This window comes from Lactuca virosa, chromosome 9 (genome assembly GCF_052849685.1).
Source record: "Lactuca virosa cultivar CGN04683 chromosome 9, Lactuca_virosa_CGN04683_v6, whole genome shotgun sequence".
NCBI lineage: Eukaryota > Viridiplantae > Streptophyta > Magnoliopsida > Asterales > Asteraceae > Lactuca > Lactuca virosa.
Window position 1 is genome coordinate 180,045,048 of NC_136434.1, and position 72,089 is coordinate 180,117,136.

Here is a 72,089-nt window from a genome sequence, read left to right on the forward strand (position 1 = left end):
CCCCCTCAAATCTCGAAAATTCAAGGCTGATCACAAGTTCTTCATCTACTCCTAGTAAGTAATATCACTCCTCACATGATTATTTCTCTTTCTTTCTACTTAAATCATGGATATCTTACACAAACATCATCATATTTGTGTTAGATCTTTGAATCTTGAAGCATCTTCTAAAGTGTTCTTGAAGTTGAACACTTCCTTTCTTCATCATCCACCTACTGAAACCACACAAGGTGAGTTCATACCCCTACATTTTCATGTTTTCTTCAAGTTTTAGGGGGGGGGGGGATACAAGTTAAAACACCAAAAACTTAACTAAACTCAAACAACAGCTTTCATCAGAAAAGTTGAGTCTTATTCACGGACTGTTTTGACTATCTTAAACTTAATATATTTCAAAACTGTTTAATATGCAAATATTTCAGGTTCATACCTTTAAAATAAGTACTTGCACATCTCCATATGATTTTTCTACGATTTATGGTGATTTTTACAAAACTGCCTATCATTTCATAAACGAATTCGGACCAGTCTGTAAATATGAACATTTTAACACAAGTTAAAGACTTCTAAAAATCATAATAAAAATTATGAATAAACTAGACACATTTTCTAAACTCTTGGAATTTATGGATTCAACTTTGTACTTCGCATGATTTTTCTATGATTTTTCTAAAACAGTGCAGAAAGGTTAAAAACTAGTTAACAACTTACAACTTTCATAACACTTTGTAGTATGTTGAGCGAAGTGTATAACAATAAGTTCTAAACATTGAATGTATTTTATTGTTAGTTTATCATCATAAACAGAAATTTAGTCATTAATGATAAGGATTCTTCATTCATTTCGAACACATATAATAAACTATAATAGGCATAGTTTATGGATTTTTACTACATGGAAAAGGTTTACATCATATACAAAGAGGATTTCTACCATTACAAAACGTTTTAATAAGCTATAATAGGTATAGTTTATGTTTCCATTAACACAACAAACACATTTCGGAAGGTTTTATTCCCACAGAAAAAGGTTTTACACTTACGCACACCACACGTAAACTTGTTAACGTAAATTGTGAGACATTCTTCTTAGTACTCCTAGAGTACGGGTTAAAATTTCTGGTAGTTATAACCAGAGTCTCTTGTAGGGAGAACGTGATAGTTGTGTATAGATTTATATTGGGTTTGACAAACCACACCTGAGCTGCATGCAACAGCTAGACCGGCAGGTCTGGGGTGACAAGTGTCATTATCTTTTTCGACGCCTGAGACACGTCGTGGCAGGTTCATTAGTCATATTATGGTTATAGCGACTCACATAGGGAGTTAACAACACATAAAGTTTACGGGGATTTTCTCAAATCAAAAAGGGTTTTATGGCGATTTAAAATCACTTTTTATATCAATAAGTATGGATATTACTGTACACTTTCGGTCTTGGAATTAGAGACTATACATCACTTTAGTATGGAAAATATTGGATTTTTCTTGGTATCACACAATTCATAACAAAGATCGGTTTCCAAACTCTTCATCTAAAAAGCATATGAACTCACCAACTTAATTGTTGACACTTTTTCAAAACTACTTGTATTCTCAGGGAATCAACGAAACCAGGTAATCACAAGCTTTTGAGGATGGAACGCTACGGCGTTGAACAACTATTTTTATATCATGTTGTAATCAATCATTGAAATATGTAACACTTGAAACCATGTAATTCTTTTCCGATTATATTTATGATTGGTTGTATTGCTTTGATCACTATTATACTCGTTGTTATGATACTATACATGAAGTCCGCCACCCCCGGACTTTTCCGCCATCCTTGGTTTTGGGGTGTGACAGATTGGTATCAGAGCATTGTTTATAGTGAACTAAGTATATTGAACCACATAAGATATACAACTATAAATACATTGGGACTAAAAGTCTCTGATTTAACAATTTCAAAACAATTATACTTTTAGAAATGAAATAGTTTCTTGTTAAAAGTATGAGTACATACATAAATACTAGTATAATATCATATCTAGGACAATACAAAAGTAAAACGAGGAGTTGGACACTACGAGTGTAACTTTGGATATGTAATCAGGCTTGGGGTGAATATAGCCTGATCAACTATAATTATCCGAGGTGTGACTAATGTATGCGGGGGTATGGTCGTAGTGAGCAACAAGCCTAAAAACTTCCCAAACAAGAAAATCGTTAAGAACCAAACATAACATTTAAAATACTATAGGAGTATTTTGTGGTACTGTAATTTATGTGAAAACTAAACAGATCCTTATTAATAGGTCTATAGTCACTAAGTGGATACTCTAAAGTTATATATAACTTAGAGATCATAGACTTAGAATCTGTGGTCATTGCCTTACTTCCTTTTCCTTGTTTGGATGTGGACCTAGGGTAGGATCACTTATTCGAAGGTCTATCATATCTTTGTTATATGTAATTAGTATGCACTATGTCATTATAGAAGTAACCAATGAGGATCAAACCCCTATAAGTATTTCTAGAAATACGACTAATATATGCTTCCTACCCCTCCTATTCTCGCACATATAACATGGAAAGACTCTACTTACCAGGCGACTCCTACTTTCCCAACCAGGGAAATGTTGGATGGTTAGGAGAAGAACCCGAAGAAGACCCCAATGAAGAACCCGAGGAAAATGAGGAAGAAGAATCTGAAGATGAGGAAATCGAAATAATGACGAGTGAAGATGAAGACGAGGAAGAATCAGAAGAGGAACCAGAGGTGATCAACCCTCCATACATAACCAAGGTTCCCACAAACCGCTTCGACTACATCGGACCTGTGCCCTGTTGGCCAACCGTGATCGAGGGTTGGAGTCGACATCAACGACAGGGATCACCATTTGGAGACCAACGAGGTTGCTATGACCTCAACCACGGGGACCGACTGACAGAGCCCTCCCGGCGAAGACCCGGCAGATCGCGAACATCGGGGATCAAAAAGAGGGAGACTGCAAACCGAGTTCGGAAACTGCACGCTACTACAAACACTACCATCTCACGTACCCGAGACTTGGAAAGAGACTGCTATCCCAGAGACCAACTTCTTAAGAACTTTATCGCCGCTCGGGCGGAGGCAAAAGAGTAACAGGGTAGACGCACGAAACTCGAAGAGAGAATGGTTGTAGCCAAGCGCCGATTGGCAGAGCTGCAAGGTGCATCGACTTTGTCTCAAGCATCGCAAGGGATGGATCGTCGTGAGTAGAGTTCATACTGCTCACAAGACCTTGTAGATTAGGTTCATGAGTATGCGTTGGTGCTACTCTATTCTATGTGTAAGCTCGACACTGCGGTTTAAGTGGTTATACTAATCGGGGGATTTATTTGCTGTCAAAACTTTTCCTTACAATAATCTGGTGTAGACCTGCATCGAGGTCAAAATTTTCTCTGAAACCAAAATTACTAGAATCACATTAACAAAATGGGCTTACGGTAGGCCCATTAGACCCAAAGGTCTATTAAATCTTATTCATGCAACTAAGCATACATCAAGTGGTCGTAAGAAGGACCTAGCTTGGATCAAATTACAAGGTTTCACTTGGATACATAACTACTAAAATACATGGGTTTATTACAGACTTTCATTAGGAATTGCTTTCAGAACACCATAAAAATCGAAATACAATACACTTAGAACTAAGATAAACTTAGTTGGATAACCCACGACGCATAGCCCTTTCTAATGGCTCATTATCGTCTCACCTTTAAAACATTTTGGTTGAAAGGTGCCTTCTTCGTAGACCTATAGGGTGCGATCATACCAGCACTAATACACCGGATCCCATCAGAACTCCTCGGCTAAGAGTGTTTTGGCAAAGATAGTAACTAGGATCGGTAAACTTAACATTCGTACGAAACCTACTTCTACCCATTTCCGTAACTCCATATCAGGAGTGTTTAGCAGAAACACTAAGAATAGTACAGCAATGTGCGAAATTTATATATGTGAATATAAATTGTAAGAATGCACTTGAGATAATCATCCCCACTCACGAAGTCGTTTTTCATCATGAAACAGAATTATGTCTTCACCAAGAGGTAACCAACCAACTAGCAAGGCGCCAACCCTGCAGATAGACTCTGCTACTTTTCAAGCTGCAGTCACGGCAGCCGTGGCAGCCGTCATGGCGCAACTCAATGCTAACCACGCCAGCGGGCGTGGAGATGGTGTCAGAAATACTAACCGCAATAACAATCAAGAACACCAGCGGGCGTCTACCAACGAAAATACCTCAGACCACGAACCTAAGAGCAAGAAACGGAAGTTTTGGAACATAGAGCAGTGTAACCCATCTCAAAAACTCGCTAAAGGATAGCGATCCGTGGGTGCTCCTATAATTACGACAGCAGTCACAACTCATGCCTCGACATCGGCCACAACATTTGTCACTCAAGCACCGGACAGGCAATATATGGGGACACTTCCAAAGTGTAACAAGTGTAACTACCATCACACAGGAGCTTGTCGGATTCTATACTGTATCAACTGCAACAGGAAAGGACATACCGTCCGCTTCTGTAGGACCCTGACCCAGCACATCGCTTCAACCACCAATACTGGTGTAAGTCCAGTATGCTACTTATGCGGTAAAAAGGGACACTTCAAGAGGGACTATCCAACCAAGAGGAATGACGGAGGAACGGGAGGAGTGTGACAACCGAACCAGCGAAAGCAACAAGGAACCTTATTAGGACTTTTGGAACGTTTCAAAACAAAAACATTTAAGTACCATATGTTTGTGATGTACGTGGTATGTTTCTAAGATTTCCGCCTTTTAAAAGCAGTTAAAATACTCTCTCGTTCAATTAAATCAAAACACTTATGCGCATCGAGCAAACATCTAGAGGCCTGTTAGGGATCATAATATGAAGTATCCTCGCTAACTATCAGAACACGTATACTACCAGTACTAGTTGCTGCGATGCGAATCATCTGCAGTAATAATAACACCGACCAACACAGAACGTACTAACAAGAGGCACATGATGCTCTATCTCCCTAACAAACATTTCATTCGAATACAACTTAACACATGTTATACTAGGAAGGTTCGATAACGTCATTCGATTTGGATTGGTTTAGTCCTCACCTTCCCAATTGAATGTGCTACGGAAAGACCCCTCACCTAACCTCCTGAATATCGAAACCCTCGTCTCTCATAAGCACAAATCCGACACGGACCTCCGAGTCATCTCTCGTTACGGATGATGGGTTTTGAGCATTCTAACACTTCCTAAGTGTACATGCAACCCTAATAACCTTGGATCTATGTTTGTCTAATAATCATGCAAAGTTGAATTCCAAGGTTATATTCCTATCTAGCATACATGGGGAACAAATTTTAACTTGCATGAAAGATAGAATAACTTACCTTGTTGTTTCTTATGATCCTTGAAACCTTGTGAGCCTAGCACCCCAAGTGTGATGCCTCAAATGCTTCACACAACACCAAATGCTTTTGGAATGACTTTAGAGAGAATACACACTTCTAAAATCGGCCTAGCCCTCTTGTTTCTTATGTGTAGCCTATTTTGGTGGAGAATGGGTTTCTTATATAGTGTTGACACATCTAGGGTTACACCATGTAAACCCTAATGTGTCATGACTCTTCATTTCCATGACCCATGGGTTTGGAACTCCCATGGAGCATCCATGGAGCATCCTATGGGTGGAACCCAACTTGATCATCCATGGAGCCTCTTAGCCCACTATATAAGATATGGAAGATTTACATAATCTACCCATATATTAATTAGTTATCTTTTGATCACTTAATTAATTCTAAATTAATTCTTGATCAAACTAATTAAATAATATTATTAATATATTAGAACTTATAATATATTAATAAACCATAAGTGTTATTTCTCTCATTCTAGTTTATCCAATTGCATGGTGCCATGCAACCCAAATGGACCATGCCGGGTCGGGTCAAGTACATACCAGAAATAGTTATGGACTTAGACACCTTATCCAACAGTCTCCCACTTGGATAAGTCTAATAACTATAACTGCAATACTTCAGGAACCGATCGGCAATCGTAGCTCTTTCAAGGTCTCTCGGAACTGAGAAGATGATGATACGCCATTTAAGATAAGTGATCATATAATCCTCTGTTCTAGATATCAGCCGGACAAATACATGGAACAGTGTCTTACTTTGTGTCCAGCAGTTTGTTTCCCGATTTCCGATTTGTTTGACATAGAACTCAATTGAACACATCAACTTAGTTCTGACCGGGCCCGGTACATAGGTCAAAACAAAATCATCGAGGGGCCCAGATATCAGCTTCTAATCCAAGAAGGAACAGATAAACTTCGACTCATATGTTTGTTCTACCACTCATTGAATTATACACAAAAGAACGTTTTATAACATCGAGTTACCAATGCGTTAACGTACAATCAATGCATAACCAACTCATAAGTAACAAATCATATCTCTAGGTTTGAAGACTTATATGATATTACCGTCTCACGATCACTCGAGATAAATTCCATGAAGTGATTCCAGTGAGCGTGGGTTGAGTCCAATGCTCAGAACTTATGAGCACTCATGAGTGTTGTAGCCATGTCCAACACCTTAGACCTCTGCAAACAATCATGACAGTCTTGATTCATACCTACTTCCGACATATGACCGACTGTGGAGGTTCGAATAATATGATATACCAAACATAATTATTCTGGAAGTCAAAACATGCAAAAGAAATATAGTAAACGATCGACAAGAGATAGCAACACTTTACTCATAAATAAAACACCTTTTATTCATCATCTAATGTCAATTACACTTTACAAATTTCAAGGTTATCTAACTACTAAATCTAATATCATCCTTCAGCCCTATGCTCCGAGCATGCTGGAGATGCTTAACCCGAGTCAGTCCCTTCGTGAGGGGAGGTGCTGGATTCTCATCCGATGATACCCTCTTTGCCACGAGGAGTCCTTCTTCTATTCGATGTCTGATGAAATGGTATTTTCTGTCGATGTGTCTGGATCTCCCGTGATCCCTTGGTTCCTTGGCTAAGGCAACAACACTTTCACTATCACAGAAAATTTCCATTGGCTCTTTAATAGCTGGTACAACTCCAAGGTCTCCAATGAAGTTCTTCAGCCATATCGCCTCCTTTGCTGCCTCGCTAGCTGCTATATACTCTGATTCGCAAGTTGAATCAGCCACTGTCTCTTGCTTGGAACTCTTCCAAGAAATTGCTCCTCCATTTAAGGTAAAGACCCAGCCTGACTGAGAGCGGAAATTATCCCTATCAGTCTGAAAGCAAGCATCACTATACCCTACAACTCTCAAGTCTTCACTCCCACCGAGGGTAAGGACCCAGTCCTTAGTCCTCCGTAGGTACTTGAGGATATTCTTTACCGCAGTCCAGTGTGCCTTGCCAGGGTTCCCCTGATACCTGCTAACCATGCTCAAAGCAAAGGCTACATCAGGTCGAGTACACGTCATAGCATACATGATCGATCCTACAGCCGAAGCATAAGGTATTCGACTCATTTATGCTATCTCAGCCTCAGTACTAGGGCTTTGTGTCTTACTCAATCTGGCATTACTCTGGATGGGTAACTCTCCTTTCTTGGATTCCTGCATGCCGAATCTCTTCAACACCTTATCCAAGTAAGTACTCTGACTAAGTCCAATTAGTCTTTTACTCCAGTCTCTCAAGATCCTTATCCCTAGAATATAGGCAGCTTCTCCTAGGTCCTTCATAGAGAAACACTTCCCAAGCCAGGACTTAACTTCCTGCAGAGTTGGGATGTCATTTCCTATGAGTAGTATGTCATCCACATACAATACCAAAAAGCAAACTATACTCCCACTAGCCTTGACATATACACAAGATTCATCTTCACTCCTAGAAAAGCCAAATTCCTTGACTTTCTCATCAAAGCAAATATTCCATCTGCGAGGTGCTTGCTTTAACCCATAAATGGATTTCTAAAGCTTACACACTCTATTCGGGTACTCTGTGTTGACAAAACCCTCTGGCTGACTCATGTAAACATCCTCAGCCAACTTTCCATTAAGGAAATCGGTTTTGACATCCATTTGCCATATTTCATAGTCATGAAATGCGGCTATGGCTAACAGAACCCTAATAGACTTAATCTTGGCCACTGGAGAAAAGGTCTCATCATAATCAACTCCCGGGGTTTGTGAGAAACCCTTTGCAACCAGTCGTGCCTTATAAGTGTGTACATTACCATCCATGTCGGTCTTCTTCTTGAAGATCCATTTGCACCCTACAGTCTTACGACCTGGTACATTCTCAACCAAGTTCCAAACTTGATTGTCATACATGGACTGTATCTCGCTGTCCATTGCCTCTTTCCACTTGGCTGACTCAAGGCTTGCCATGGCTTCCGCGTAACTGTTAGGTTCATCCAGACCTATCAGTGTCTCATCACTGATAAGTGTATCACCTTCCGCAGTAATATGGAATCCATAGTAATGCTCAGGTGCATTCCTAACCCTTATGGAACGCCTCAGAGGTACAAACTTGTCAATTGGCTCAACAAAAGTTTCCTCCTCAAGTTGAGTGCTAGGGTTTGAAGTTCCTTCACCACTTGACTCTTGAATTTCTTCAAGGTCAACTTGCCTCCCACTGTCTCCTTAGCTTATGAACTCTCTCTCTCGAAAGAAAGCCCTCCTAGCTACAAAGACCACATTCTCACTAGGTATGTAGAAGAGGTAACCAAAGGATTTCTGTGGGTAGCCGATGAAAATACACCTCTCACTTCGAGGTTCGAGCTTATCATGAGTCTCGCGTCTCACGAAAGCCTCGCAACCCCAAATCTTAATGTGGTCTAGTTTGGGTACTTTACCAGTCCACATCTCATGAGGAGTTTTGGCAACTTTCTTTGTGGGAACTAGATTAAGGATATGGGCGGCAGTCTATAAGGCATACCCCCAAAATGAGATTGGTAGCGAAGCTCGACTCATCATGGAACGCACCATATCCAACAAGGTTCGATTACGCCTCTCAGCTACAGCATTCAACTGTAGTGTCCTGGGAGGTGTCAATTGTGAGACAATCCCACATTCCCTAAGATAGTCGAGGAACTCTGAACTAAGATACTCACCACCTCGATCGGATCGAAGCATCTTAATGTTCCTGCCCAATTGATTCTCGACTTCCTGTTTAAACTCTTTAAACCTCTCAAAAGTCTCTGACTTATGCTTGATTAAGTAGACATATCCATATCTACTGTAATCATCAGTAAAAGTCAAATAATAACGATTAGCATCCCTTGTGGCATGTTTGAAGGGCCCACACACATCCGTGTGTATAAGATCCAACAAACCTTCACCCCTCTCACAAGAACCTGTGAAGGGTGACTTTGTCATTTTTCCAAGTAAGCATGATTCGCAACTATCATCTGACTTTAGGTCAAATGACTCCAATACTCCATCCTTTTGGAGTTGGCCTATGCGTTTCTTGCTTATATGTCCAAGACGACAATGCCATAATGATGCTTTATCCAAGTTATTATCATTAACAGAATCAATACACAATACATTATTTCCTAAGTTATCAACCACAGACACAGTTTCATACACACCATCACAAGGTAATGCTTTAAAATAAAGAACATTATTAAAGAAAGCATTAATTGAACCAACTTCATTATCAAATGAAAAGGTGAAACCTTGTTTATACAATGCATGAAAGGAAATAATATTTCTTGCCATTTCTGGCGAATAACAACATTTATTCAAATCTAAACTAAACCCACTACTTAGCGATAAAGTATAAACTCCAATCTTGGTGACAGGTAAAGCTTTCCTATTCCCCATGATTAAGTTTATTCTTCCATGCTCCACATTCTCACTTCTTCTTAGTCCCTGCAAATCAGAACAGCTATGAATACCACAACCGGTATCAAGGACCCAAGAGTTAGAATGGGGTGAGTTATTAGATAAGATAGTGTAAATACCTGCATGGTTGGATTTAACTTTCCCATCCTTCACATCTTGCTGGTACTTTGGGCAGTTCCGCTTCCAATATGACTTTTCATGGCAATAGAAGCATTCTGCCTCTTTAGGGTCAGAAGAAGGAGTGACAAAACCTTTCTTGGTTCCACTTGAAGAAGAGCCATCAAGGGTCCTAGCCTTGGTACCCTTCGAAGAGCTCTTCCTCTTCTTCCCTCTACCTTTCCCGATTGCCAAAACTGGGGCGGAGTTTGGAGTAGGAGTGTTAACAACCGACTTACCCTTAAGACCTGTTTCTGCGGTCTTGAGGAGTCCCTGAAGTTTGCTGAGTGTGACCTCTTCCTTATTCATGTGATATGTCATGCGGAATTGATCATAGCACGATGGTAAGGAGTGCAAAATGATATCTATTGCAAGCTCCTCAGGGAAGTTCACATTAAGCTTCAGCAACCGATCCACATACCTTTGCATTTTCTGCATGTGGCTCGTGACGGATTCCCCGTCCTTCATCATGGTTGTTATGATAGAGCATATGATTTCATAACTCTCTTGTCGTGCACTTTGATGGTATCTTTCCATCAGATCTTGGTGCATTTCAAAAGGGTAGAAGTCCTCATAGGACTTTTGGAGTTCCGCTGTCATGGTGGCCAACATGATGCATGCCACTTTTGTAGCATCCCTTTCATGTGCCCGAAAGTCAGCGATCTCCTGGGGAGTTATAGTGGTCTTATCAATCTCCTTAAGCTCCTTGTCAAGGACATATTCTTTGTCCTCGTAGCGGGTAATCATCCTGATGTTTCTGATCCATTCATTGAAGTTGGATCCATCAAAAGTGACTTTCCCACACAAGTTCATAAGGGTAAAGGAGCCATTAGGATTAGAGCCAGAAGCAGTATTGTTTGAAGACATCTGAAAGAAGAGAACAAGATTAGTTTAGATATTAAGAGAGTCCTTAATAAAACACCCAAATGTAATATTAAGGCTAGGATCCAATCACAATATATTATAACTTAGAAGAGGTATGTCGTAATCCAAGCTATAACATATTTGAAAGGTAGGTGAATGACGATTCACCAATTTCCACCATGAAAAACGAAATATAAATATTAGGTTTTTAATTGGTTCTTAGAAATTCCTAGATTCTTTTGAGATTCAATGAACTTTTCAAAGGCATGTTTCAATCTCGAGTGTGCCCTCCAAGTTTTGTGACTGGGATACCGAGGATCACAAAACGAGGTGTGAAGTAACCATGCAAATCACTTGGTACCCTCAAGGTTTATCACTCAATCGATGTGCCGGTAAACCACACACGCTCCACCGATGCTATGGTAAACCTTAAGTCACCCTTTACCTACCTTGGTAAGTCCAAGTTAGTGTGCCGGTTAACTACACACGCTCCACCAACGACTTAAACAAAGTGTAAAGTGTAATTTCATGGATTAGCACCCTATTCACATTTTCCTAAAGTAACTAAGATTGGGAATTTAATAAAAGCATTTAGTTACTTTATAATATTCATCATACTTTTAATGAGAATTTATAAGTCCTTGTCTTACCCGTTCGGCTAACGACCCTCCACCGATCACGGAAGCGGTGGGTGAGAGTGGACACCCATTAAGTTGCCATTTTATAGGCAACAACCTTATACCCCCTTATAGACCGGCTTCGTGAATGAGGCGTACTAGCGGTAAGACGACTTGTTGTTATATATATATATATATATATATATATATATATATATATATATATATATATATATATATATTAGTAACTTATAATATTATAAAGTATAAGGGTTGAATTTTAACTTTTAAAATTCTAAGGGTTGGAACTAAAGTTTTAATCAAGACTTTACATGTTCCAAAACTTGAGGGCAAGTTTTGTAAACTTCCAAAACTTTTCATTTCTTATAACTTATGAATTAATTGAGTAATAAAAATGAAGACTCTTCATTTTTATAACTCTTGTGTTCTTTTAATGGCTTTAATAAAAGTGAGACTTTTGGTTTTCCATAACTTGAGGACAAGTTATGGACTCCATTAAAACACATTATGATCATGAATTAAACTATCATGAAGGTTACAAACAATTCCTATGATCATCTAATCTTCATAAGTTCAAGAACATGAATATGAACACTTTCAAGAATAAAAAATTACACTTAAAAAAAAACTTGTAATTTTAATAATTGCCATTGTAAATGGATTAGCATAAACATTACACCATCTAAAACAAGCTTTAAAACATCAAAACAGTTTAGGGTAATGTTTCTAGTCCATTTCCAGCAACAAATGTGCAAACTTTCATACGAGCAGAAAACAGAAAAACGATTTTTTTTTCAAGCTGTTTGCACACAAAAAAAAAACAACAAACAAACCAGCCTCTGACACCACTGATGGGTTTTGAGCATTCTAACACTTCCTAAGTGTACATGCAACCCTAATAACCTTGGATCTATGTTTGTCTAATAATCATGCAAAGTTGAATTCCAAGGTTATATTCCTATCTAGCATACATGGGGAACAAATTTTAACTTGCATGAAAGATAGAATAACTTACCTTCTTGTTGATTATGATCCTTGAAACCTTGTGAGCCTAGCACCCCAAGTGTGATGCCTCAAATGCTTCACACAACACCAAATGCTTTTGGAATAACTTTAGAGAGAATACACACTTCTAAAATCGGCCTAGCCCTCTTGTTTCTTATGTGTAGCCTATTTTGGTGGAGAATGGGTTTCTTATATAGTGTTGACACATCTAGGTTTACACCATGTAAACCCTAATGTGTCATGACTCTTCATTTCCATGACCCATGGGTTTGTAACTCCCATGGAGCATCCATGGAGCATCCTATGGGTGGAACCCAACTTGATCATCCATGGAGCCTCTTAGCCCACTATATAAGATATGGAAGATTTACATAATCTACCCATATATTTAATTAGTTATCTTTTGATCACTTAATTAATTCTAAATTAATTCTTGATCAAACTAATTAAATAATATTATTAATATATTAGAACTTATAATATATTAATAAACCATAAGTGTTATTTCTCTCATTTTAGTTTATCCAATTGCATGGTGCCATGCAACCCAAATGGACCATGCCGGGTCGGGTCAAGTACATACCAGAAATAGTTATGGACTTAGACACCTTATCCAAGAGCGACGGGGCTCGGTACCTCCGGAATCGAAGTCTGGACAACAAAGTTCGGTGGATTCAGGGACGTCGTCACGAACGAAGCACACAAAACTCGCCACTCAGTCCATCCAGGTCCAGAAAAGATGTATCTGGACCTTAAGAAACATTATTGGTGGCCGAACATGAAAGCCGACATCGCTACATATGTGGATAGTATATGATTTGTGCCAAGGTCAAGGTAGAACAACATAAGCCTTCGAGTTACCTACAACCGACGAGCAGAGCAAAGGAAACTGTTCAAACCTTGGAAGACATGCTAATAGCTTGGGTGATTGACTTCGGTAAAGCGTGGGATTCCCACTTACCGCTCATTGAATTTTTCACACAACAACAACTACCACCCTAACAACAATGTCGCTCCATTCGAAGCTCTCTATAGTCGCAAGTGCAGATCACCACTGCGCTGGGCTGAAGTGGGTGATACACAGCTAGCGAATGAGCAAGTCCCTAACAATACCCTCAATGGCCCCGAAATCATAAGGGAGACAACGGAAAAGATCCTACAAATTCGAGAAGGACTGAAAGCGTCTCGAGATCGACAAAAGAGCTACGCAGATAAGCGACTCAAACCCTTGGAATTCCAGGTTGGTGACCATGTACTACTGAAGGTCTCACCGTGGAAAAGAACGATACGTTTTGGTAAACGTGGGAAACTAAATCCAAGATACATCGGGCCATTTGAAATCCTTTCCAGAATTGACCACTGGCGTACAACTTCGACTGCCACAAGAGCTTAATAACGTACACCCGACCTCCCACGTATCAAACTTAAAGAAGTGTCTGTCCGACGAGACTCTTGTAATACCACTCGGCGAAATCAAAATCAACGAGAGTCTCCACTTCGTAAAAGAACCAGTTGAAAACATGGATCGGGAAATCAAGAGAACGAAACAAAGTCGCATTCCTATTGTGAAGGTCCGTTCGGACGCTAAACGAGGACCCAAACGAGTTCACTTGGGAGCGCGAAGACCGGATGAAGCAAAAATACCCGCATCCTTTCCCCAACTCTTGAAGTCCCAGTCGAAACGTTAATTTCGAGACAAAATTCCTTCTAACGGGGGGATGATGTGACAACCGTTAACTTCTGGTCAAGTCAAAGTCAATAAAAGTCAACAAGTCAATCCGGTCAACTCAATTAACCCTTGTATATTAGGGTTTACCTTATGTTTACTATTGAACAACGCACCTGATAGGTTTTATACAAACAATCCTATGTGTGCATGCAACCCTAATTGGATCTATGTTTTCACTATTAGACGTACAACTTCATAAACACAAAAAGAAACCTGGAATTAGGGGTGAGAATAGGCGGGTACCCGGGAAATTTTAGTGGAACCGGAACCGGAACCGGCGGTTCCTAAAATTTTGGAACCGGTTACATCGGTTCCTAAAGTTTTGGAACCGCTCCCGGAACCGCCAGAGCCGGTTCCGGTTCCGGGTACCCGCTTGTTAAAATCTTTCAAACTATTATAAGTCAAAAATCATGAAAGTCTTACAATTTATCTATTTCGAGAGCTAGTAATCATTGTTTTGAAAAGTTTTAAAGCTGTTGGTGTTACCCTTCAAGCCCGAATACTTCAACTCATATATAGAGTTTTTATTCGAAACCATGTGCTGAAGTGGAAATGAATTAAAGCGCATTCTCCATTTATAAGCAGAATAGTCTTCAAAGATTTGTTGCAGCAAGCAATGTGGGATAATATGCTTTTTCCATAGAATTCAATTTCCCACAAATATAGAGCACATCAACAGAACATACCTTTTGTTGAATATTAAACTTAAGTGAATTGCAATACGATTTCATTGTATTTCTTATTAGTTATCAATAAATCTTGATACATTACTAAAAAAATTTAAATCAACATCAATATTCTAATTAGAATTATTTACTAATAGTTTTGTATTCCTATGTGAAATATATGTGTTTCGGTGTTTATTTTATGTGATTGGATTGAACAAAAAACTTTATAAACTTCATAATTCCTATTCAATGTTAAATATATATATATATATATATATATATATATATATATATATATATATATATATATATATATATATATATATATATATATTTATATATCAACCGGTTCCAACGGTTACCCAGCGGGTAGCGGTTCCACAACTTAAGGAACCGGAACCGGAACCGCTTAAGGCGGATACGGTTCGAGAACCGGCGGTTCCAGTTCCGAAGGCGGGTACCCTGTTCCGCTGCTCACCCCTACCTGGAATACTCCTATGATTTTCGAAATCCACAAAAGTGAATAGAATACATACCTTTTGTTGTTATATAGCAATAACAACTAGTTCCTTGAATTTCCTTAGCTCTTGAAAGCAAGTACCACAAGTGTAGTACCTCTAATGGCTCACAAACACACTAGGTGAAAGGATGAATATGGGAGAGAGGAGAGAAGGGTATCTTCCTCTAAAATTCGTCCCTTTTAGGGTTTCCCAAGGCTTGCACGAATTCTAGTGCCTTAGGGTGCTATTTATACTGGAGGCTAGCTAGGGTTTCAAGGTGGAAACCCTAATCCCTTAGCTTAGGGCCCAATCAAATCCATGGACTCCTTTCCTTAAGCCCTTGGACGAAAACTCCTAGATCCTTCTAGGATTTTCGGCCAAGCCTTAATAAAGGTGATCCAATGGCCCAAAGCCTCAACTATTGAATAATTACAAAACAGTCCCTGTACTTTCAATCAGTTCCTTTAATCCCAAAATTAATTCTAAGTTAATTTCTGATTAAATACTAATTAATAATATGATTCCAAATTATTATATTATTCTTATAATATAATAAATAAATCATATTTATGCCCCAATCAACCTCTCTCCTCAACTGTCATCCTGTCTAGTCACCCGTGTGAAGGCAACCCAAAAGGACCATGCTCACAATCGGGTCAAGTACATACCAAAATAGTTTTGGACTTAGACACTAATCCAACAGCACCATCGTAATACAAAGCATCGCTTAGAAGTTTCACGTGTTCAGAAAATGTACACCCAAATTAGGGTAAGTGATGGAACTACTCGATAAAACATTAATACATACCCTTCGGGGGCGTATAACATTCATAACAAGGCAAAACGGGGTTTACAAACCTTGCTTTTCGAAGTTAAAACACTCGCAAAGGTCGCACACAAAGTCTCTCTCAATCTCTCCACGTATGTGGAATCTCTCTCAATCTCTCCAAGTATGTGGAATCTCTCCCAAATCTCTCCAAGTATGTGAAATCTCTCCCAAATCTCTCCAAGTATGTGAAATCTCTCCCAAATCTCTCTAAGTATGAGAAATCTCTCCAAGTATGTGAAATCTCTCCCAAATCTCTCTAAGTATGAGAAATCTCTCCCAAATCTCTCTCAAAATCTCTCTCAACTTTTTATAATCATTTGGGGCATCCCGACCCTTAACTTGGTCAAAAACCGCGCAAAACGGGAAGATTTTGTGAAAAACAGCCTCTTAGAACCGAACCCTCTTGAGAACCGAAACCCCTCTAAGGAACCGAACCTCTTAGAGCCGAAACCCTAGAAGACCGAAACCAGCCCCAGCAACCGAACCTGCTTAAGGACCAAACTTACCCTTCGGTTCGGATCAAGCCCCTTCGGGTCCGAGACTGCCTTCGCACCATTCGCTTCCTTCCCATGTTCGCATGCGAGGCTGCTTAAGACCGAACCCTCCTCTCGGTTCTCATCAGACAAGCGAGCCTTACCTTCGGTTCCTCCTCCCCACTTTCGGTCCTCACCTCTTAAGAACCGAACCTCGCAGGTTCGCTCCTATTGCCCGGTTTTCGACCACGACCCCATTTTAAGCCAGTTTTTCGTGATTTTAACGCGGGATTTTCACCAAAACTCGTATTTTAACATAAGAGATCCTAAATATTCATATTTTGAGGAAAATCATTGCCTAAGAATAAAATCTAGTTGGTAAGATATTTAGGTGGAGTGTTGACTTATCCTTTGGGCAAGGACACAAGTTACCTCCCATACCCACTCCATGACCATCCCCAGTCACTATTCCACCATACCTGGTCATTCCATCGTCCTTTTCCCACTCTTTCCAGCCAAGCACCTTGATCCAAGGATAGAAAAACCCTTATCTCTCCTCCCATTTCACTCACACTCCACCAAGAAGCAAGAACTCATTCTCTCTCACTATCCCCCTCTAATCTCGAAAAATCAAGGTTGATCACAAGTTCTTCATCTACTCCTAGTAATTAATATCACTCCTCACATGATTATTTCTCTTTCTTTCTACTTAAATCATGGATATCTTACACAAACATCATCATATTTGTGTTAGATCTTCGAATCTTCAAGCATCTTCTAAAGTGTTATTGAAGTTGAACACTTCCTTTCTTCATCATCCACCTACTGAAACCACACAAGGTGAGTTCATACCCCTACATTTTCATGTTTTCTTCAAGTTTTAGGGGGGGAATACAAGTTAAAACACTAAAAACTTAACTAAACTCAAACAACAGCTTTCATCAGAAAAGTTGAGTCTTATTCACGGACTGTTTTGACTATCTTAAACTTAATATATTTCAAAACTGTTTAATATGCAAATCGTTCAGGTTCATACCTTTAAAATAACTACTTGCACATCTCCATATGATATTTCTACGATTTATGGTGATTTTTACAAAACTGCCTATCATTTCAGAAACGAATTCGGACCAGTCTGTGAATATGAACATTTTAACACAAGTTAAAGACTTCTAAAAATCATAATAAAAATTATGAATAAACTAGACACATTTTCTAAACTCTCAGAATTTACGGATTCAGCTTTCGACTTCGCATGATTTTTCTAAAACAGTGCAGAAAGGTTAAAAACTAGTTAACAGCTTACAACTTTCATAACACTTTGTAGTATGTTGAGCGAAGTGTATAACAATAAGTTCTAGATATTGAATGTATTTTATTGTTAGTTTATCATCATAAACAGAAATTTAGTCATTAATGATAAGGATTCTTCATTCATTTCGAACACATATAATAAACTATAGTAGGCATAGTTTATGGATTTTTACTACATGGAAAAGGTTTACATCATATACAAAGAGGATTTCTACCATTACAAAACGTTTTGATAAGCTATAATAGGTATAGTTTATGTTTCCATTAACACAACAAACACATTTCGGAAGGTTTTATTCCCACAGAAAAAGGTTTTACACTTACGCACACCACACGTAAACTTGTTAACGTAAATTGTGAGACATTCTTCTTAGTACTCCTAGAGTACGGGTTAAAATTTCTGGTAGTTATAACCAGAGTCTCTTGTAGGGAGAACGTGATAGTTGTGTATAGATTTATATTGGGTTTGACAAACCACACCTGAGCTGCATGCAACAGCTAGACCGGCAGGTCTGGGGTGACAAGTGTCATTATCTTTTTCGACGCCTGAGACACGTCGTGGCAGGTTCATTAGTCATAGTATGGTTATAGCGACTCACATAGGGAGTTAACAACACATAAAGTTTACAGGGATTTTCTCAAATAAAAAAGGGTTTTATGTCGATTTAAAATCACTTTTTATATCAATAAGTATGGATATTACTGTACACTTTCGGTCTTGGAATTAAAGACTATACATCACTTTAGTAAGGAAAATATTTGATTTTTCTTGGTATCACACAATTCATAACAAAGATCGGTTTCCAAACTCTTCATCTAAAAAGCATATGAACTCACCAACTTAATTGTTGACACTTTTTCAAAACTACTTGTATTCTCAGGGAATCAACGAAACCAGGTAATCACAAGCTTTTGAGGATGGAACGCTACGACGTTGAACAACTATTTTTATATCATGTTGTAATCAATCATTGAAATATGTAACACTTGAAACCATGTAATTCTTTTCCGATTATATTTATAATTGGTTGTATTGCTTTGATCACTATTATACTCGTTGTTATGATACTATACATGAAGTCCGCCACCCCCGGACGTTTCCGCCATCCTTGGTTTGGGGGTGTGACACCAATTCAACATTTACTTCTTCTTCGAATTCTTACTGTGTATCATCATTTTCATTATTTGTATTGACATTCTCCCCCTCGAATGATGAAGCAGTTTTGGCTTCAGGCTCAGAATTCTCCCCCTCGATTGGACGTTCAGTGGGTATGGTGGTTGATGGATTCTCCCCCTGGATAGTAGAATGGGAAGATTCACTTGGCTTTTGAGATTTTTCAGATTCTTGAGATCCACTGGAACTGGAAGGTTCGCTTTCCATGATTTTAGCAGCTTCGTCAATTACCTTCTTCAGATTATCTACTTCGTTGTCAGCTGCTTTCGCTTCAGAGAGAATAGCGGTCTCTGGTTCATCAAAGAGCTTCACATATTCTTCAAATAAGTTGGAAATGGGAATCGAGACTTGACCAGTTTGAGGAAAAATTTCATCCATTGGTTCTTTGCTTGATGCGAGTTTCTTCACGTAGTTATCATCAAACGACACGTAATATGTTTCTTCGATTTTCTTTGATCGTTTATTCAGAACCTTGTATGCTTTTGAAGTAAGCGAATACCCAAGAAAAATTCCTTCGTCTGCCTTCACATCAAACTTGTTTCGGTTCTCTTTAGAATTGAAGATAAAGCATCTTGAACCGAACACATGGAAAAACTTGACGTTAGGCTTGCGGTTGTTTAGAATTTCATAAGGAGTTATTGTGAATCGCTTGTTGAGTAAAGACCGGTTCTGGTGTAGCAAGAAATGGCAATAACATCAGCCCATAAATACAGGGGCAACGAAGCAAAGCTGAGCATGGTTCGGGCTGCTTCACACAACGAGCGGTTTCGCCTTTCAACGACCCCATTTTGTTGTGGAGTATATGGAGCAGAAAAATTGTGAGACACTCCCTTTTCAGCAAGAAATTCTTCAAACACTTGGTTTTTGAATTCCAACCCATTGTCGCTACGAATGTTTCTAACCACCTTTCGCAGTTGCAACTCTACTTGCTTTATGAAGACTTTGAGTTTAGGCGTTGCTTCTGATTTCTGTTTATGAAAGAAAACCCAGGTGAAACGAGAAAAATCATCAACTATGACAAGTATATATTTGTTACCACCGATGCTTTCAACAGTCGAAGGTCCACACAGATCAATATGTAGGAGCTCAAGTGGTTCGATTATCTTTGTGTTAACACGAGTTGGATGACTTTTCCTGCTTTGCTTTCCCATTTCACAGATGTTCCTTTTCAAACTTGAGAAGTGGAAGTCCTCGCACATGATCACCAAGAACTAGCTTGTTGATGTCTTTGAAGTTGAGGTGCGAGAGCCTTCGGTGCCATAGCCAACTTTCGTTAGAATGTGCTTTCGTTAGTAGGCATACAGATGGCTTCCCTCGTATTGGATTAAGGTTCAATGGATACATTTTGCCTTTTCTTTGAGATTTCAGCAGAACATTCTTGGTCTTCTTTTCTATTATCTCTGACCCTTCATCATCGAACGAAACCTTCAGCCCGGTTCCCACCACCAGTTGCGAGACACTGATGAGATTGTGTTGTAAGCCTTCTATATATGCCACCTTTATGATCGATAAATCTCCATTTATGATCATTCCATAGCCTTTTATTGAGCCAAAAGAGTTTTTTCCATACTTGACACATCCACCATCCTTCAGAGCCCGAAACTCCCGTAGCTCTTCCCTTCTCCCTGTCATGTGACGTGAGCAGCCACTGTCAATATACCATTCATCATCGAACTGCTCGTCACGAATAACCTGCAAAAATTAAGCAGATTTAGGAACCCAAAGTTTCTTGGGTCCTTGTGAGCCTTTTACAGAACGGGGAATAGTAAGAGAAGAATGAACCATAAAAGTTCGTTTTATTAAGGTGGTTTCATCTTTTCTTTTAATTGTGAAAACTTTGATTTTGTTAGCTTTAGTTTCTTTAACTTCAGACTTTGGAATTGTGTTCTTATTGTTCACAAACAGTTGGTTCTGTTTCTTAGAGTGAGCAGACGTTTTCTTTGTCTTCTTTTCATCTTCCGAGACGAGCTTCCCTTTTCCCTTTATATCCACTTTTAGATTTTGCTTTGAGTGAGAGGGATGAGTTTTAGGAGCGAAACCTAGCTTTAGGTTCTTTCCGTCTGAAGATGGAAAACTGAAACCACTATTTTGGTTTCGTTTGCTTCCATTTTGGGAGACGAAACTACTCTTTCGGTTCGCTTGACTGCAGGAATGGCATTGAGTACAAGAAGTAGAGTTACGCTTTAATTTTGCTTCTTCTGTAAGGAGCGAAGATTTGTCTGAGTGAACATAATTAGGGTTTTGGGACTTCCAAAACTGCTTCCTTTTAGAGAGATTCTTCTTATATCTCCTATTGCGTTGATGTTTCTGCTCTGACCACTACTTTGGAGTTTTGTGGATGTTACCCTTGGGTTTCGGTCTTGCATCACGAGTTTCGCTCTTTAGTGAGGAGGTTTCGCTTGTCGCCTTGACTGGTTCTCTTGGAATCTTTTTGGTACCACTTGTGCTTGGCACATCAAAATGTGTAGGCTTGTTGAGTGGTTCTGCCACATATCTGCCTTTGACCCTCCATGATGTTTTCTCAGACAGACCAATCGTTTCATCAGCATTGTCGATTGGAGCTGAGCAGAAATGCTCCTCACAGCCGTCAGCATTGTCCTCGTTTACTATTGCTGCCAGCTCGGCTGTTTGCTGCTGTGTGACTCCTGTAACTGCATAAACCTGATTTTGTGTGGTTTGAACCTTTTGATATACCACAACCTTTTCTTTCAGAATTATGGACTTAGTTTGGGACAAACGAGCGAACTCAACGGAATTTTTAGAAATGAGATTTTTGATAGGTTCGGGTTCGCTTTTGACAAATTCAGAACAGTCCACCTCATCCTCTATGAATATTTCACTCATATCATCATCCTCATTAAATTCAGAAGAATTTCCAACATCAATTTTGTTTTCTGAACTTAACTTGGCATTCAACGAGTCAAACTTCTGCATGGTTTCGGTTTTAATTTTTAATTTGTCATTTTCGTCCAAAAGGTTCTTAAGCATGTCCTTATGGTCTTTGGATTTGATGAAGGACTCGATTTTATCAAGACCAATTCTGTATGCTGGAGAAATTTCATCAGAAGATACAACGGCTTCACAGTTATATACATCAGCATCAATTTCATCCTCCTTAAATTCAAGGAAGGGCAGAATCATACGATGAATTTTCTTGCCTATTTCACAATTCAGATGCAATTGGGTAATATTCGAATATAAACGTTTAGCAATTAAACAAAAAACATTTCTCTGTTTTAAAAGCTTTAAATTATCCCTTTGCAAATAAATTGTCTCATCCTTAATCCTAACTAACTCGATCTCCTTTTGTTCTATCCAGATCCGTATCTCCTCACTCTTCGAAGACACCCTGCTGAGTTGATCAGTTAGGTTAGAGTTTGTTAAGCGATTCTGTGTTAAACTACCACTTAAACTAGAAAATTTAGATTTTAATCCGTTCAGTTCTTTTTCATAGTTTGTGACAGGGATTTTTAATGATTCGAGAATTGATTGTACCTGCTTGATCAACTGGTCGCATTCGTTGATCTGCTCGCCAACTGGTTTGGTAGCGAAGCATCTGTCTTCCCGCTCCCTTGCTTCATCACAACTCCCATCAGTAGTATAGCCTCTCATCTGTGACACTTCGGCAGTCACCATCAAGCACTTCCCTACACCTTCAGTTTCAGCTTCTTTCGCCACGAAAGCCCTGCCATGTGTGGGCTTACGAACTTCTTCGTCCTCAGAGTCTGTAGACCAGACTTCCACACCACCGAACTCATCGTCCACGAGATTATCCTGCACAATTAAAGCATTCATAGTGTTGTTAGCAACAGCTTTCTTCTTCTTTATTTCTTCTAGCTTTCGCAGGTAGTAGGCTTCATCATCTTCATTCTCGTTCTTTTCTGACATTTTTCTCAAGACACAATCTTTGGCAAAGTGATTTTTGCCTTTGCAGAAGTGACAATCAAATCCAGAGTCACCAACAATCTTACTATCCTTCTTCGGTTCTTCTTGCTGAGGAGAGTTCTTTGATTCCTCCTTTGCTTTATCCGAACTGTAGCTTCCTTGCCAGTTTCGGTTCTTGGAGATAGGAAACTTTCTATGCACGAACTTCTTTGGATTAGAGACCATCAAAGCATATTCTTCATTGGTTAGATCAAATTCTGACAGATCTAAATCCTCTTCTTCTTCAGCGACGTTCTTTCCTTTTGATATGAGAGCTAAAGATCCCATGCTTGAAACCACATTCGTTTCTTTGGTCACTGCACTTTCGTGTGATTTTAGAATCTCCACTAGCTTCGCCAAGGAGTAAGTTTTGAATTGTTCATGAGCCTTTACTGTAGACACCACCGCCATCCATTCGGTTCTTAGGCCATTCATGAATGTGACCTTTTGCTCAATTACCTTCCTTTCTATGCCATGCTTTATCATTTTGCTGAGAAGATGATTGAAAGGATCAAAGGCTTGAATGAGCTTCTCTTCTGGTTTTTGCTTGAAGTCGCCAAACTCTGAAAGCAGTAAAGTTTGGATAGAATGCTCAAGATCCTCATCGGTGGAATATAACTCCTTCAATCTAACCCATATCTCGTTTGCCGTCGAGCATGAGCTGACCAACCGGAATGTGTCAAATTGTAGGGCAAATCTGATCATTCTTAGTGCTTTAATGTTGCTCACAAGCTTTTCCTTTTCATCTTGAGGAACATCCTTTACATCAACCACGAGTTGGTTGTACTCCTTTTGCGTCTTGATTGTTCTGTTTGTGCCAGAGTGAACAAACGGACCTATAGTAATCGCTTCCCAGATTAAGTATCCATTATCTTCTGAACCAATCACATAGTCTTCAAAGTGATATGTCCAAACTTCATAATCTTGAGTATACAGGATAGGAATCCTGGTGGTTGATCCGATACTGTTGGAGATGTTGATTGGGTTCGTTTGTGAATCGTCAAGAGACATGATGATTTTGTTTTGAAACCTGTTCAAGATCAGACTAGTAAACAAAGTTAGGGTATGATCGAAGTCTAAGAACTACGTCAATGAAGAATGACGGTTCTAGCAGAAAACGATAATAGCGGAAAACCCTAAAACCTTCTTCGACAGAAGAGATGTGTATGGATTACACAGTCTCCTGCTCTGATACCAATTGATGAGTTGAACACTCTTTAGATCGATTAGATCTTAACAGGTAAATCAATAAGAATAACAAATACTGGAACACTCAATGAATCAATCTGTATGTCGAATGATTAAAATATAGTCACACCTCAGAAGAGCTCGATTAAGAACTTCCTCTGTGGAGGTGCGCTAGGGTTTACAGTACAATTAATGAGATAATAATAAAAAGCGTTAATGACAAGGATGCATGCATGCACCTTATATACTAAACCCTAGAAAGATAAACACGGTTGGACAGGCCCAAACCCGTGACAAAACTGGACTATACAAAAGAGCCCAATGACGCAACACTTAAGGTCTCAACAGGGTTGAAATATACCCCAGGGTGGGCCCACTGTGACATGTTGGGTTGAAATGTACCCCAGGGCGGGGGCCTATACTTGTGTTGGGTTGGAATGAACTCCAGGGTGGGGCCCATTGGTTTGACTAGTATGTGTTGTTTTAGGAAACTTACTAATAGTTAGCTTACAATTTGTATTGTGATTTCAGGTATTTTCGGTTCTAAAGGGAAGGGCCCGGCTTGATGGCGCAACATTCACTCTCCACTATTTTCCATATTCCTTGTTATTGACACTCTGATGATTTTATACGATGATTATGTATTGGATTTTGGTATTAAACTTATGATTGTAACCATATTTAAAAATGAAAATTTTTCTCTAGTTTTTGGGTTGTTACAAAGTTCTTGAAAGAACTCCCTTACCTTGTTCCACTTATGGAACCTTTCTCGCTCTTATCTATCCCCACATAATCTTATTCCAGCAACAATCATCTGTCTACATTCGCAAAGGAAACATCATCTTTTCCCCTGCAGGGACATAATATTATCCTCGAAGGAATCATACTATTTATTCCCGAATGAGTCATAATCTTATTACCATGGGAATCATACTCTTCTCTAACTCAATTATATGACTCATCACATAACTCTTGTCCCATGGATAATCTATTATCTCATCAAGATACCTTCTACTACTCATCTAGTACTTAACTCATTAAGTACTTAATATTTATGTGTGTCTATTAACATATAGGTATTCTACACAATACCCTTAATGTCTAGACATACATACCTACACTAATGATTATACAACATATAATCATACTTTATCTCTATCTACAATCTCTTAGTTATCCACATATACCTTCCTCATCATCTACTCATACATAGGGTTATAATACGTATAATCCTATTCTTTCTTTATCTACTCTTATAAGTATTATTCATAATATCCTTATCATTTCTTTATACATTTGTACATACTTTGGTTATACATACATGCTCAGATACATGATATTAAATTTATAATCCCAAGTACATAATCTAACATAGGATTATAGTATATATAATCCTATCATTTCTTTCTCTATGTCACACTTAGATACATGATACCTACATACAAACACACATACATGAATATATGTATATATATATATATATATATATATATATATATATATATATATATATATATCATAGTTAATAGAGATAGAGAGTGAGGGTAGTAACTCACCTTGTTAGTTAGTGAAGACTAACTACATTCTTTCCTTCAATTCCTCCATTAATGCGTCTTGATCCGTCTTCTATGCTCTTAGGCATATTTATACACATATACAAGTTGCTTAATACTTGTCTTAGCCTATTAAGATCTTAATGACTCTCTTGGTCAAAATGACCACTTAATAGATCATAATATATCTTATCAATCTCCACCACTTAATATATTCCATCCAATAAATTAAGCATCCCATACTACCTAATTCATTATAATTTACATATAATGTATCGATTCACATTACCACTAGTTAGGGTTTCAAACCCTAACTTCAAATATATGGATTTCACCTTGGAAATCACACAATAAGCTTGTTCAAGATCTCTAAACACTTGATTAATCATTACTAACAAGCTTCCTTAATACAATCTCACATAACTAACTCAATTCATTAAAAAACCATTAAATCCCTGCTAGCTTAAAAGTTGAGAAAATGATTACCTCGTGAGCTTTCAATGTCTAATCAAAGACATAAACACCCTTGATCGTCTCTTGATCGATATTCATTCTCAAAATCATTGGAGCTTAACTCCAAATGGTTTGGGGTGTTTTTTTGGCGAGAGTAAACTCTAACTAAAGTTTGGAACTGTTTGGTAACCATGCTGTGATGGGGTCTTCTGTAACACCTGCAGATTCGGGCTAGTCAATTTGAATATTATAAGCATTAAAATTAACTTTTTGATTAAAGATTATTTAGGATAAATAATCTTAAACAAAGTTATAATATATGCGACGAGGATTCTGTGCATATAAAGAACGCCTAAATCTGACTTCATAAGAAAAAGTTATGAATTTTCAAACATTTTAGCGTAGCAGTATATGGCTTAGAAACCGAAATTGAAATCGGTCAATTGTTAGGAAAAATAATCTAAACGAGAGTTGAAGATCTCGTCAATACCTATCCGTCTATATAAAGACAGTCAAGAACATATATCATATAAGGGAGTTATGAATTTTTAACAAACTTTAACAGTCTAAGCTCGCTAAAAATACAACTTGAAAAATAAAGTCAAAATTAGCCAACGAGTCTAAATGAAAGCTGTAGATCTCGTCAATAGCTACGCGTGGATATAAAACCTATCGAAAACGGAGCTCATATGAAGAATATATAAATTTACTAAGAAACAGGAATTCTGCGCGTACGTCCGCGCGCACAGACAACATACACAACGCGCACTGACACTCCACTAGATACTCAAAACATAGCACCACCCAGAAGCTGCCACGTTACCCTCCCCTTCCAAGCGCACGACACGCAGGAGACCAGGTGCACGACGCGCATAAAATAATCACCTATATGAAGGGGCATTTGTTGCACTATTTCTTCTCATCTCTACCCCAAGTCTCTCTGAGAAACCCTTCCGTATCTCTAGCCTTTTTACTACCTAAGTTCCCAACCCATTTAGCGAATCTATGCGGTCTCAGGTAACCGACGAATAGAAACTCCCAGATCAGATTTCTGCCTGCATAATTCTCAATCTTCATCTGAATACTCTGTAAGTTAAGCTACACTTATTTTATTCAAGTGTAACTTTTAATTATAGTCATAGTTGTTATTATGAACCTATAATTAAGTTTATCAGTGATTCCAAGTTATTATATTGATTGATTTACTTACAGGGATGATGTCTCAGCTGGATTTAGTGAGGTGTTTAAAGTGGGATTTTCTAAACAGTATACTTTGTATACCAAACATACCCTACCTCCGATATGATCCTACCTGGTTGTTCCTTACTTGATAGATCTTGATATAGACATTGGGATTAGTGAGGAATTTAGACTATCATTATCGCCAGGAATGTAAGACTAAGACTTAGTAATGCGAACCTAGGTCACATCATAGGAAGAGATAAAGTACCAAGGCGAAGTTATGCTTGAATTCCGAGGCATCCACTTTTATCAAGTGAGTGCATAGTTGCTTTCATCTTACACATAAATATGAAGTATTTAGATAATTAAATGCTATATGTGCTTATGGAAAAGATGTTATATGTTAGATGAAATGTTATAAAGATAAGTTTATAAGATTTATACCATATATGTATTTTATATTTATAATACACTGGGTAATGAAGGGTAATGAAAGATGCCATAGTATAATGAGGATAAGATGCCATAGTATAATGAAGGATAAGATGCCATAGTATAATGAAAAATGTAGGAAATGGTAGGATGCCACGACTTTGGAAATGGTATTAATGTACCAACGATGTAGAAATAGTACTAGTGTACTAATAATGTAGGAATGGTACTAGCATACCAATGATGTAGTCACCTAATAGAGTATAGGCGACGACCACTAGACTATTTTAATGACAGTCTTGTGGAACACAGACAGGTTTATAACCTGTAGGTGATGGACTGCGTGCCCATTTGATGTACTCTACTTCCTACTTACATGTATTGCAGAGAAATCCCTGTAACAGTATTGTCAGTAACGATGATTAAAATAATCCTTAGGACAAATCCTTAGGAATGAAAAATAGAAAAAACCTACTGACATGTATTGCGGAGAAATCCCTGTAACAATACTGATGACCCTTAGGATGGATCCTTAAGGAAGAATAAATATGAAAATAGGGTTGGGTAATTGGGTTAATTGGTCTATATTTAAACATATTAATTATATTATTATGGATTGAAAACTCTATGTACCCACTAGGTTTCCAACCTGAATCACTCAGTTTCTTTGTATCACAGGTAACAGTACAAATGTATTTGACGTTTGGACCTGGTAAGAGATCCAAGGAAATATAGGCTATAGAATAAAAGATGATGTAAGGCCTACGTTTATGCTTATGTTTTGTATCAGTTATGGCATCCCCAACCTTAATGAATCAATGAAAAACATTTCTTCAAAAATACCTTTACGGGATCAAATTTCGCATTAATGAATAAAATTTGTATTAAATAAGCACAAAATAAAAAGTTTTAAAATGACCATAAAAATCGGGATGTCACAGTTGATATCATAGCATTAGTTTAACCGAACTACGGATTTTTAGGATTTCTAGACTTAAACTTAGAATGTTAAGCGATGATTGTGAGATGTTTGTGTCTATTATATTTTAGGTAGTACACTTGAATTGACACAAGCACTAGGTTACTTTAGGATAAGATGCATAATTTGCTTTTATGTGCTAAATGTTTTGAGTTATAGCATGCCTTAGGTTGCATATCTAAATTGATATTATCTAAATAAGTTTAAGGTGCGTTGCCGACCTAGAATTAGGAAATTTTATGTGTTCAGGTTTCTAAACATTTAATTACGGTATTAGAATTGACATGTAACTTTTCAGAGTGATAAGGAGGATTTATGCGTCTGTCATAAATAACACATTCTCTATCTTAATATTCTCATCTCGGTACACTGAATGCCTACTTGAGTATATAGAACATAATGGTGAGAACTCGTAGTGGATTAGGAAACGATAACGAGAATCAACAACCTGAGCCCCCTATAATCGAGCATGCACCTGAAGTTGTGCCGATATCTGAACCCGTCATGATGAAAATGATTAGGGCTCTGTTATCTGAACAGAGGGAGGAGGTGAGAATTTTTTTTTGAGAAAATGGAAGAGAGCTTCCTACTACACCCGTCGTACATCGTGAGCTAGAAGAGGAACAATCATAGGAAGGAAACTACAGTCAGACTGTTAGCTAAGTCGAGCCAAGAATGGTTAGAAGAAACATCCATAAGTGTCGTTATCATAACAACCATTCCAGTTATAACAACCAACACATATAGTCTACATATATAAGTACGTATATTATTATTATTATCATAACACTCCATACATATAAAGTTACTAACCATGGGTTTACATACAACTACAACATTACACGTGACATCCTGAAATTTAGGTTAAAGACTGTGAACAGTGAAGTTCATAGTAAGCCTCTTGGTAATTTGACTCATTGAGTTTTAGTGCATCTTATGTGAGATAAATGAGTTTATTTCAACTATTATAAGATACCAGATGGTATCATACTTCCAAATATATAATATGGGAAACGAATCGAACAGCTCAAACTGCAACCATAGGAATGCATCTGAAAAACTAAAATTTTGTATTAAGTAGTTGTGAGCGATATAGACACTGTAGTCGCATAGTACGTGTTTCCCTGTTTCCGAAAAAATAAAGTACGTCCAAAACGGAGTTCGTATGCAAAAAATATGACCGTTTTAAGAATACAAAACCAGTATAATACTGATTTTCTTACAAACCGTTAAAACCGTTTCTGTCCGTTGAGGGATTTGCACACCTCAAATGAAAATTCCGAAAGCATTTTTGGACTTAGGTTATAGTCTATTAGTTAAGTTCATACTTGAAATATTTTAGTAAAAATATTTGTAAAAGTAGAAAAATCAGACGTTTTCAGATTTATTAATCGCAAAACCTTAAACTATTGATTTTGACAAGATTTCTATTAGTGATAATGTATTCTGGAGAGGATGTGAAGGTCCATACGATTGATGTGAAATTTAAAGGTGGAAATAACACAACATTTCTAAAATCGTGTGCAACAATATATATAGATGTGTGAGACATGTTTTATGGTCAAATGCAAAACGTATTTACTAGAGTTTTTGTAAAATATACAATACGTGACAATCATGTAATTGTGGCATATATGTTATATAATTAAAATTATATAACAAAACTAAATATATAAATATTTATATAGAAAACTCATAACATATTCACATATACATTATATGAATAAAGGATTTGTTTTTTCTATAGTCTTTAACAAATATGCATATGTATTTTGTTGTTTTGATAATTTAAAGGTTTAGATAAATATATATATATATATATATATATATATATATATATATATATATATATATATATATATATCATGAAATGATTAACCAAAAATACTATAACTTGTTTAATTCACCGGGAAAGATTTTCATGCCCTCAATTTCTCTATCTATCACACCTATCTACTCTCCCTCTCTCTCAAACTATTCTTAGTACAATATTTGATTGAAATTCTTTCATTTGCTTGCAAAGCTAGCTCATAGTACCATCTAAATCATGTTAAAATCTACTCAAATATGAGAACATCAGATCTTATACTAGTAAATCAATACATTGCTTTTAAAATCATCTAAAAGTACATCATTTTGGAAGCTTAAAAAATGATCAGCCCAAACAAAGACTCAAAATACACTCTATTCTACTTCTTGATCAATACCTTCTATCTTGATGGCAACACAACTCAAACACCCCCTGAAGATTGTTATAGCTGTTCTTCTTCCTTCACATCAAGTTCACAACAGAAAACCATTGAATCCTTGTTTCCATCTCCTGTGAAAAATCAAACCCAAAACATCCATTTTATTCCTCCTTTGAATTCTATCAAAACAAACAAATAAATAAATAAATAAAATAAAGAAGCAGCAGCAAACAGCCGAAGCTGCTGTTTCCACCCCCAACCAGCAGGCCACCATGGCAGCCCATGGCGGAATTAATAAAATTAAGACAGAATATACCTGAATGATGCGTCGGAATGGATTGACGATGGATTGATTGTCTGGGTTTGATATGTTTATATGAATATATGGATATGTTTGGATAGGGTTCTGCTATTCAGAAATAGACGAGCTATTTCAACACAAGAGTGATTTGAGATTATAAGATTTGAGTTGTTCTCAATCTTCTTCTGTTGAAATAGCTCGTCTATTTCTGAATAGCAGAACCCTATCCAAACATATCCATATATTCATATAAACATATCAAACCCAGACAATCAATCCATCGTCAATCCATTCCGACGCATCATTCAGGTATATTCTGTCTTAATTTTATTAATTCCGCCATGTCGTTAATTTGACATCTTTGAAGATAACGATGCATTATAGACAATAATAATTCTATTTTGTCTTTTATAATTATGTAAAGTATCAATAAGTGTGTAGCATTATTATATATGTGACATAAAGTCTTATGTAAAGTAGTTTGTCTTCTTGCAATCAAACGATTGCAATAATGTAAAGATACCGTGTGTAAACGGCTCTTTGGAGCCTATATAAAGGGCTTTGCCCTTAGTGAATAAATCAGAGTGATTTGAGATTATAAGATTTGAGTTGTTCTCAATCTTCTTCTGTTGAAATAGCTCGTCTATTTCTGAATAGCAGAACCCTATCCAAACATATCCATATATTCATATAAACATATCAAACCCAGACCCCCCCTCCCCCCTCTTCCTGTGAATAACGATGGATCCACCCCGATTGTTTCCTTCCATTCGTTCTTCCCTTATTTCAATCAAGTTTCTTTCGTTCCAAATCAAATGAAGAGGGGAACCAGAGATGCTTCTCCCTCTTTGCAATTGACCAACCTCTTCAACTCTTCCCTTCGTCTTTTTTTTATTACTGTCAAGAAGCTCCACCGGAGATGGAGCAGTATCCGGTGAGACCACGAGGCTCTGAAACATTAAACCCAAAAACCCTTTTCCCCTTCATCGGGTTCTTACAAAACGAAAAAGAAGAAGAAGAAAATCTGTGAATGACGATCGGACCACACCCCTTTTCGGCTTTTCCCGTCAACAAACACCGCCGAACACCCGCCCGGGGTTGCTGTCGCTTCAACCGAACCAGCTCTCGCACCCATCCCTTCTTCTTTCGTCGACCAAACGCCACCGAATCCCCCACTTCTTCCATCGAACCCCTCTTCTGATTTCTTTCCCCTTCGCAACTCCTTCCAAGACAGAAGACGAGCAGCCCCGCTGCTTCGTTTCTTCCTTCTCGTCCGAGACACAGCTGCCTCGCTGCCTCCCTTCAGCCTCGTTGAATCCCCGGAGACACTCCCTTTGCGATCAATCGACCCAAGACCTCCGGATTTGCTGCCTACGAGCTTTCGTTTTCCCCCTCGTCGTTCATCTGTTCGGTTCCTTCGTGACCTCACTTGGGAACGATTCGTATCCCTTAGTCAATCAGCCAAATGACGAACAAAACAAAAAAGCCCTAAATTGGTTTAAGTTTGGGCCATTAATCAAAAATGGTCCCTCCATGAGATTTGCTTATACAAAAAGCCCTAATTTTCTTTCAACTTTGATACCTTTACAAAATAACCTCCTACTGCCATATTTATTTTAGAAATCAATCCCAATCCCCAAACATTGACCCATTTATTCAAAACAGCCCTTCCCATAGAGTTTTCTTAACAATACCAGTCCAAGAATCAAACATTAAATTCCATTTAAACCATTTCAGCCCCTCACTTAATTTATTTTAACCAAATCAGTCCTATTTTTGTTAATTAAATTACCCAACACCCCTCAATAGTTTGAATTCATTACGAAATGGTCCTGATAGTATTTCAAAGTTCAAGCATTGTGGATTTGCGATTTCTCACGACGAGTTTCTCAAAAATAAACGAATTCGAACAAATGGAACTCACGCTTCAAGGGTGGGTGCTTACGGCCCATATTTAATATTTTAATTATTTCGGGGGGGGGGGGTGGGGGAATACATGTGTCTAAATATTTTGTTGATACAAATCAATTTCCTTTTTATGCGAAAATACAATAAATCTAGTTTATAAAATAATTATTATTTAACAATTTACCATGTTGTTACGGATAAACTCGTATAAACTTTTCGTATACGTATTATGGTTATTTTATCGTGAAATAACCAATTCACACAACAAATACTACATGATACAAAATTATATGATCTTTATGTGACATTGCATATTATAACAAGCACGTTATGAAGCTCTTTAGTATTTCAAGGATTTGAGCTATTACTATGCATGTTTACTTATATGTTTAAGTACACAACATTTATACATGTACATATGTTCATTAATTTGAAACATTCATTTTTATAAAAGTGAGCACATTACACTTTTGCATACATGTCAAACATACTCGACTTTTATAAACCTCATACAACGATATTTAATATGCCTAGTGACTTAATCACAATTAAGTTAGGGCCGAGAGTTATTCACAAACTTTTTATTTAAGGGATTTTTAGTGAGACGCTACGTTATTCATTAGCTAAGTCTAACTACTTAGCATACCCATACTATTGTAACCGTTAATCTTCGGAGCGAGATACATATGTATAGATCTATATGGGGTTGACATCCCCACCTGCGGTTGCTAGCTACAACCCTTGAACGATCAATCGAAGCGGGTGATAGGTGTCTACAATTGTTACTACAACGTCCAATGAAGTGTTGTCGGGGGTACACTCAGTCACATATCTCGATTATAGGACTCACTATAAACATTAACTAGAATATATATATATATATATATATATATATATATATATATATATATATATATATATATATATATATATATATATATATATATATATATATATATATATATATATATATATATCTCACACTACAACCACGGGCTTGGTTGCTTTCAAAACTATTTTAAGTATGGAATTATTTATGTAACATAAAAGTTTGGTTTTCAAGGATATTCAAATGTTTATTATGAATACAGTTTAAAGTATGGATTTACTTATACAAAAGATACATTTTGGCTTTCAATGATTTATTACAAACACTGTTTAAAGTATGGATTTACTTATACGGAAATACATTTTGGGCTTTTAAAGACTCGTTGCAAACACTGTTTCAACTATTTTTATACATATAAAGATAATACTTTTTAGACTTATTAAAAATATTACTGCTTTTAGCAGAAAACCTGTAATACTCACCAACCTTGTGTTGATGAAACGTCCCCAAAATAATGGCATAAAACTTTTTATTTTTAGATTATTAAATCATTAATACATATCATTTACATGAAACCAAAGTGATACAGAATTATCAAAACATTATCAAATCAGAGTAAAACACAGAATGCAGAAACATATGGTGTGTGCTCTACAATCATCCCGAGCTCTTCCTTTTGAAAACCGAAGTACCTGAAACATAAACTGAAAACCGTAAGCACAAAGCTTAGTGAGTTCACCAAGATACCACATACCATACATATCATATAACGGGCCCTGCCCACACTCCAATAATAGTGAGATACGGGCCCCGCCCACACTCAAATAATAATTAGATACAGACCCTGCCCACACTCGAATAATAATGAGATACGGGCCCCGTCCACACTCGAATAACGGGCCCCACCCAATGAGATACGGGCCCCACCCAATAACATTTAGATATGGGCCCCGTCCACACTCGAATAACGGGCCCCACCCAATGAGATACGGGCCCTGCCCACACTCGAATAACAATGAGATACATGCTTAAAGTCATGGAGTTGTTAGTGAAGTGAAATGTTAGAGTTTTAGGATTCAACTCTTTTTTAGCCATGCAAAGGCTTAAAGTAAGAGACTTTATGGATTAAGACGTCCTATAAGGTTCAGATCTAGAGTTGGAGTAAATTTCTTAGTGATTAAGACATTAAAAGTTGAGTTTGGGGACTCATCCGTGTACGCCAAGCGTACTCCTGGCTATGCCTAGTGTAGCCAGTTGCGAGCCCGTCCCCTCCTAGCCAAGTGCTCTACGCCCAACGTAGATTTGTGTACGCCGCGCGTAGGACCAATGGTTGAATTTCTTTGACTTTTGGGTTAATTGTGTCTTTAAGGGAACTAGTGAAGGTTTTGGTCCTGGAAGGGGCAAAATGGTATTTTGCTTGTCCTGGGATTAGTGGAGTATGGAAATTACCTTAATTATTAATTAGGGTTAATTTGTGTAATTATTAGGGTGAGTCTAGTTCTGACAGTTTGGGTGTGAGTTCTATCAGTCATCTATGCAAGGTGAGTCTCGTCACTATTGTTACCTGTGTGGTAGAATATATTTATATATGTGATGACCAGCTAGGTCTATGTGCTATTACTGTTCTATCATTCGATAATGTTTTTTTGACATCCATTTGATGAAATAATCATACAATTAAGCACCAACAAGTTTTTAAGAATACAAGCATACAAACATGCCTCAACATTTTATCTAATAACAATCATGCCCAAGCACACATGCAATCATTTACATGCTGACTAATTCAGTAACACAATTTACATCATTCCTATGAGTAAACCATGGACTAATTCATGTGTAGATGTAGGTATAAACCAAGTAAGATAATCACATTGACACAAAACAATTTAACCAATTTTAAGAACCAAATTATAGAAAATTATCCAGTTAATGAAAATTATCACAAACAAGCAAATAATAAATATTCAAGGAGTTACATATTTACCATAAACAATTTCTACCATAAAATTCAAGCATTCAAATACGAAAAGTCGTATATAAGTATACAAACACAAAAAGTGTCAATTATGACAAATAAAGTTTATTACCGGTTAAACATGTGCTAAAATAAAAATTAAAAATGCTCAACAATTTAACATATATTTTCACATAATAAATCACAATTAAGTGGGACAAAATAGGAATTCAAGCATTGGTGATGTAAGGAAGCAAACAAATGGTGACTATAAGAGCCTTTGGAAGTTACATAAACCATGTAGAAGCGAGTTTATTATGCCTGAACTTGAGAAAATAGCACAAACTTGAAGGAAATTAACAAATATGGTTAATCATGCTTTATATATTAAGTAGGCCTGGCAATCGTGTCGTGTTCGGGTTGGCGTGTCGCGGGTTGGCGGGTCATATACGGGTTCACAGGTTGGCGGGTTCGTGGGTCAGATTTGGGTTCGTGGGTCAAATCAATAATTAAAATTGACAATTAAACATGAATAAATTCTTGATGGTTGATGCAAACATATTCGAATTTTAGACACTTAAGTCTAAAACATCCAAATGAAGATTTAAAACATTCATAGAAACATGTTCAAACTAAACATTAATACAAACATAGATAATTCAAGTGCTAAAGTAATTTATTATATAATACTTATTAAATATTAATACTTGATACATAAATACATTTAAAAATAAAATAATTTTTTTTATTAAAAATATAAATGGGTTGGCGGGTCAACCCATTTATTTTTTGAGAAACCCATATATGACCCGTTTAATAAACGGGTTGGCGGGTTGAAAAACTCAACTCAAACCCATTTATTTCGTGTCGTGTCGCGGGCCGTGTCGCGGGTCGTGTCGATAATTGTCAGCCCTAATATTAAGTTAGCGTAAGAGTTATGTTTACAGATCATGATATATAGATCATGATATATACTTAAGCGGTAATGATTCATATATATATATATATATATATATATATATATATATATATATATATATATATATATATATATATATATATACTTGTATAAATTTTAGATGAATACCCAATGTAGGTTGCTATTATGATTCAAAGGGACGATAAACATGTAATTGATGTAAAAGCAACTTAGAGGATGTTATATGGATTATTCCAACTACTTATACCCTAAAATTATAAAGGTATTGCAATATGTTGCATGAGACATTTAAGAAAAGAAAATAACTTAAAATGGATTCCTCGATGTTAGTATGTTGATCGAGTATACTATAGGAAAATTTATGTATATACCAAGTGAGAAAACAGTTTTAGTAGTATATGATGTGAAGACATACGCAAACTGCAAAAATTTGTGGATAAATTCTACATAGACCATGTGGATGTGCCGATGAGTTGGGTTTTAACTTATCAGCTTGCCATTGACTATGAGTTTATACTGCTTTATGCCTCAGTTTTGCTCCAGGAATTTCCACAGACATGTATGAGTTTTCTTGGTGAGATTAGTGTGTGTAAATATCATTTGGAAGGTGAATTTATATGCTTTTAACAAGGATTAAGAACATCAAGCATGGATTAAATGTAAGAATACTTAACCCATCTTCTTTTTGGTGAAATTGAAGTTAATCATGTTTAACAATGAGCGTGTTGAAACTTACTTACATGATGAAATTAAAGGTAGATTGTGAAAGAGTAAGTTGTAATAACATGGTTTCTTGCAACATTATTGTTGTACACATCTTTAATTTTCAGAAATTAAAATAGTTAACACATTAAGTGTTGTAAATCTAATGAAATGTGAAATTACACGCTACTTAATGTGGCTTTAGAAAAGGTAAAAAGGAAAATGAATGATAATTTGATGGTAAAGTGTTATCATTGGTATTATAGGATAAATTATGAATGTATAACTTAGAAAATAGGTAAGATGTATGGAAATTAGGATGTATACTTAGTTAAGGATACAAAATATATGATTTAATGTATGACAAGGAAATGACATTGATAAATTAAAAACTAGATATATTTTAGAGTGTCAAAGAAGGTACAAACTAAAAAGGTGACCTATAATGAACATAATGTATTTGTTCTATCAATATTGGACTATAATGATGTGAGTGAATTTGTGTTGGTGTTATGGAAATATTAGAAACTCAAAGAAGGAAAACTTGAATTTTAAAGGTTGAGGTTAACTTAGTTTTAACATACTAAAGTGAGTATATATGAAAATTGTCCCCCATCTTGGGGTACATCACAAAAAATTGAATTTGTTTTCTAGCATGAGATTTATCCTATGAATAACAAAAATTAGTTTTGAAAAGCATCATTTGACACTTATATTCTTATAAAAGTTTTGGATGTTTGTATTATTATCATGTGTTGCATACATATTATGTGGGATGACTTGTGAATTGAAAGAAAAAAAATGGTTGTAGTGTGCTCATGTATACATGTTAAATGCGAATTGAAATTTATATTATATTAGCCTCCACACTTAGGAGAGGTAATGGGGTGGTACCCTTCTATGAGGTCTTTATTTATTATTTTTTTTTTGGGGGGGGATGGGGATTTTATGAGTTTTCTTAATTTTCAATGAAGAACACAATTTATATATATATATATATATATATATATATATATATATATATATATATATATATATATATATATATATATATATATATATATATATATAGGGTTTGAATCAAATGGTTGATCTCTCTGTTTTGGCTTCAACTTTAAAAGGGTTAGCTAAAAAGACACATCATAGGGTGTCTAAGAATGTCAATTTAGCAACACTCTTTTGAAATCATAATATTTTAAATTAAATGGTTTATGAGATTCAGATGTGGGAAGTTGTTTAGGTTCTTTTTTTTTTAAATCAATGTCATGTTGTAGGTTTTCCGACAAGGAAATATTTCGGCATGAAGTCTAAAAGGCTTGAAGAATGGTTTTAAGTTTAGGGTGGATGACGGTACATTGTTGAATATGTTAAATAAAAATACAACAAATAAAAAATATTATGAGTAAAATAGTCATTTTAACCGGCCCCAAAACCAAATACGAAACAAAACCAAATAACCAAATACGAAACGAAACCAGATTATATGAGCCTTCTTAATTAAAAAAAATAAAGTCGATGACCAAACAAATAAATTACCTAAACCATATAGACGGTTCATTTATTTATTTTTTTATTATTAAAAATAAATTTCAAATGAACTTAAAGACTATTAATATTTTATTAAAAAAAGGACATTAAATAAATTAAACTTATGTATTTTTTATAAGGGAAATTGAGTAATCGTACCATTATGTACCATTATTAACGTCTATTTTAATAAAAATAACCAACATTTTTGTGGTAAAATGACTGTATGCTCCGACACATAGCATTTCAGAGTGGTGGTATTCGTTCCAGAGTTCTGATCCGAAACAAATAGAAAATACATAATTTAAAAAGATCCCAAACAAAATTTAAAATAAGAAATTACATAATTTAAAATAAGAAACTACATAACCTTATTCAAGCTAAAAATAAGAAAATACATAATTTAGAAATACAAGACATCTTTTAAAAGATCTCAAGCATGTCCGTATGGACTCCCATTCTGGAGTTCCAAAAGTTCTATAATCCCAGAGTTCTAATCTAGCACTCCTATTTATAGTGGTCCATTCCGGACTCCCATTCCGGAGATCGTATTCCGGTGACACATTCCGTACCTTGTATTTCGGATTAAAAACTCATTTTTTTCTCTTACATATATATGTGTCCGCATGTGCTTAGACCCTTACCTTCACAACCTTAGGTGAACCAAGTAATTCGTAATTATCACTTATAACTGCTTCAAAATGAGTTTCTCAGAGAGTGAGCATGAACAAAGTTTTAACAACTTGCTTGTTTACCTTCACAACATTAGGCGAACCAACCCGCATACTTACACTCACATAAAATTGATTTGATGGATCGTTTCCAAGCTTGTTTTGTTGCTATTGGATAGGTGATATATTTGTTTTCCACTTTTCTATTGTTTCTTTAAAATTGATAAGGTTTCTACATCTAAAGTAATTGGTTTGTGTCCCCAAAAAATACAGGTCCATGCATTCATAGGTTGCTTCTTGCATGTCATCTTCATAGGTAGTGTCGTTTTAAAGGCGACTACCTAAAAAGAATGTTTGTAGAGGTTGCCATGGATGAGAACAACCAGACCCGCCCTATAGCATTTGGTCTGGCCGTGGAAAATAATCTCGACTGTTGTACCTAGTTCCCGATGAGGTTAAAAGAAGCTCTCAGACATGGTAAGGAAATATCGTTCATAACCAATATGAACGATGTCGTTAGTTCTTGCATAGATCATGTATTCCCTGATTCTTATCATGGGTCTACTTCTAAAAGTGTGTTCAAGTATATGCGCACAAGAGGTGTCTCTGGCATAACATTAGAACCTTTATTATGGATGACATCCAATTCATATATTGTGTCTGGTTTTGAAGAAAACATCCGTCAACTAACCCATGATGCTTGTGGCGTGCTTGCCAACATCAGTCATGCGAAATGGGCAAGAGCCTATTTCTCTAACATCCGTTGGAATGTAGTCAACATTGATGTTCCCCACATTTTTGGCGTTATCGGTAAATTAATGCAACTTACCGGAAATAACGCTTACCGAGACAATTCGTGACTACATTCAATGGACTTTATTTGGACACAGTTTAATGGCATGTAAAATACTGGGTGCAATATTAAATTATTTAATTACTTGTACAAGAACCTTATTTGATCATATTTGCTTTTCAGGGAGGTTGACTATTGTACTCACCCCATATGCTGAAATGATGCTTCATAAAATGATGCAAAAGTCTGTTTGGTGGCAAGCAACAAAGATCCCGCCAGAGATCCTGTCTCCGTTCCCGTCTGACATTTATTGAGTTGTTGACTATAAAAAAAATTGTGTTGTAGATCTGAACCGTCATACATGTTCATGTGGGAAATTGCGTTGTTTGGGTATAACGTGCGATCATACTATTGCGGCATCACGTCATTCGAACATCCATGAATTACCCAATATGGTTCAGATATATAACCGAAGTGATGTGTATCAGACTGCCTACCAGATACAAACCGTGCACCCTCTTCCCCTTCCATCTGAATGGGAAATACCAGACCCTTTGATGGCTGTTTTATTACCAATGTAATTACAATTAATTATGTTTGTAATTGATTTGTAGTGTCTAATGGAAAATATTATTATTGGCCCAATATTTGTTACATATTACAAATATAGGAAAAACATAATTTACAAGTACCATTGTAATAATAACAAACAAGCAAACATTATATATTACATAAATTAAGCAATAAACTTTACATAAACTTAGTTGATGAACATAAAGCTTACAACTTGTACACCATAATTCCAAAAAAGAAAATCCAACTACAAATTTGTAACAACCCAAAAATCCAAGGTAAAAATTTCATTTTTAATATAAGAAAAACACTTTAATAACTTTGTTCCAGACATTGAAAACAATTCAATTAAAACTAATATCATAGTCAAATCTCAAAGATCACATAATGCGGAATAACATGGGTGAATGCGTTGCGATCGTCCCGAGCTCCTTTATTTGAAAACTGGAGGAACCTGAAACCAAAACTAAAAAATCGTACGCACACAGCTTAGCGAGTTCCCCAAATACCACATACAATACATATCAACATACTGCCTAGCATATCTGGGTGCTGGCCTACCCCTTCGGTCTCTTTCAACCGGATACTGTCTAACATATAAGCACATAATTCACATACTGACATACATAACCATGATCCATACATATCATTCATATATCATAATCAATAAAGATGCTATGTGCCGAACATAGTCTTGCCATTATGCCACGGGCCGCCACATCTTTCTTGCCAAGTCAGGGGCCACCCCTAAGTCTTACAGACACGTGCCAGGAGCCACCTCCGAGTCTTCCACGCAAGCAATCACAAGGACAACTAACATACATTCTACTCTACTTAGCAAATTAGCATACAGTGTGCCAGGAGCCGCCTCCTGGTCTTTCATACATAATGCCTAGGGCTAACCCCCCGGGTCTTCCTACTATACATAAATCAAATGGGTCGGCATTGGTGCCTTAGACCCATATACACAGTGAGGAGACTCACCTCGAATGCTGAAGCTCGCTGCCCGAACTCTCTAGCTGCTGCCCTGACGATTTCCCAAACTAACAATTACCATCACAATATCCAATTTAGCAACTAAGTTCTAAACCATGAACCATAATCCAAACTTGGGGTAAAATGACTATTTTACCCCTGGCCCAACAAGACCCATAACTAAGGCCCAAGCCCAAAACCAATAAGGTCCAAAACCATTAGATCCATAAAACCCCATTAATGGCCCAATTTTCCAAATTGGGCCCAAACTCCTTCTTGGGCCTTATCCTAAGGTCCAATCCTTCAATTAATCCAGAACACAACCAATCTGATAGTCCATTAGGGTCAAAGAATCTAGGCCCAAAGAGATGGCCCAAACCCGAAGCCCAAAGTCTGAAACTCCAGAAGAGGCGTACGCGGGGCGTAACCCTTCAGTACGTTGGGCGTATCCTCGCCTCGCATTGACACTTTACGGGGTCGTTGACTCGGTACGTGGGACGTACATCAACCTACCCGGGGCGTACCCGCAGACTCTCCAAACTCCTTTTTGTGACTTAACCAATTAAGCATTTTGCGTCTAAACTTCAGGAAACCACCAAATGAAGCTCTTAATGCATAAATTCGGCACCTTTATGCATTTGCATGGCTCAAAGGGACGCAATGACCAACTTAACCCCATTAATACCCATCTTAATCCATTTAGAACATGCATGGACCATATCTAAGAATCAAGCAAGCATTTTTATCCACTTATAATCTCAGATCTGCTAAGGGTGGCAAACCAAAGCTTTTGGAGTGGTGTCTAACCACTAGATCTTTCTCATGAGGTCAAAATGGGACCAAAAACCCACACATTCAGAAATATCAACTTCTAGTGATCAAGCTCACAACTTTTTACCTTCTTTTACCTGAAAAGGTACCATTCCCCGAATCTGATCATACTGTGGCCTACTCATATTCGTGCGGGCTGTCCCGCCCTGGTCTAAACCATTTGAAGTAATCCGTGAGTGAATCACATATCTGTCACATTCTCACTGCCGAATAGGGACCGCTGAATGCTACGGGCTACCCAGTAGTCTTACTGTAACACCGAAACTTTTCAAACCAAAATTTTCCTTTTCAAACATAAAAATCACATGTCATATTCCCGAAAATCTCAAGAATCACATTAATACAATTTTTTTTTATCAAAAGTTGTTTATCACAAAAACCAGGATCCTCCAGTACATATCTCCAATGCGAGTGTGTGTGTACAATCAAGCCGGGGCCTTCCCGCGATCATCAGAACTACCTGAAACACATAACACATAACACGGTAAGCATAAGCTTAGTGAGTTTCTCCAAAATACCATACACAGCTCATTAGCCACTCTAGGCCATAACTCATTAAGACCCTCCGGTCAATGTGTCTCAGTGGAACCCTCTAGTCCCAACTCAGTAAACTCATAATAACAATATTCAGCATAAATCACAAAGACATAATGCAGAATACTACAATATACTGATAGAGACATAAAATAGCTTAATCACATAAAGATACCACTCTTGGTAAGTATAATGAGAAGACTCACCTCGTAAGTAAGCTAAGTGAATGAATACTCTCGCACACGAATCACCAAGTCTAGCCTCCTCCTAATCACATAAGATAATTACATCTAATTTACTCTTTAAATTACACATTTTTACTAAGTTATCTCTCTCTCTAAGTGGGAAAATACCAATTTACCCTTCCATGGTTTCCCAAAGACAAGGTGGACCAAACCCTAAGTCAACAGGAGTCAAACTCGAGTCAACAGTCCATGTTGACCCTACTCATCGAGTGCACTTATGGGACTCGACGAGTTTGCTCGCCATCCACAGAATCACTCAAAAGCCTGGCTCAACTCACCGAGTTGACCCGTCAACTCGCCGAGTTGTTGCACGATCAAAACCCTCAGGACAAACCCATCCGACTCGTCGAGTCGGCTCCTTGACTCGGCGTGTCCATTCAGATTCATATCTCATTCAGTCGTTTTCAAGGCAGATAACCTCTCTAAACTCTGGATCTACATTCCTAAGGCTCATCAATCACGTAAAGTCACATGCTTTACGTTCATGCATGGCATTTTGAGCTTTAAATGCCAAAACACGCCCCAAAAAGGGTTTTTCACTCAAGATCACTATTATGGTTGGATAAAGCAGGGACTTTTAGTCTCTAGGCACCTCACATGGTCGAGATCTGAAGTTCAACCCTCTCAATGAGCATGAAACTCTCAAGGTCCTCATATTTGGGTGGAAAAACCCTAGATTCACAAAATCATGAGATCTATACAAAATAATGAGAAAGGTGCAAGCTTTATACCTTTCCCAGAAGCTTTGAAGTTAAACAACCTCAGAATTAGCAGCACCCTCTTGTCCCTTGGCTTGGAAATCTTCTCTTCTCTTCACAAGATGCACCAAACACTCACAATTAGCAAAGCACTCTCTCACTAAGCTCAAAGGTCGTTTAAGGTTTGCTCTCAAGGAAGGGTAGCCGCAAATGAGGCTATAAGTGCCTTTAAATAGGCCCCAAACCCGGGGATTTAGGGTTTCTCATCCCAGCGCCTACTCGGCGAGTCGGCTCCTCGGAGTCGTCGAGTAGGTCATTAAACCCACGTGGCACAACGCGACTCTACTCGACGAGTTGGGGCACCGACTCGTCGAGTAGCTCAAGAAATAAATAAATTAATAACAAATAATATACTTGGATGTCCGGATGTTACAATTCTCCCCCACTAGAATCAGACTTTGCCCCCGAAGTCATGATCTGAAAATAAACCTGGATACTGCTCTCGCATCTCGAACTCTGGCTCCCACGTCAACTCGGACCCTCTCCGATGTTGCCACTGGACCTGAACCAGGGGAACCTCCTTGTTCCTCAGAACCTTCACCTTTCGATCCATGATCGCAATCGGTCGCTCAATGTAATTCAGGCCCGCATCCACCTGAATGTCCTCTAGTGGTACCACTGCCGTCTCATCGGCTACACACTTCCTCAGCTGAGACACGTGGAAGGTGTTATGAATCTGGCTCAACTCTGCAGGTAGCTCTAAACGGTACGCTACCCTACCCACCCTGGCGGTCACCCTGAAAGGACCGATGTATCAGGGCCCAAGCTTGCCCCGCTTCCTGAATCGGATCACCCCCTTCCATGGTGATACCTTCAAGATTACAAAATCTCCGACCTGGAACTCCAGCTCGGATCGTCGCCTGTCTGCATAACTCTTCTGGCGGCTCTGGGCCGTCAGTAAGCTCTGTCTGACCTGTTGAATCTGCTCAGTCGTCTTCAGCACTGTCTCAGTGCCACCCATCACTCACTGCCCTACCTCTCCCCAATAAATGGGAGTCCGACACCTCCTCCCATAAAGAAGCTCAAAGGGAGGCATACCAATACTCGAATGATGGCTGTTGTTGTAAGAAAACTCAGCCAAGGGAAAATAAGTGTCCCAACTTCCTCCGAAGTCCATCACACATGCTCGTAGCATGTCCTCAAGTGTTTGAATCGTCCGCTCGCTCTGCCCGTCTGTCTGCGGATGGTATGCGGTGCTGAAGTGCAACCGTCTGCCCAACTCCTCATGAAATTTCTTCCAGAACCTGGAAGTAAAGCGCACGTTTCGGTCTGGCAGTATCGAGGTCGGCACTCCATGCCGAGCCACCACCTCCCTCACATAAATCTCGGCCAGTCTCTCCGCAGAAGAACTCTCACTAATAGTAAGGAAGTGAGCACTCTTCGTCAACCGATCCACAATCACCCAAATCGCGTCAACCCCACGCGCAGTTCTCGGTAAATTGGTGATAAAGTCCATAGAAATCTGTTCCCACTTCCACTAGGGAATCTCCAGAGGCTGCAATGGACCATGTGGCCGCTGGTGCTCCGCCTTAACCCGACGACAGGTCAAACACCTCTCTACAACCCATGCCACATGCCTCTTCATACAGGGCCACCAATAGTCTCTCTTCAGGTCTAAATACATCTTAGTGGCCCCCGGGTGGATCGAGAATCTCGACCTATGCGCCTCCTCCATCAGAATACGACGAGCTCCACCTGTATAGGGCACCCAAATCTGCCCGTGGAAGGTCATAAGCCCACGACTGTCCGTCACAAACTCGGATGCCTGCCCAACCACACGCTCTCTCTTATGGTTCTCCGACCTCATAGCCTCCACCTGGGCCTCCCGGATGGTATCTAAGACTGGAGTCATCACTATCATCCTCATACACACATCTCGGATCGGAGCACTCTCTGCCATACGGCTCAAGGCATCGGCTACCACATTAGTCTTGCTTAGGTGGTATAAGATCTCACAGTCGTAGTCTTTCACTACATCCAACCATCTCCTCTGTCTCATATTAAGATTGGGCTGATCCATCAGATACTTCAGGATCTTATGGTATGTGTATATGGTACACCGGAGACCATAAAGATAGTGACGCCAAATTTTGAGGGCGAACACCACTGCTCCTAACTCCAAATCATGAGTGGGGTATCTCGTCTCATGAGGCTTCAGCTGCCTCGACGCATATGCTATCACATGACCCCACTGCATCTACACTGCACCCATCCCCGAAATGGACGCATCACAGAAAACTACGAAGTCCACTCCCTCCGGAAAAGCCAACACTGGAGCTTCGCACAATCTCTGGCGAAGAGTCTCGAATGATGCCTGCTGCTTAGGCCCCCAAACAAATGCAATGCCCTCCCGGGTCAATCTGGTGAGAGGAATCGCAATCTTGGAGAAATCCTTGATAAATCTCCGATAGTAGCCGGCCAATCCCAGAAAACTCCTGATCTCGGATGGGGATCTCGGCACCTCCCATTGCATGACTGCCTCAATCTTGGACGGATCGACCAAAATCCAATTCTGATTAACGAGGTGTCCCATGAACTGGACCTCTCGTAACCAGAAATCACACTTGGAGAATTTGGCATAAAGCCTCTCCGACCTCAATGCCCCAAGAACCTCACGCAGATGCTCCTCATGCTGCTCCCTGGACCTCGAATTCACCAAGATATCATCGATGAACACGATCACTGACCGGTCCAACATAAGCCTGCACACCCGATTCATGAGATCCATGAACATTGTCGGTGCGTTGGTGAGCCCGAAAGGAATCACCACAAACTCGTAATGTCCTTAATGAGTCCTGAAGGCCGTCTTCTGAATATCCTCCTCTCGCACTCTCATCTGGTGATACCCAGATCTCAAATCAACCTTTGAAAACCAAGATGCCCCCTGTAACTGATCGAACAAATCGTCGATCCTTGGAAGTGGATAACGGTTCTTGACCGTTAGATTGTTCAACTCCTGGTAATCAATGCACATCCGGTGTGAACCATCCTTTTTCCTGACAAAAAGGATCAGCGCTCCCCACGGCGAGCTACTCGATCGAATAAATCCCTTCCCCAGCAGCTCCTGAAGCTGCGAGGATAACTCCTGCATCTCTGGCGACGCAAGGCGATAAGGTGCCTTGGCGATTGGCGTCACCCCAAAACCAAATAAATCCGAAACTTCACTTGCCTCTCAGGAGGCACACCCGGTAACTCCTCGGGGAAAACATCAGGGAACTCGCATACTATCGGAACCTCGGATACAGAACTCGGCCTCTCTGACACAGTCCATGAATCCATCACATACGCCAGGAATCCCATACAACCCTGTTGTAAACTCTGCCTTGCCCTGGCGGCAGAGCAGAAAGCTGACCCAGATCTGGTACCCTCGCTATACACGGTAAGCACTCCCCCACTGGGGTCTCGTATAGTCACCAACTGACGCTAGCAGTCGATCACTACTCCAAAACAGCTCAACCAATCCATGCCCACAATGACACAGACATCACCCATCGCAATCGGTACCAGGTCAATCGGAAACTCGACACCAAAAATCTCCAGCACACATCCTCGGAACACATCAGTAGCAAAAACCGCATGCTCATCGACTATAGAAACCCTCAAAGGTCGACTCAACTCCTCGAGTCGGATACTGATGTGACGACTAAAAGCTAAGGACATGAAGGATTGACTCGCACCCGAATCAAATAACACTAAAGCAGGTACAAAATTCACAAGAAATGTACCTAGATATAGCACAGAATAAGCACAATAAATCTAAGAAACAATAAAGAAATACGTACCAGCCACGACATCAGGCGCTGCGCGGATCTCCTCCGCTGTCAGCTGAAAAGCTCTCCCACGAGCCTTCGAAACCTCAGTCTTCACCGGTTGAATGTTAGCAGCAAGCAAAGCATCATGAGCGGAACCCTGAGTTGATCCCTGAACAAGCTGAGGGCACTCGGCCTTCCGATGGCCGGTCTGATTGCAGTGAAAGCAGACTGCAAATGCCTTGGGGCAATCCTTCGCCATATGCCCCTCCTTGCCACACTTGTAGCAGATCCCTGCCCTGCAAGATCCCTCATGACTCTTGCCGCACTTGCTACAAGTGCGACCCTTCTGGCCTCCTGATCTCGAATCGGCGAGCTTAGCCCGTTTGGCTGCCGGCTGCGACTGCACCAACCGCTGGTCTCTTCCCTGAGACTCCGCATCCTCCCTAGCCTGGGTCTCCAACTCGATCTCCCTCCTCCTGGCATCGCCTGAAGCTCCGCAAATGTACGATAAGATGAGTTCGCTATGAACTCTCGAATATCCCTCCTCAGAATGCTCAAATAATGGCTCATGCGTGCTTGCTCAGTCGACACATGCTCAGGGCAGAACAACGCCCTCTCATGAAACATCCGAGTAATCACAGTCACCGGATCCGTCTTTTGTCTGAGAGACAGAAACTCCTGAGCCAACCATTCCCTCTCCACCGGGGGAACATACTCATCACGGAACATCATCACAAACCTCTCCCAAGTCACTGCAGTATGCTCTGCAGGAGTAAAGCTGGTTGTCGCAAATTTCCACCAGTCCTTCACTCCCAAGCGAAGCTGGTTTAGCGCGAACCGCACCCTCAAATGCTCTGGGCATGAACAAGTATATAAACATACCTCGATGTCAGAGATCCATCTCATCGCATCAATCGGGTCCTGAGTCCCATCAAACTCTGGTGTCTTCGTGTTGCTGAACTTCCGATACAGCAACGAGTCACCCCCCTGCGGCCTGGCAGCAACGAGAGCTGCGGTGGCTGCAGCAGCAACCGCCTCCGAAACAGAATCGTATCGCTCATCAAACGTCTCGATCAGAGTGGTCTTAATAGACCCAAACATCTCTAGAATAGCCTCCCAAATGTTGCGGCCACCTCATCATGAATCATCTTGCGAATCTCGTCATCACTAACTCCACTGCTCTCTGGGGTGTGGCGCGTAGCTACCATGATGTCTCTGAAACACAACACAAAATCATCATAGACTCGCTCGAATATACTCACACTCAATCACTTGCTCCTTAGCATCCTATAGATTCGTACTTAGGCTGCCTGTAGATCTGGTGCTTTCAGTAGTACAGGCCCAATACTACCTTCCACACCAAGTCCGTAGTCACCCAAAGTCCTCCTCCTAGGATTCAAATTCACAAATACTCTATATCTCACGACTCACAAACTACTCTCTCGGAAGACTCCTTTCAAGCTCATCTAGGTATCTCCTCCTAGATTATCTCTCGACTCAAAACTCAGCACATACTCAGAGCAAATAGCATATAACACTGATCAAGAACATCTTCTAGGCTAAGGCATCACAAATCAGGCAACTCTAGCCCTAGGATATGAAATACCTAGCCTAATTTCTATCATGCAACCCTAACAGAATAATTCCAAATATCTCATAACACAAAGTAAAGGTATCTTCGGAAATCACCGTTCGGGCTCTGGCTGATTGTACACACCGATCCAACTCGTTTTCTCTTAAAGCTCTTTTTCGTTTTAGAAAGAAATCATTTCTTTTGAAAGTTTTTCTCAAATCCTCAATTTGAGTCCAAACACACCCGGAGGTGCATCCGAATCCCTCAAACCAAGGCTCTGATACCAACTTGTAACACCGAAATTTTTCAAACCAGATTTTTCATTTTCAAACATAAAAATCACTTGTCATATTCCCGAAAATCTCAAGTATGACGTTAATACAATTTATTTATCAAAAGTTGTTTATCACAAAAACCAGGATCCTCCAATACATATCTCCAATGCGAGTGTGTGTGTACAATCAAGTCGGGGCCTTCCCGCGATCATCAGAACTACCTGAAACACATAACACATAACACAGTAAGCATAAGCTTAGTGAGTTTCTCCAAAATACCATACACAACTCATTAGCCACTCTAGGCCATAACTCATTAAGACCCTCCGGTCAATGTGTCTCAGTGGAACCCTCTGGTCCCAACTCAGTAAACTCATAATAACAATATTCAGCATAAATCACAAAGACATAATGTAGAATACTACAATACAATGATAGAGACATAAAACAGCTTAATCACATTCCACTCTTGGTAAGTATAATGAGAAGACTCACCTCGTAAGTAAGCTAAGTCAATGAATACTCTCGCACACAAATCACCAAGTCTAGCCTCCTCCTAATCACATAAGATAATTACATCTAATTAACTCTTTAAATTACACATTTTTACTAAGTTATCTATCTCTCTCTCTAAGTGGGAAAAGACCAATTTACCCTTCCATGGTTTCCTAAAGACAAGGTGGACCAAACCCTAAGTCAACAGGAGTCAAACTCGAGTCAACAGTCCATGTTGACCCTACTCGTTGAGTGTACTTATGGGACTCGACGAGTCTGCTCGCTATCCACAGAATCACTCAAAAGTCCGGCTCAACTCGCCGAGTTGCTGCACGATCAAAACCCTCGGGACAAACCCATCCGACTCGTCGAGTCGGCTCCTTGACTCGACGAGTCCATTCAGATTCATATCTCATTCAGTCGTTTTCAAGGCAGAGAACCTCTCCAAACTCTGGATCTACACTCCTAATGCTCATGTCTTTATGATTCTTGCATGTGTCTGATGCCGGGGCAAGCCCGAGGAAGTTAGTATGCTTGATGTCTTTATGATTCTTGTATGTAGTTGATTATGTGTTCTGGACTTTAGTCCGATGTCGTGGCAAGCCCGAGGGATGTTAGCTTTCATGTTATGTTTATGTTATGCTTGTTGATATGATATGTATACCGGACTTCGGTCCGATGCTGGGCGGGGTCCCGATGCAGGGGCTAGGCCCAAATTATGTCGGACCTCGGTCCGATGCCGGGCGGGGCCCGATGCCGGATTCGTCCGATGTCGGGCGGGGCCCGATGCAGTGGGCTAGGCCCAGTATGTGATTATGTGTTTGGTATGTGGTACCTTGGGGGAAACTCACTAAGCTTCTTGATTACAGTTTTCAGTTTTGGTTTCAGGTACTTCCACTAGCAAGGGGAAGGGCTCAGGATGATCGCATGGCACACACCACAGTTTCAGCCTGGTATGTTTAGACTCTGATATTTTCTTACATGATTTGATACAGTATTTTGACACGATGTTTTGAGATACACGACTTATGGTTTTCTTTATGATGATGGATGACTTATGGTTTTATTATAAATGATTTTAAAAAGAAATTTTTAGACTGTATTTTTGGGATGTTTCATAGATTCGACTAAGTCTTCACGACATGCGAGAAATGGGAGGATTTCCATTCCTTCTTTCCTTACACAATAGACACGATGTCTACCAACGCTTAACCTTGCTAGTGATCCATTACTAGCCCACTCCAAAGACCGCACAATTACTGAAAACTAGATGAACGCTTTTCGAATCCCTAATACTGATGACCCCATATGCTTAACCTGATGTCTCACTTAAACCTTAATGTCCAATGAACCAATGCTCAGAGTAAAACTTCAGTAATAGACCACTTCCCTTGGCGCTTCCAAAAGCCCACCCAAGCACAAATAATGAAACCACTGAATCCTGACGATGCTGAATAACCTGTTGGATTAGGTGTCTAAGCCCATAACTATAATTGGTATGTACTTGACCCGAGAGTAGCATGGTCCATTTCAGGTTGCATTCACCAGAACAATTTGATAGGATGGATATTTGAGAAAGAAGTTATTTGTGATTTATTAATATATTATTAGTATAATATACTAATTGAGAAATCATATTATTTAATTAATATTGGTCAAGAATTAATTTGGAATAAATTTAGTGATCAAAAGAGATTAATTAAATTAAGGAGACTGATCATGTAAATCAGTGATACATATAGTTTGGGCTAATGATCCATAATCAATTACTGATGGACTAAGTTTATGTGAGAGTCCATGAAGTGTTAGTCCATAAGACTAATGAGTTATTGCATTAAAGGCCCAATGGAATTAGGGTTTACAAGTTGAAACCCTAGGAATTCCAAACTATATATTGACCCCCTAAGCTTGCAAAATCGCCCCAAGACTCCTAAGGTGTAAGCCTAGCCGATTTGAGCTTCATAATTTTTCTCTCATATTCATCTCTTGTTCTTGGTGTCTTGTGAACCGTTTGAGGCATCACACTTGAGGTGCTAAGCTCTTGAAAGGCCAAGAACTACAAGATACAAATAAAAGGTATTCTTCTAACTAGTTTTTATGATTCATATATCAAAGCTGCACGCTAGTTAGGCTTCATGCTTTGGAAAATTGTGTATTTCCTGTATAACTAGAGAAAACTTAGATCCGAAGCATTAGGGTTGTATGTGCACCATAGGAGTGTTATAGTACATAAAACCCAACAGTGGTATCAGAGCCATGGGTGTTTTCTGTTATATAGATGCAATTGTATTGTTTTAAAAGTTAAAAAATTATGATTTTTGTTGTCTGACTGCTGGAATCGACGAGTCCCATGAGTGGACTCGACAAGTTGGCTCATATGACCATGAACTCGACAAGTCCATAGCCTGGCTCGACGAATTGGATCATCAGTTGGCAGATTTTTCAAGTTTTTGGCTTGTTTTGGATTAGAATCATTACCACAAAATGTTTTGGCTCATAAAATTCGATTTTACTGATATGGTAATGATTACCCCCATCCAATAACATGATTATTGTCAAATTTTAAGATAATTACTTGATTTTGTAAAAAAAAACTAATTATTTGTAGAATTTGAAATTATCATGCCATATGAGTTGAATTAGGTCAAATTAGTAAAGGATAAATTTATAAGATAATTTTATTAGTTAAATTTGATCTAAATGTTTCTTGAAGAGTTTCATAACTTGTCCTCAAGTTATGAGATATGAAAAGTCTCATTCATGAAACATTAAACTCATTAAGTTATGGAATTCAAGAGTTTTTTTAAGAGTTACAAAACTTGCCATCAAGTTTTGGAATCCAAAAGGTTTTGAAGAGTTACGAAACTTGCCCTCAAGTTTTGGAATTTAAATTTGATTAAAAGTTTTAATTGTGAAATGTTAAACTCTAAACCTTTTGGCTTCATAACTTAAACCTAGAATTAAAAGGTTTAATTATGGCTTTGTTGATGATTAATTAAAAGATTAATTAAAAGAAGCATTAATAAATCCATAATTATTGGTTTAAGTTTAATTAAATTAAGAGTATAATTTATTAATAGATTAAACCACCAAGAATTTTGAATCTGTAAAATACACCCTTATACTATATAAAATTAAAAGTTTAATATATTATATATGTATAAGTTAAAAGTCAGTCTTACCGTTAGTAGGCCTCATTCACGAAGCTGGTCTATAAGGGGTGTTTAAGGAAATTGCCTATAAAATGGCGATTGAATGGGTATCCACTCTTACCCACCGCACTCTTGACTAGTGGAGAGTCGTTAGTCAAATAGGTAGGATAGGACACAAACTTCCATTAAAAGTATAATGAAATACCAAGTAACTAAATGTTTTATAAATTCCCAATCTTAGTTACTTAAGAAAAAATGTGAATTTGATGCTAATCCATGAAATTGCACTTTGCACCTTGCCAAGTCATGTGTGGTTAACCGGCACACTAACTTGGACTAGTAAGGTTGGCAAATGGTAGCTCGATGTTTATCATAGATCAATGGAGCGTGTGTGGTTAACCGGCACATTGATTAAGTGATAGATGACTTCGAGAGTACCAAGCTAATTTGCATGGTTATTCACACCTTGTTTGTGATCCTCGGTATCCCAGTCACAAACTTGATGGGCATAACCGAGATTAAACATGCCATTGAAAAGTTCAATGAATCTCAAAAGATCTAGGAGTTTCATTTAAAACTAAATTCATTTAAAAAATTTCGTTTTTCGCGGTGGAATTGGTAAATCATCATTTACCTACCGACAAATAGTTTGCAATTGGATTAGGGCATCCCTCTTCCGAATTGTAAGTTATTGTGTCGGGTCCTAGCCTTAATATTTCATTTGGGTGTTATATTAAGGACTTAAATCAACTTAACTTGAATTTCTCCCTTGTAGATGTCTAGTTCAGACAACTATGGTCTTCCCGAATCTTTTGGAAAAAGTTTTCCTCAAGAAGATGATGTTCCACGATTGGATCATGGAAATGGAAATCATACTTCACTTCCTCCACCTCCTCCAATAATTCTCCCTGACCCACATGTTCGTCGAATTGAAAAGTTCAAGGTCACTCAAACCCTATTGACTAGCAAACACTAAAGATGGAAAATCTATGTGTGCACACGTCTTGGAGATGAAGTCACACATTGACAAGCTGGGAATGTTAGGTGTCGTTGTCTCGAGAAAGTTGGCTGTCGACTTGGTTCTTCAATCACTTCCCGAGCCGTATGGTCAGTTTGTTAAAGACTAATATATGACAGATCAGAACATGACCCTTATCGATCTTACCTATTTGCTAATTGCTGCTGAATCAGCAATGATTTAGCACACTGGTATTGAAAATTTGATTGGAAGATCTACTTCCCAAACTTCCATGGACATTGACAATGGAAACATTGGAAGTCCAGAAAAGTCTTCTCTTCCCAATGGAAAGGTGTAACATCCCGAAATTCAGGTGCATCTCTTATACCCTTCTTCTTTTCCAAGTTGTCAAGTTTGGCCCTTAAAGGAAATATTAAAGCAAATGAGTACGCTGGGCACACTGAAGAGTACGCGCATGCGCTTAATTTGGACGTGGACTCGCCTAGGTACGCTGGGCGTACCCAAGGTTACGCCGGGCGTAACCGGCCCAGATGCAAACCCTAAATTATGGCTTGTGCCTTATAAAAGGAATGTTAAGGCCTTATCCTCAGCCACCATTTCAGAGAGTGAAACCCTAATAGAGAGCTACCCTTCGTTCCTAGCTTGTGTGTGTGTGTGTTCTAAGCTTAACAGTGTCATTTCAAGGTGGTGTAAGAGAAGAGGAGGCCATTTTAGGAGCTAGAAGTTGGTGGACAAGACTAGATCTAAGTTCTACAGAGGTTGGAGCTTCTTCCTGAGGTAAAAAGCTCAAAGCTTTCCTTGTCATTTGTGATTTGTGTTTCTTGGACCAACTTTTAGGGTTTTTGGTCCCAAGGTGGAGACTTTATGAGCACATGGTCTCCATAAGCCTAGATCTGCTATATTTCAGAGTAAAATGAGTTGTAGGTTCATAAAAATCCAATCTTGGACGTGAATATTGAGCCATGCATGAGATCTAGACCTTATGAGGAAGAGGGAAAGGTGTTAAAGTGATTAGGGACCTTTACAGCCATGCAAAGGCTTAAAGGTCTCGACTTTATGGATTAAGTGGTCTTAGAGAAGTCAGATCTGGAGTTTGAGTTTATGTCTTAACCATTTAAGACCAAAATCCATGAATGCATGAAACTGAGACTTACGCTGGACGTAAATCTCAGTACGCGCAGCGTAAGGGTCTGAGACCCCGATTCTGGATCGCCAGAGTACGGCCAGCGTACAAGAGCTGGTACGCGCCGCGTATTGTCCCTGTTGACTTTCGTTGACTTTTAGGGTTTTGGTCAACATTTGGACTTTTGGGTCAGGGAGGGGTAAAATGGTCTTTTACCTTTCTGTGGGATTGTAGGAAGGGATGTGATCTAGTCTTTGAGAGCCATTATTTATTCGAGAGTACTGTTTATGTGTTTAGGCGGGGACTAGATCAGTGTTTTCGTGTGCGAGATTATCCGAGATACCCGAGGTGAGTCTTCTCACTATACATTACCTACAGTGGTATTTATGTGTAGACCAGAGGGTCTTGTGTGCTATGTGTATGTATGAGATTATGTGTATTGTGTTATATGTATGCTATGTGTTGAACAGACCGGGCCGGAGGGCCCAACGATATAGACCGGACCGAAGGTCCAACGACACAGACTGGACCGAAGGGTCCGACGAGCTATGACCGGACCAGAGGGTCCAACGAGCTACGGGACTGGGGGGTCCCGCTGAGACACATCGACCGAAGGGTCGTATTATAGCCTCGAGTGGCGTATGTGTTGTATGTGGTATTTTGGGGAACTCACTAAGCATTTATGCTTACAGTTGTTGTGTTATGTGTTTCAGGTACTAGCGAGGATCGCGGGAAGGCGCCGGCATGATCCGTACACACTGAGAGGATTTATGTATTTGAGGATCTTGGGAATTGTTATTGTGATAACACGTGATACATTGGAATACTATGATATTTTATGAATGAAAGCATGTTTTTTTAAAATGAAAAATTGTTTTGGAAATTACGTCGTTACAAGTTGGTATCAGAGCCTTGGTTTGAGGGATTCGGGTGCATCTTCGGATGAATCTGAACTCAAACTGAGGAATTGAGAAAGTTTTCATAAAATAAACAATTTTTCTAAGAGAGTAAAAGATTTTGAGAAAAGCAGAACGGAGCAGTGTGTACGATCAGCCAGCACCTGAAAGATGATTTCCCAAAATACCCTTACATTATGTGTTATAAGATATGTTATGATATGATATGCATGCTCGAGTAGGCTAGGTGTTCTTATTAGGACGAGAGTGGCCTGATCTGTAATGCCTTAGCCTAGGAGTTACTGCTACTATGAGATGCTTCGAGAGTAAGTAGGTAGCAGCGAGGAACTTATGAGTGGTCTACTAGAGAGTACCCTGAGTTTAGTGAGGTATAGAGTACTTGTGATCTGGGATCCTAGGAGGACGACTTGGGGTGATTACCGATGTGCTGTGGAAGGTAGTATAAGGGCCCGTACTACTGGAAACACCGGATCGGTGAGCAGTCCAAGTAAGAATCCTCAGGGTACTAAAGAACAAGTAGGGTTGAGTATCGAGTGCGAGTATACTCGAACGAGTCTCTGATTCTTTTGTGTTGTGTTTGAGAGACATCATGGTTGGGACGCGCCACCACCCAGGAGGCAGTGGTACCAGTGGTACCAGCGATGAGGATATTCGTAGGTTGATTCACGAGGAGGTGGTTGCGGCCATTCGAGCTGAGATACCAGAGATGTTCGGGTCTATCAAGACCACGCTGATCGAGAATTTTGAGGAGTGGTACGCTGCTCTTACTGAGGCTGCTGTTGCTGCGGCCACCGCAGCCGTCGCTGCTGCCAGGCCGCAGGGGGGTGACTCGTTGCTGTACCGAGAGTTCAACAACACGAAGCCACCAGAGTTTGATGGGATGCAGGACCCGATTGCTGCGATGAGTTGGATTTCTGATATCGAAGGATGCTTCTACACCTGCTCGTGTCCGGAGCATCTGAGGGTTCAATTTGCGCTGAACCAGCTTCGCTTGGGAGCGAAGGACTGGTGGAAGTTTGTGACGGCAGACTTCACTACGGCAGAGCTTACTGCGGTGACATGGGAGAGGTTCACCACGATGTTTCAAGATGAGTATGTTCCCCCTGTGGAGAGGGAACGTCTGGCCCAGGAGTTCTTATCCCTCAAGCAGGGAACTAAGTCTGTGACGGTGATTACGAGGATGTTTCACGAGAGGGCGTTGTTTTGCCCTGAGCACATGTCGACTGAGCAGGCACGTATGAGCCGGTACTTGAGCATACTGAGGAGGGATATCCGGGAGTTCGTGGCGAACTCGTCATACCGGACATTTGCTGAGCTTCAGGCAAATGCCCGGAAGAGAGAGATTGAGCTGGAGACTCAGGTTAGGGAGGAGGCCGAGTCTCAGAGGAGGGACAGGCGACCGGTACAGGTGCAGCCGGCAGCCAAGCGGGCAAAGCCCGCTGATTCGAGATCTGGGGGTCCGAAGGGCCGCACTTGTGGAAAGTGCGGCAAGAGCCACGAGGGAGGGTGCAGGGCTGGGGTGTGTTACAAGTGTCGGAAGGAGGGGCATTACGCGAGGGATTGCCCCAAGGGATTCTCGGTTTGCTTTCATTGCAACCAGACCGGCCATCGGAAGGCCGAGTGCCCACAGTTGCTGCAGGGATCAGCGCAGGGATCTGCACCTGTTGCTCGAGCTACTGAGACCCGGCTAGTGAAGGCCGAGGCACCGAAGGCTCGCAGGAGAGCCTTCCAGTTGACAGCGGAGGAGGTCCGCGCAGCGCCCAATGTCGTGGCTGGTATGTATTCTCTCATTTATTTATGCTGAGTTTGAGATTTTGTGCTTATATAATGTTATGCGTAGGTACTTTTCTTGTGAGTTCTGTACCTGCTTTGGTGTTATTTGACTCGGGTGCGAGTCGGTCTTTTGTGTCGATAGCGTTTAGTCAACACATCAGTATCTAGCGGGAGGCGTTGAGTCGACCTCTACGAGTTTCCATAGCTGACGAGCGAGCGGTATATGCTACGGAGGTGATTCGGGGATGTGTACTCAAGATCTTCGGGGTTGAGTTTCCGATTGATCTGGTCCCGATTGCGATGGGGGACGTGTGTGTTATAGTGGTTATGGATTGGTTGAGCCGTTTTGGGGCAGTTATAGACTGCGAGCGACAGTTGGTGACGATACGAGACCCTAGTGGGGGAGTTCTTACGGTGTATGGCGATGGTACCCGTTCAGGGTCAGCATTCTGTTCGGCTGCTAGAGCGAGGCAGAGTCTACAGTAGGGCTGTAGTGGGTTTGTGGCCTATGTGATGGACACACGAGTAGCAGCGGAGAGACCTAGTTCTATTGATGATGTGCCGATAGTGCGTGAGTTCCCGAACGTTTTCCCCGAGGATTTGTCGGGTGTGCCTCCCGAGAGGCAGGTGGAGTTTCGCATCGATTTGGTTCCGGGAGCGGCGCCTATCACCTTGCGCCACCAGAGATGCAGGAGTTATCCTCACAGCTGCAGGAGCTGCTGGGGAAGGGGTTTATTCGACCAAGTAGCTCACCGTGGGGAGCGCCGATCCTTTTTGTCAAGAAAAAGGATGGTTCACATCGGATGTGCATTGATTACCGGGAGTTGAACAAGTTAACGGTCAAGAACCATTACTCACTGCCGATGATTGATGATCTGTTTGATCAGTTATAGGGAGCGTCTTGGTTCTCCAAGATTGATCTGAGGTCTGGATATCATCAGATGAGAGTGCGGGATGAGGATATCCAGAAGACGGCGTTCAGGACTCGTTATGGGCATTACGAGTTCGTGGTGATGCCTTTCGGGCTCACCAATGCACCGGCAACGTTCATGGATCTCATGAACAGAGTGTGTAGGCCGATGTTGGATCGATCGGTGATCGTGTTCATCGATGACATATTGGTGTATTCGAGGTGCAGAGAGCAGCATGAGGAGCATTTGAGGGAGATCCTCGGAGTTCTGAGATTGGAGAGGCTTTACGCCAAATTCTCCAAGTGTGATTTCTGGTTACGAGAGGTCCAGTTCCTGGGACACCTCGTTAATCAGAATGGGATATTGGTCGATCCGGCCAAGATTGAGGCGCTTATGAGTTGGGAGGTGCCGAGAACCCCCACCGAGATCAGGAGTTTTTTGGGGTTGGCCGGCTATTATAGGAGATTTATTAAAGATTTCTCCAAGATCGTCGTGCCTCTCACCAGATTGACCCGGAAGGGTGTTACTTTTTCGTGGGGTCCTGAGCAGCAGGCCTCGTTTGAGACTCTTCGCCAGAGGTTGTGCGAAGCCCCGGTGTTATCCCTTCCAGAGGGAACGGAGGATTTTGTGGTGTACTGCGACGCATCGATATCAGGGTTGGGTACGGTGCTTATGCAGAGAGGGCATGTGATAGCGTATGCATCGAGGCAGCTGAAGCCTCATGAGACGAGGTATCCCACCCACGATCTGGAGTTGGGGGTAGTGGTGTTCGCCCTCAAGATCTGGCGCCATTACCTGTACGGGGTTCGGTGTACCATATACACGGACCACAAGAGTTTGAAGTATCTGATGGATCAGCCCAACCTGAATATGCGCCAGAGGAGATGGTTGGATGTGGTAAAGGATTACGATTGTGAGATCCTGTACCACCTGGGCAAAGCTAATGTTGTAGCTGATGCGCTGAGCCGTAGGGCGGAGAGTGCCCCGATTCGAGACATTGTATGCGACTGACAGTGATGACTCAGGTGTTGGACACCATTCGGGAGGCCCAGGCAGAGGCCGTGATACCGGAGAACCGCAAGAGGGAGCGGGTGATCGGGCAGGTGTCCGAATTCGTTACCGATAGTCGAGGGCTGATGACCTTTCAAGGTCGGATTTGGGTGCCGTATGCAGGCGGGGCACGTACCATCCTGATGGAGGTGGCGCATAGATCGAGGTTCTCGATCCATCCCGGGGCCACGAAGATGTACGTGGACCTGAAGAAGGATTATTGGTGGCCCTGTATGAAGAGGGATGTCGTGTGGTTTGTCGAGAGGTGCTTGACCTGTCGCAAGGTTAAGGCCGAGCACCAGCGTCTGCATGGCAAGTTGCAGCCGCTTGAGGTTCCCCAGTGGAAGTGGGAACAGATTTCCATGGATTTCATCACCAAATTGCCGAGGACCGCGAGGGGTGTCGATGCAATTTGGGTGATCGTCGACTGGCTGACGAAGAGCGCGCATTTTCTCGCTATCAGTGAGAACTCTTCAGCAGAGAAGTTGGCAGAATTGTATGTGAGGGAGGTGGTATCACGTCATGGAGTACCGATCTCGATTGTGTTAGATCGAGATGTACGTTTCACTTCCAGGTTCTGGAAGAAGTTCCATGAGGAGTTGGGCACGAGGTTGCACTTCAGTACCACTTACCACCCCCAGTCGGACGGACAGAGTGAGCGGACGATTCAGATGCTCGAGGACATGCTTCGAGCATGTGTGTTGGACTTCGGAGGAAGTTGGGACACGTACTTGCCGTTGGCTGAGTTTTCCTACAACAACAGCCACCATTCTAGTATTGGTATGCCTCCCTTCGAGTTGTTGTATGGGAGGAGGTGTCGGACTCCCATTTGCTGGGGAGAGGTAGGACAGCGGGTGATGGGTAGCACTGAGATAGTGCTGCAGACGACAGAGCAGATACAGCAGGTTAGACAGAGGTTACTGACGGCTCAGAGTCGTCAGAAGAGTTATGCGGATCGGCGACGATCCGAGCTGGAGTTCCAGGTGGGGGACTTCGTACTCCTGAAAGTGTCCCCTTGGAAAGGAGTGATCCGATTCAGGAAGAGGGGCAAGCTGGGGCCCCGGTACATCGGTCCGTTTATGGTGACCGCGAGGGTGGGCAAGGTAGCATATCGGTTGGAGCTACATGCGGAGTTGAGCCCGATTCATGATACCTTCCACATGTCTCAGTTGAGGAAGTGTATAGCCGACGAGTCGGCGGTGGTACCGCTGGAGGATATTCAGGTGGATGCGAGCCTGAATTATGCTGAGAGGCCAATCGCGATTGTGGATCGAAAGATCAAGGTTCTGAGGAACAAGGAGGTGCCCCTGGTTCAGGTTCAGTGGCAACATCGGAGGGGGTCTGAGCTGACTTAGGAGACAGAGTCAGAGATGCGGGAGCAGCATCCGGAGTTGTTTACAGCATGAGACTTCGAGGGCGAAGTCTGGTTCTAGTGGGGGAGAATTATAACATCCCGAAATTCAGGTGCATCTCTTATACCCTTCTTCTTTTCCAAGTTGTCAAGTTTGGCCCTTAAAGGAAATATTAAAGCAAATGAGTACGTTGGGCGCACTGAAGAGTATGCTGCACGTACTCATGCGCTTAATTCGGACGCAGACTCGCCTAGGTACGCTGGGCGTACCCAAGGTTACGCCGGGCGTAACCGGCCCAGATGCAAACCCTAAATTGTGTCTTGTGCACTATAAAAGGAATGTTAAGGCCTTATCCTCAACCACCATTTCAGAGAGTGAAACCCTAATAGAGAGCTACCCTTTGTTCCTAGCTTGTGTGTGTGTGTTCTAAGCTTCAAAGTGTCATTTCAAGGTGGTGAAAGAGAAGAGGAGGCCATTTTAGGAGCTAGAAGTTGGTGGACAAGAGTAGATCTGAGTTCTACAGAGGTTGGAGCTTCTTCCTGAGGTAAAAAGCTCAAAGCTTTCCTTGTCATTTGTGATTTGTGTTTCTTGGACCAACTTTTAGGGTTTTTGGTCCCAAGGTGGAGACTTTATGAGCACATGGTCTCCATAAGCCTAGATCTGCTATATTTCAGAGTAAAATGAGTTGTAGGTTCATAAAAATCCAATCTTGGACGTGAATATTGAGCCATGCATGAGATCTAGACCTTATGAGGAAGAGGGAAAGGTGTTAAAGTGATTAGGGACCTTTACAGCCATGCAAAGGCTTAAAGGTCTCGACTTTATGGATTAAGTGGTCTTAGAGAAGTCAGATCTGGAGTTTGAGTTTATGTCTTAACCATTTAAGACAAAAATCCATGAATGCATGAAACTAAAACTTACGTTGGGCATAAATCTCAGTACGCGCAACGTAAGGGTCTGAGACCCCGATTCTGGATCGCCGGAGTACGCCCAGCGTACAAGAGCTGGTACGCGCCGCATACTGCCCATGTTGACTTTCGTTGACTTTTAGGGTTTTGGTCAACATTTGGACTTTTGGGTCAGGGAGGGCTAAAAATGGTCTTTTACCCTTCTGTGGGATTGTAGGAAGGGATGTGATCTAGTCTTTGAGAGCCATTATTTATTCGAGAGTACTGTTTATGTGTTTAGGCGGGGACTAGATCAGTGTTTTCGTGTGCGAGATTATCCGAGATACCCGAGGTGAGTCTTCTCACTATACATTACCTAGAGTGGTATTTATGTGTAGACCAGAGGGTCTTGTGTGCTATGTGTATGTATGAGATTATGTGCATTGTGTTATATGTATGCTATGTGTTGAACAGACCGGGCCGGAGGGCCCAACGATATAGACCGGACCGAAGGGTCCAACGACACAGACTGGACCGAAGGGTCCGACGAGCTATGACCGGACCAGAGGGTCCAACGAGCTATGAGACTGGGGGGTCCCGCTGAGACACATCGACCGAAGGGTCGTATTATAGCCTTGAGTGGCGTATGTGTTGTATGTGGTATTTTGGGGAACTCATTAAGCATTTATGCTTACAGTTGTTGTGTTATGTGTTTCAGGTACTAGCGAGGATCGCGGGAAGGCGCCGACATGATCCGTACACACTGAGAGGATTTATGTATTTGAGGATCTTGGGAATTGTTATTGTGATAACACGTGATACATTGGAATACTATGATATTTTATGAATGAAAGCATGTTTTTTTAAAATGAAAAATTGTTTTGGAAATTACGTCGTTACAAAAGGGACCGGCCATGGTCAAACCATTTGACCAAATGGTAAAGAGAAAGGCTATGTCTGAGATAGTCCCGTGTGCCATTCCAAAAGAGTCTGTTTGTTACTACTGCCAAGAGAATGGGAATTGGTTACGAAGCTGCCTTATTTACCTGAAGGATCACAAGGATGGTAAAGTCAAAGTGTTTGACTCTGCTTCGGGTAAGTCCATTATCTAACTCTATTAAGTTCCTATTTCTAGATTCTTAACACATGATGTGATAAGATTACATTTTGATGTTTATAGGATCGAAGAAGCGAAATGAAGCTTAAAGAAAGAGTAGGTTGAGTCTGATTGGGAAGAGATGGATTTCAATCACATGATTCGATGATCAGAGTTTTGAGCTGCTGCTTAGGAGTTAAGATAGATTGCTTAGGAATATTTAGAAACATATTTTTCATATGTACTTGCATTGTAAGGACAAGTTTTCCGCAATTTGATAAATAAAGAAAATTTTGATTTTATCTTATTTTCAATTTCCTTGCAATGACATTTGTGAAAATTGATGTTTATGTATATTCTAGCAATGTTGGAAAATGGATTTGACTCTTTCGTTTGTGGTAGTGTCTAAATTTACCAAATAAGGAAAGATTCTCATCACCAAGTTTCAGTTGGACAGAAACTTGGAATCATGCAACTTGTATTGTATGATGAATGAGAACCTTCATCTTTGGGAAATTAAGACTAATTCCTCGTTCACATAAAGATATTAGTCAAGTGAAGGACTAGGGGATCTAGTACAAATTGTTGTGCACTGGTCAAAATCCACCACAAAGAACGATAAGACTATTCGTCATGATTTACTAAAGGTTTAGTATGTATGAATATGCTTACAAGATTAAGTGTAATTCTGAATCATTGAAAAAGTTTCAATGTATAGCAGAACGAATAAGAGGAATCAATTAGGCAGAAAGATAAAAGTTTCTCCGATCTAAAAGGAAAGGAGAGTACTTAGGTATCATATTTTATGATCATCTTAATGATTATGAAAACCATATCACAATTGATCCTCTAAGGACATCTTTGTGCATTTGTTTGGCTAAGAAGAGGAATCGAGAATTGTTGAAAAGGTTAAATCAATTAAGGTGAGTCATACTTCGTTCCAAAATCAAGTCTTAGAGTCATACTCCAAGATTGCAACTTGAGTGACATATCTTAAGTAGGTTTATAACACATCATGAAATATGGAGTAGAAAAGTTTTCTTGCTCATGCACATTTGAAATTGGTAGTTGTGATGATTTGGATAAAACAAAGACGAAGTCCAAATTACATGAAGTGTTATTCTTGATAAGAATCTGCACTCTTGGATATTCGTTTGTCAAGGAATGTTTCTTGATAGAGAATCTTATATGTCAAGAGTTCAGTGAGAGTCTTAAAGACCTTGAAAAGCTTCAAGAACTAATCAAGAATAAACCTATTGTTTATCACTAGTACACGACTTGAGGTTTGTAACCTATCATGTTGACATATTCTTGTTTCTGTGCCCATTCCAGTTAAAGTTGACTATGCATGTGAGTTCTATGAGTTCTCAATTGTTTGCATAAGGCAAAGTACCTTGTTCAGTGAAAGTTCATTGATCCGTAAGGGTGATCTGCTCAACAACTTGGAAGACATGGTAGGCCCTTGTGCTGCCAAGTGGCAAGAAATTAAGATTGAGTAAGTTCAGTCCATATGAAATTGAATTTGTCATAGATCTTGTCTTATGATAATGGTTGGAATTGATAGATTCACATGGATAGGAACACATACACCGTAAAATCTAAGTGACAAAGGTTTCTCTCCATTTCATGAAAATGATAGTGAGGAAACACTTTCACTACATAGATTTTGAGAAGATAGTAGTTGTGTTAATTGCGTTCTCAAATTTGATTATGATTACGACATCCATCTTCATAGTTCGAATTGTGAGAAATGGCAAATCGTTTGAACATTCGGGACTTATTGTTGTAAGTTCTGAAATAGTTTAGACACACATATGAGCTTTCAAATAAAAGGTGTATGAGCTTAGATAAAGACTTATCAAAGCATCTCGTATCAGAAATCTGGATTTCTAGGTACATGTCTAGCTAGTGGGAGCATAAGTGTTATGCTAGTAGGAATATAATTATCATGATAGTGGGAGCATGATTATTATGTGAAGTGTTGCAAGTTAGCAATGCCTTATGGGAAACAAGTTTTGAATTTGTAAAGCTGCAGAATTTGAAAATTGTTTCGCTATAATAAGATTTATGGGAGAGGAACTTATACTTCATTTCGAATCTAAAGGTTTAGATTGAAATTTTAATGGGACTTAGTCATGGGTATATATATGAATATTATGTTGAAATGTTTCAACATTAGAAATTCTATATATGGAAATATTATAGCAAAAGACTGGTAAAGTATAATGTCTTTATGTAAGACATTATGAATCGTATTCCATATGCTTCGGGTATAGGATCGATTGCATATGCTATAATATTCACGTGTTCTAATTTTCCTAATGCCTAAGGCATTAAGAGGACTAGAACCAGATATGACTAAAGTTATTAAACAACTGTCAAGGACGATCTAAGGTTCTCTAAGCATTGATCGCTGGGAGTTGGAAGTATAGTAATGGATGAACCATATTGACATTATTATGAATAGACAAAATTCTATTTATAATGAGTTGTCATATGGCATATATGGAAATGGTTCCATAATGGGAGATGGATATTAAGAATCTATTTATGCAAGAAGGATGATCAAAGGAATGTACTTTGAATTTGAGACTTCACTTCCTTGGAATTGTTTGTTATCAATCTCCAAAGGAACACTTTGTAATATCGTTGGCAAGGTCTTTGTGACTTTTGTATGTAACGCCCGTAGATCCGGGCTAGTCAATTTAATGACGATAAGCATCAAAAATGACTTTTTGATATAAGAGTGTTTAGAATAAATAATCTTAACCAAGTTGTAGTATATGTCACAAGGTTTCCGTACAAATAAAGAATGCCGAAATCTGAGTTATAACGAAGAAGTTATGACCTGTCGAAGTTTCGCAACAAAACCGGCACGATACAGCGCGACGTAAATAGTGTATTTACGAAAGAGCGATATTTAGTCTTAGTGATCTAAATGAAATTCATAGAATACATTAAACCGAGAGTGTTCATAAAAAGAACGTCTAAATCTGACTTTGTATGAGGAAGTTATGATTTTTCGAAGTTTCAACTTAGCGGTATGCAGTCCAAAGTTCGAATATGAGATCGAGTGGTTTCTAGCCGAAACAATCTAAATGAAAATTGAAGATCTCGTCGATAGTAGTCCAGCGGTGAAAAGACAGACGAAAACGGACGTCAGATGAAGAAGTTATGAGTTTATAATGGAGTTTTCCTGTCCCGACCTACTAAAAATAAATATAATAAAAAAAGTAAAGCCAAAATTAGCCGACGGAATCTTAACGAGAGTTGTAGAGCATAATCTCACCTACGCGTGGATATAAAGAACGTCGAAAATGGAGCTCGTATGCGAAATATATGAATTTCTGAAGTTCGGGGCGCGAACCCCGACACTGTGTCAGAGTTCACGACGTGAATACAGTGTTCACGACGTGAACTCAGTATTAATGTCTTTTGGAGCCTGACAGACGCAAGTTGCAATGACGCACCTGATGACTACTGAAATCACGACGTGAATATTTGAGATTCAAGACGTGAATCCAGAAAAATGGCCCTATAAATAGAAATCGAAGGGCAGCCGGCCATAGTTGCTAATTCCTTCACTCTCTCACTCCCGATACCCTATCTAGCCCTCTTGAAGTACCCCCGAAGCCCCGGTATCATCCCGACACCCAAAGCGAGTCCCGACGCACTGAAGATCCCGAGAAGAAAAGAGTTTCAAGTCGAAGCTCTGCCCACGAGAAGCCCGGTGTGTGAAGATATCCCGGTTTCATAGAAGAACTTCTACTTGAAGAGCCGTAGTGCTGTCCGAGCATCGTCTAACCAAGTGAGTGTGTAGTTACTTTCTTCTAACACATAGATATGAAGTATTTGCTATGAAATACGTGCTATGTGTTTATATATTGTTTGTTTACTTGAGATGGGTGTTGGATGAATGTTTTATATTGGTTTTAAATGATTTAAACTATATATGTATGTTATATCTACAAATATGTTGGGTAGAACATGGGTAGATGAAATAGTTGGTGTTTAATAAAAGATGAGTTGGTTGATGAGACGAAAAGTGATATAGATCATGAGATGAGGGTGACAGGTGAAAAATGAGTGAAACCTTTACCCAAACGATGGCCTCGTCATTCAGCAGAGTAGGGATGACAACCACAGACTATTCTAGACAGTCCTGTGGAACACTAGCAAGCTCGCAACTTGTAGGTGTTGTGGACTTGATGTTCACTGGTATACTCTAAAAACCCTGGCAGCTATAGATTTAGTGCCTTATAATAATATGATGGTAGCTATGGATTTAGTACAGTGTAGACGAACCTTGGTAGCTATGGATTTAGTACTGTATAGAGGAACCTTGGCAGCTATGGATTTAGTGTTTGTTATTGGAACCTCGGGTAGCAATGGACTTTGTGCCAATTCCTTAGGTTAATCCTTAGGAACGAATGAATGAAGGATATTTGATTCTTAGGGTAAAATCTTAAGAAATAAAGAAGATAATGGGGATGGATAATTGGGTTGATTGTTTGATGATTAAATATAATAATTATATTATTGTGGGTTGAAAACCCTATATGCTCACCAGACTCCCAAGCCTGACCCACTCAGTTTTCTTTGTATCACAGGTAGTGGCACAAGAGCATAAGTTGGTTGACATGACGAGAGATTTTGGATTATAGATCAGTAGTTATAAATAACTGTTGTAAGGTCTATTTTATACTGTTTATGCTTTTGGTTTGTATCGGAACATGACATCTCGAGATTTTGTTACTTAATGAAAATACATTTCTTTAAATAAATGCTTTGATAAATTATTATCACATTTTGTTTTGGGAACAAATTCCGCAACTGTTTTCTTTAAAAGATTACTCTGATTTTAATACAAAGCATAAACAAATCGGTCTTTTTTGGTCGTGAAAATTGGGGATGTCACAGTTGGTATCAAAGCATTAGTTTAAGCGAACTAGGAATTTGTAGGATTTCTAGAGTTAAACTTAGAATGTTAAGTGAAGATTGTGAGATGAGTGTCTGCCATATTTTAGACACGAGCACTAGTATATTTTAGGAAAGATGCCTAAAATGCTTTTATGCGCTAAATGTTATATTTTTGCCATATATGATATTGTTTGTTCGGATCTATGGTCTGTTGCCGACCGGATCTAGAAACCTTATGTGCTTAGGATTCTAAGCGTACGATTACGATATTAGAACTAGCATGTAAACATTTCGGAGTGATAAGGATGATTTGAATATCTATCGTGAATGAGGATCTAAAATCACCTTATTCGGTCTATAGATCAAAAATGGCAAGAACCAGGAGTGGAGTTGGAAATGTGAACAAAAACAGGAATCAACCACCTGTGATTGAGCAAGTAGTTGTTGCAGCAGCACCACCTGAGCTGATGACAATGGCTGGAGTACAATTGATGATTCAAACGATGTTGGATCGTCAGATGGAAGAAACTAGACGTCTGCTTAGGCAGAATCGTGAAGAACTTTCAATACAAGTTGAAGAGCCCGAAGTGAATGGAGGGCAGTCAGAAGGAGGAAACTTAAGTGGGATTATTGGTCAAGCCGACCCACCGTTAGTTCGACAGAACAACCAGGATGGAGGAAATGATGGGCGTGGGTGCAAGTACAAGGATTTCATGGCATCCAAACCGCCGTGTCTATCTGGAAGCCCGACACCAGTGGAAGTTATGGACTGGATCTCCCAGATGGAGACAATGTTTGAGAGTTGCGATTGTAGCAACCGACAGAAAACCGCTCTCGCGATTCCTCTGTTAAAGTCTGGAGTGCTGAACTGGTGGAAGCTACTAGCTGGTTCGATGCCCAAGGGAGAAGCTAGCAAGATATCTTGGGAAGATTTTGTGGTGAAACTAAAGATGCAATACTGCTCTGAGCAGGATCTTCTGGAAAACAACAATGAGTTCCAGAATCTGAAGAAGGGAAGATTAAGCGTCACCGAGTATGCTACTAGTTTTACGGAGAAGATGAAGCTTGTTCCCTACCTACTTCCAACGGAACTTTCCAAGGTCAACAAGTTTTCCAATGGATTACCAGCGGACTTTGGTCCAATGGTCAAGCAAGCAACCACTTTGAAAGCCACCATCTGGGCAGCCAAGAATGTTGAGACCCAAATAAAGGAAAAGGGTCTGGAGAAAGCTGAATTTGGCGAGAAGAGGAAGCTTGAAGGATCCTCAAGACCTGATAGTAAGGGAAAGTTCGCAAAGTCTAACCTGGATGACCAGAGGTATGGAGCCAATTGGTGAGAAAAGTGTAGGTAGAAGCACTTTGGAGCATGCAACGAAGAACTAACTTGTTACAAATGTGGAAGGATCAGCCACTATTCCTCGAATTGTATAAATTATGATAAGGTATGCTACGGATGCGAAGGCAAGGGGCACATGTCTAAAGACTGCCCGAAGAAAAATGGGGCAGCAAGGATAGAGGCACCACCAAAGCCAAGGGCATTCCACATGATCCTCGACGAAGCAGACAATAACGCGAGGAATCAGGAATAGGATTTCATATCCAAAGATCAAATTATGAAGTAACTTATGGTGTAGCCTATTAGAGGCATATTATAGGGTGAACTTGAACTTTTATGTAATAGTTTCAAGAATTATTATAAACCCTGGTTTTGTTCTGATGTATTGAGTGACACTTATCGGAAGATGTCGAAGGTAGTATCTTGCCTTTAGTTTATGTCTGATAAAATAACAGTACGTTTAAAGGAGTACGGTGCGTCTGAAGTACACCTTCGATTGGCTGGATGATGGAATGATTGGTGTAATTCTTGAAGTTGTCCCTGTTGGATAAGGTGTCTAAGTCCATAACTATTTATGGTATGTACTTGACCCGACCCGGCATGGTCCATTTGGGTTGCATGGCACCATGCAATTGGATAAACTAAAATGAGAGAAATAACACTTATGGTTTATTAATATATTAATAATATTATTTAATTAGTTTGATCAAGAATTAATTTAGAATTAATTAAGTGATCAAAAGATAACTAATTAAATATACGGGTAGATTATGTAAATCTTCCATATCTTATATAGTGGGCTAAGAGGCTTCATGGATTATCAAGTTGAGTTCCACCCATAGGATGCTCCATGGATGCTCCATGGGAGTTACAAACCCATGGGTCATGGAAATGAAGAGTCATGACACATTAGGGTTTACATGGTGTAACCCTAGATGTGTCAACACTATATAAGAAACCCATTCTCCACCAAAATTGGGTACACATAAGGAACAAGAGGGCTAGAGCCGATTTTGCAAGTGTAAGATTCTCTCAAAGTTTACTCCTTTGCATTTGGTGTTGTGTGAAGCATTTGAGGCATCACACTTGGGGTGCTAGGCTCACAAGGTTTCAAGGATCATAATCAACAACAAGGTAAGTTATACTATCTTTCATTCAAGTTAAAAATGTTCCCCATATATGCTAGATAGGAATATAACCTTGGAATTCAACTTTGCATGATTACTAGACAAACATAGATCCAAGGTTATTAGGGTTGCATGTACACTTAGGAAGTGTTAGAATGCTCAAAACCAATCAGTGGTATCAGAGCCTAGGTTTGTTTGTTGTTTTTTTTTGGTGCAAACAGCTTGAAAAAAAATCGTTTTTGTGTTTCTGCTCGTATGAAAGTTTGCACATTTGTTGCTGGAAATGGAATAGAAACATTACCCTAAACTGTTTTGATGTTTTAAAGCTTGTTTTAGATGGTGTAATGTTTATGCTAATCCATTTACAATGGCAATTATTAAAATTACAAGTTTTTTTAAGTGTAATTTTTTGATTCTTGAAAGTGTTCATATTCATGTTCTTGAACTTATGAAGATTAGATGATCATAGGAATTATTTGTAACCTTCATGGTAGTTTAATTCATGATCATAATGTGTTTTAATGGAGTCCATAACTTGTCCTCAAGTTATGGAAAACCAAAAGTCTCACTTTTATTAAAGCCATTAAAAGAACACAAGAGTTATAAAAATGAAGAGTCTTCATTTTTATTACTCAATTAATTCATAAGTTATAAGAAATGAAAAGTTTTGGAAGTTTACAAAACTTGCCCTCAAGTTTT